The 70227-nt window shown below is 41.7% G+C and overlaps 5 protein-coding genes, 1 long non-coding RNA gene and 1 other non-coding gene across 10 annotated transcripts; 3 read left to right on the forward strand and 4 right to left on the reverse strand.

Moving 5' to 3' along the window:
- Positions 1-7920: 7920 nt before the first annotated feature.
- trnan-guu (transfer RNA asparagine (anticodon GUU)) lies at positions 7921-7994 on the reverse strand. Its single transcript has one exon. It is a non-coding gene; the product is annotated as a tRNA-Asn (tRNA).
- A 1273-nt stretch (positions 7995-9267) lies between these two features.
- On the reverse strand, positions 9268-16768 carry tes (testis derived transcript (3 LIM domains)). Its single transcript, XM_088416201.1, has 8 exons — positions 16548-16768; positions 14945-15030; positions 13694-13766; positions 12668-13099; positions 11406-11837; positions 11110-11325; positions 10288-10446; positions 9268-9587 (listed from the first exon to the last, which is right to left on the reverse strand). Exons 1-8 carry the CDS (start codon positions 16572-16574, stop codon positions 9396-9398), a joined length of 1617 nt encoding a protein of 538 aa, XP_088272327.1. The 5' UTR covers positions 16575-16768; the 3' UTR covers positions 9268-9395.
- A 2366-nt stretch (positions 16769-19134) lies between these two features.
- Positions 19135-23500, forward strand: cpa5 (carboxypeptidase A5). Its single transcript, XM_088417660.1, has 11 exons — positions 19135-19297; positions 19957-20038; positions 20116-20250; positions 21017-21121; positions 21201-21302; positions 21401-21502; positions 21575-21685; positions 21771-21861; positions 22787-22986; positions 23054-23138; positions 23249-23500. Exons 1-11 carry the CDS (start codon positions 19158-19160, stop codon positions 23434-23436), a joined length of 1341 nt encoding a protein of 446 aa, XP_088273786.1. The 5' UTR covers positions 19135-19157; the 3' UTR covers positions 23437-23500.
- A 608-nt stretch (positions 23501-24108) lies between these two features.
- cep41 (centrosomal protein 41) lies at positions 24109-28802 on the reverse strand. Its single transcript, XM_088416878.1, has 11 exons — positions 28111-28802; positions 27784-27847; positions 27665-27712; positions 27522-27583; positions 27297-27366; positions 27085-27229; positions 26772-26929; positions 25738-25805; positions 25530-25644; positions 25239-25466; positions 24109-24576 (listed from the first exon to the last, which is right to left on the reverse strand). Exons 1-11 carry the CDS (start codon positions 28141-28143, stop codon positions 24431-24433), a joined length of 1137 nt encoding a protein of 378 aa, XP_088273004.1. The 5' UTR covers positions 28144-28802; the 3' UTR covers positions 24109-24430.
- On the forward strand, positions 28313-54087 carry poc1b (POC1 centriolar protein B). 3 transcript variants are annotated; one of them, XM_088416875.1, is made up of 14 exons: positions 28313-28429; positions 29105-29294; positions 29519-29629; positions 29857-29941; positions 30672-30843; positions 31014-31193; positions 32092-32199; positions 32285-32400; positions 32458-32591; positions 33030-33098; positions 33765-33917; positions 33985-34062; positions 51997-52305; positions 53102-54087. In XM_088416875.1, the coding sequence occupies exons 3-14, from the start codon at positions 29615-29617 to the stop codon at positions 53216-53218; spliced, it is 1536 nt and encodes a 511-aa protein (XP_088273001.1). In that variant the 5' UTR covers positions 28313-28429; positions 29105-29294; positions 29519-29614; the 3' UTR covers positions 53219-54087. The 3 variants fall into 3 exon arrangements, with proteins under 3 accessions (XP_088273001.1, XP_088273002.1, XP_088273003.1); XM_088416876.1 differs by having other exon boundaries at positions 28332-29016; XM_088416877.1 differs by having other exon boundaries at positions 28336-28429; positions 29162-29294.
- Positions 30423-43993, reverse strand: LOC148422908 (uncharacterized). Of its 2 annotated transcripts, none has more exons than XR_015865879.1 (3): positions 43785-43993; positions 32508-35671; positions 30423-32193 (listed from the first exon to the last, which is right to left on the reverse strand). It is a non-coding gene; the product is annotated as an uncharacterized LOC148422908 (long non-coding RNA). The 2 variants fall into 2 exon arrangements; XR_015865878.1 differs by having other exon boundaries at positions 32298-35671.
- Positions 54088-61221: 7134 nt separating the features above from the next.
- dusp6 (dual specificity phosphatase 6) lies at positions 61222-65551 on the forward strand. The gene is made up of 3 exons (XM_088417869.1): positions 61222-61869; positions 62513-62941; positions 64644-65551. The coding sequence occupies exons 1-3, from the start codon at positions 61434-61436 to the stop codon at positions 64979-64981; spliced, it is 1203 nt and encodes a 400-aa protein (XP_088273995.1). The 5' UTR covers positions 61222-61433; the 3' UTR covers positions 64982-65551.
- The last annotated feature ends 4676 nt before the right edge of the window (positions 65552-70227 follow it).

A 70227-nucleotide genomic window follows, 5' to 3' on the forward strand; every position in this document is an offset into this window, starting at 1 on the left:
TAAAACGTTAGCTAGCTAGCATAAAAAGATAAAAAGATAGCTAGCATAGATAGATAGATAGATAGATAGATAGATAGATAGATAGATAGATAGATAGATAGATAGATAGATAGATAGATAGATAGATAGATAGATAGATAGATAGATAGATAGATAGATAGATAGATAGATAGATAGATAGATAGATAGATAGATAGATAGATAGATAAAACGTTAGCTAGCTACCATAGATAGATATAACGATAGCTAGCTAGCTACCATAGATAGATAGATAGATAGATAGATAGATAGATAGATAGATAGATAGATAGATAGATAGATAGATAGATAGATAGATAGATAGATAGATAGATAGATAGATAGATAGATAGATAGATAGATAGATAGATAGATAGATAGATAGATAGATAGAAAAAACGTCAGCTAGCTAGCATAGATAGATAAAAACACAGATAGATAGATGGAAATTGTTCACTCATTGCAATTGATATTTGAATGTTCTTCCAACTTAAATAAAAAGCTTAAGCGTTTATACAGAGTATTTTTCAACAAGAAGAAAAGACGAACATTTCCAGAGCGATCCTTCAAACGGTCGCCAATCCGTCAAACGCCTTCAAGTCCAAATATTTGGACGTGAGGCCCCGGGAGTGAAAGCGAGCACCATGTCATCCGCCACATGAGTGCGGGAATTCCGCCCGCCTTTGGAAACGGGAGTTTTTCAAGAGGGTCGACAGGGAAACCCTCTCATGGCGAGGAATTCCTTCCAAAGCCGCCGGCCGCCGCACAATCTCGCAAAGGCCCACGTGCAACATGCGATTGAGGGATTTCCTCACACGCCCTGGACCTCGCCTCCCCCCAAGTCGAAACGGCACCCCAGAGAGGCTCCTCCTGGCCCCCGCTTCAAGAGGCGGGAATCAGCTGGCCGCTTCCGACTATTGTTTGAGCAAAGGAAAAGAATATCCCCGCAAACATCCCAGCTGCCCAAAGAGAAAAGTGATGCTTGGGAAAAAAAAAAATGTCCCCAGAACATCCTTTGTCAGGGATATCCACTGCTGGAAAAATGGATACGCCGCAACTATGCGACCGGAGATCCAAAAACGGGGATGTCAAAATTGTTATCATGTATCAAAATAATGTCAGGAGAAATGACTATAACAGGATACAAGATAGCTTTCTTGATCCCAATATTGACAATGCATATTCAATGTATCCTGATATTGCGTCGGCAATACAGATAAAACGACGATACAGTAAAAATCGGATCTCACGATACAAAACCAGAGCTATGAGAAGTTTTAACGAAAAAAAATGGCCAAATGGATAGAATATCAACATCAATAGGAGGTTACGATACCAAAAATATCTTGATATCATGATACCCAATGTTCAAATGACAGATACGCTGCGACAGCTACGGGCATATGGATGTTTGACAAATTGATATCATGTATCAATATAATACAAGAACAAAATACAACAGGATACAAAATACTGTATAGTTAAAATGCATAACACATAACACATAACGCTGATACAAAAACAGATAGTATCCTGGTATTGCATTGGCAATATAGGGATACATAACCAGATTTCTGAAAATTCCGACAAAAAAAATGGCAAAATGGGTCTGCATCGATACGAGGTAATGATACCATAAATCTCTTGATATTTGATACAGCTATTTTGTGATGGTTGTTACTCTGAAAGATCAGTCAAATACAATCTATATAACATTTTAGGGATGTTCCATATCGCCTTTTTTTCCCAGTGACCGATACGAAGACATCGATACCACTTAAAATCTCTTGATATTTGATACAGCTATTTTGTGATGGTTGTTACACTGAAACATCAGTCAAATACAATGTATATAAAATTTTAGGGATGTTCCATACCACCTTTTTTTCCTCAGTGACCGATACTGAGACATCGATACCACTTAAAATTTCCTGAAAAAAACAAAACAATAACAAATGGACGATATACACCGATACTGCTAATCAATAGACAATAAAAACATTCTTTTGATATCTAAATTCTAGTTCCTGATCATAAAACGGACACAAGCTGATACTGGTATCAGCCGCCGTCTAAAAAGCAAATACCAAGAAATAAGTATGGTATTGGCACGATATCAACATCTGGTATAGGCAGAATATGCAACGATTCTATGAGACATGTAACAGGAGCATGGCTCTCCTAACAATACTGAAACCAATCAACAATTTCCACTTGGTATCAAAAAAATGATACCGTACATGACGCTATCGCCTCTAGCTAAATATTCGGAGAGCACCTGAGCGCTGGAATGTCCTGACAGGCAGGCCCCAAGGAAAAATAACTGAAACAATGTGTGGAGATGAGAGATCGGGCGGGGCTCACACACTTACACAATGGCTGCCCACTACACAAAAACACACACACATTCCTGGCGAAGCTCCGCGGAGCCGCTCTTTGTGCGTCGACACGATTTAGTGGAGCCGCGGAGCGGATTCCGACAGGACCATTCAATGTCCTCGTCCTCGCTTGGAAGGATGGCATGGGAATCACATGTTGAACTCAATTTGCAAAAGTCAACACCCCCCCACCACCACCTTCATCAGGGGGTGAAAATCCTGATCAATTACTTTGTCAATTAATCAACCAATAAGCCATTTTTTAAAATATGTGCATTTGCATCAGTTTAACGAAAAAAAAAAGTATTGACATCGTTTCAAAGTATCGGTACTCACGATGACAGCAGATATTTGTCTTGGCCACTCTCTTGGAGCTTGATTGGAAGCTTTCCAGATTGAAATTCTGACTATTCGGGCAATTTTCAGTCTCTAAATCAGGGGTGTCCAAAGTCGGTCCTCGAGGGCCGCCGTCCTGCATGTTTTCCAGGTTTCTTTTCCTGACGCACCTGATTCAAATGATCAGGATCGTTATCGGGTTTCTGCTGAGCTTGCTGATGAGCTGATCATTTGAATCAGGTGCGTCAGGAAAAGAAACCTGGAAAACATGCAGGACGGCGGCCCTCGAGGACCGACTTTGGACACCCCTGCTCTACATGATTCATCGATGACCACAAATACTCGATTACTCGTCAATTAACCGCTGCACCGTGTGAGCGTCTGGTCGTTAGCCGTGGCCCTCAGCAGGGCTTGTTTAAATTTTGGCGTAGGAAATTTTCCAGACTGAAATTCTGAACATCTGCGCGATTCTCAGTCTTGAAATGATTCATCGACGAGCACAAATACTTGATTACTTGTCAATTAATCGCTGCACCGTGTGAGGATCTGGTCGTGAGCCGTGGCCCTCAGCAGCGCTTGCTTACATTTTGGCGTAGGAAATTTTCCAGACTGAAATTCTGAGCATTCTGGAAATTTCAGTCTCTAAATGATTCACCGATAACCACAAATGCTCGATTACTCGTTAATTAATTGCTGCACCGTGTGAGGGTCTGGTCGTGAGCCGTGGCCCTCAGCAGCGCTTGCTTAAATTTTGGCGTAGGAAATTTTCCAGACTGAAATTCTGAACATCTGCGCGATTCTCAGTCTTGAAATGATTCATCGACGAGCACAAATACTTGATTACTTGTCAATTAATCGCTGCACCGTGTGAGGATCTGGTCGTGAGCCGTGGCCCTCAGCAGCGCTTGCTTACATTTTGGCGTAGGAAATTTTCCAGACTGAAATTCTGAGCATTCTGGAAATTTCAGTCTCTAAATGATTCACCGATAACCACAAATGCTCGATTACTCGTTACTTAATTGCTGCACCGTGTGAGGGTCTGGTCGTGAGCCGTGGCCCTCAGAAGCGCTTGCTTAAATTTTGGCGTAGGAAATTTTCCAGACTGAAATTCTGAACATCTGCGCGATTCTCAGTCTTGAAATGATTCATCGACGAGCACAAATACTTGATTACTTGTCAATTAATCACTGCACCATGTGAGGGTCTGATCGTGAGCCGTGGCCCTCAGCAGCGCTTGCTTAAATTTTGGCGTAGGAAATTTTCAAGACTGAAATTCTGGGCATTCGGGAAATTTTCAGTCTCTAACTGATTCATCGATAAATACTCGATTACTTGTCAATTAATCGCTGCACCGTGTGAGGGTCTGGTCGTGAGCCGTGGCCCTCAGCAGTGCTTGCTTAAATTTTGGCATAGGAAATTTTCCAGACTGAAATTCCGAGCATCTGGGCGATTTTCAGTCCCTAAACGATTCATCGACGGCCACAAATACTCGATTACTTCTCATTTAATCAGGAAGACACACACGGCAGCGGCGGTACCACCCGGAGACGGGAAGGTAAAGGGCGGCCGCCGGGCGCGGTGGAAAGGGGGCGCCCGGTGGGCTCGGGGATGTCTTCACACTGAGGAATTTTCCAGTCTTGAACCGGTTAGGCGGCGACATCTCCGGATTAGCGGGAGTGAGCGACTAGCACATTTTCCAAAGCGTTGCCTCCTCCCCCTCGGAGCGGAAAAAACTCGCGATGACATCACCGCCAAGGTTGTTTTCCCGAGGCGTAGCTTTTGCGCATCAACAATCCTCAAGTGGGGGCAATCAATTTGTGGATTTGTACAAAGTGTCGATGAAAGTCTTGTTTTCCAAAGGCCTTTTTTTTTTTAGCTTAGCGAGCGTCGCTTTTGCCGCCGCGTTCCGAAAACTAAGGGGCACCGTCCTGTCTGCTCGCAGGTATGATAGCGATGCGATGAGAACGAGGAGGAGAAGCATGAGCCGGTTTGGCCAAAACACGTAAACTTGAGAGGCATGCTGGGAATGAAGTCAACAAAATATACACGTTACAAATATGTTCCTGAGTGACGCTGTCAAGTGGGAAATTTTTCCTGACTTCCAGGTTAGCTAGCTGGCGAGCTTGCTAGCTAAGCAGCTAGTAATCAGGGTCCCTCGTTGGCCTGATTTCGCAATCTTTGCAGTTCCGTTTAACTCATTCAATGCCAAGGACGTATTTTCACGTTTTTTTTTTTCAATTCAATCAATCCCAGATAGTATGGATTTGATACTTAAAGGGACAATGTGTAAGATTTTGACCGTTTTCATTACGGACAGCAGGAGGTGCTGCATTTAGCAATGTCTGTAGATAAAACAAATATGGCAGCCTCCGGAGGGGTGCCACCCCCCATTTAATATCATTCAATAATTATTAGACCTACCATTATTTTCTGAAACATACTGTTGGTGGTTAAGAACACATTTATTTGCAAGTTTTTGAAATTTAGGATCATTTAATTTATTTCTTTTTGATGAAAATCTTACACATTGTCCCTTAAAGTATCTGGGAATGAAAAAAAACTGAAAAAAAACATTCAATGAGTTAGATGAAAAATGGACCTTTGAAGACGTCTTACAAATGATACCGGTCAAAAGTTTGGAAACATCGTCAAAATCACCACATAGTCCCCATCATGAGGAAATACCAAAATGTGATGCCTACTTTGAAATAAATAAATCAGCGATTCTCAAATGAGGGTGTGAGTATCTCTGGGGGCATGTGAAGGCACTTCAGGGGTTAGGTGAGATTTTAACAGGATTTCTGCAGGTATCAGCAAATCTAATCCAGCACTGGGTTTTGCATGAAAGTCCAAGTCAAATAAAGAACTTCTGTTTGGGCTCTGATGCGATTTCATTTTGCACGATCTCTGGGTGGCCTTTGAAAGCCGGAGTTGCTTCCCAGTTTCCTACTAGCGCCCTCTGCAGGCCGCCTTCAAAACTGAACACGAAGAGCGGCTATCTATTTCCAATGCGAGGGAGGAAGCATCCAGAAGGAAAGTTGTCATTCCAGAAGCATCTTTTTGACCTGCCCTGGTTTACTTCTGACCCGGGCTTAGCCCTTGCTTCAAACTAATGAGAGCAAAGCAGATAAGTTTGTCCTCCTCCTCCTCCTCCTCCTCCTCGGTGGAGGAGAAGAAGTGTGGTAGCGTGTCCGTGAGGGAGTCAGGAATGTGTTGAGTCCATGTATGGTCATAAACATGGAGCACAGCCTCGACCTCCCCATGCCGCTGCTTCTGCTGTGCAACATTGTTCTCGCAAAGATGGAGGCTGGCCACGCCCAAAAGCTTTTGTCTGTGAGCCTGTCAACGAGAAGGAAACTCAACCAAAGCAAAGGAGGTCCCTGACTGACCAGCTGCCTAACAAACTAAGTTAGCAAAGAGATTGATTCAACCCAACAGCCGACTGACCGAGTTAAGCTTGTGACTGATGGACTAAAGCTCAGCAACAAACATAAAAACTCAACTAAAATGCTGACTCGCTGACCTACCACCCTACCGCCTAACTGAACGACTTACCAACTAACTTACTATTTGAATGACAAACTAACAAGCGCAATGACTTACAAACTATCTAACTTTCTGACCAAACTGACAACTAAACAACTAACCATTTTCCTTACTGTCATCTAACCCATACACTAACTAACTAACTAACTAACTAACTAACTAACTAACTAACTAACCGATACACCAACCAACTTACACCCTGAATAATCACTGAATAATTAACTGATAGCTAACAACCGAGCCAACTAAGTTATTGACTAAAAACCAGACTGACAAACAAAATTGGTCAATTTATGAACTAACGAACTAATGAACTAACTAACTAACTAACTAACTAAGTTCAACGTCAATTTTATTGTCAATTTCTTCACATGTACTTAACATACAAAGGAATCGAAATTGCATTTCTCACTTTCCTCTAACTAACTAACTAACTAACTAACTAACTAACTAACTAACTAACTAACTAACTAACTAACTAACTAACTAACTGATCCAAAACAACAGGCATTTTACACCCTGAATAATCTATCTATAGTAACTGATAACCAACAACTGAGCTGACTAATAGACTAAAAACCAGACTGACAAACAAAATTGGTTGGTTTATGAACTAACTAACTAACTAACTAACTAACTAACTAACTAACTAACTAACTAACTAACTTACAAACTAACTAATTAACTAACTAACTAACTAACTAACAAACACAATTTCGGACTGACCCATAAACGAATTAGATGACTGACTAATTACCTAATTGGTCCAAAGTTACGAAACAAAATAAATGCTGACTAACAGCTAACAGTGACTAGCTGGCTGACTGACTGACTAATGAACATACCAGATCGTGAAAAGAAGTCAAGAAAGCTCATGTCTACAAGGGTTGGCTTTGTCTCGTCACGGTGCAAAAACCCAAAGATATTCTCAATTGATCCTTCTTTTTCCGCACACTTAGCTTACAAATTTGTTAAGTGGACGATGGCACCTCGCCACCCGCCGCTCACCCTATCGCCGATGATAAAATCCACATTTCCATGGCCTGCCCCGCCCTCGCATGGAGGTGACACACACACAAACACACGCACTCACACACACACACACACACAAACACACACGCACGCTATATTACCCTTGCGCTGTGTTGCTGTGGAAAAGTGTCATCAGTAAGAAAGGGGTTAACGCCTACGGCCTTTCATGCTTGGCGGAGGTAATGAGTCAGGCCAACAGCTGCATTGTATTTCCACAACACAATGGAAGCACTCATCAGACTCCAGCTGCCGGGAGGAACGAGCGTTTTGGACGGACACAAGGTGCGCGCAAACGCCTGCTTTGATTGGTGGGACTTGTGGAATTCTGCTGCACCCTTTTTCCCACTTTCCATGTTGGCCGGCGCCGCAGACAATGGCAGGAAGGGGAAATTTCATGGGAAGCGTGTGTGTGTATGTGTGTGTGTGCGTGTGCTTACAGTACAAACAACTTGGCCTTAAAACGTCATTCATGTTTTTGCATGTGTAGCCTTGTTCGTTTGCTAGATTTCTTCTTTTTTTTTTGGGGGGGGGGGGGGTGTTCTGCACCCAAAGAGCAATAAATGGAATTTTATTTTTTTTATATTATTTATAGACGATTCTAAAAGACTTACGTCCCTGGGTGGGCTCGAACCACCAACCTTTCGGTTAACAGCCGAACGCGCTAACCGATTGCGCCACAGAGACGACATGCTCGCCGGAACGCAAATATATATTAAATCTGTGTGACATTTTCAACAGCACAAAGGCCGTTGCTGTGGCAACGTCAGTTACAAGTAAGTTGATCATTACACATTAACAGCCAAGCAAAATCAACAAAAGCAAAAAAAAAAAAACGATCACGCACAGGATCTCCGTCGACCAATCAGATCACAGCGATCGACGTGTTTAATCCACATTTCGAAAGGTGCTTTTGATCACAATGTCAGTCGGTTCACATTTGTTCCACAGGTGCGCCTTGCATCACTCTGAACATGATCAAACTTTCCAAAAGATTATTTACGAGTTCGGCATTTGGACTGGAAGAATAAACGAGGATCTTGTTTTTGATTTTTAGAGGTGACCGCCGAGTGATTTACATCATGCAAACTCTCGCCACAAATTTTCGTCATGGAGAGCAGATCCATGCAAAACCGAAACACCTGCAGCCTGTTAGTCTATGACACTTGCAGATAAACTCAGATATTAGCGAAACGTCACACTTTGTGTTTTGATTCATTTACCGAACCCCTTTTAAAACAATATTTTGATTTTAAAAATCAACGAAGTGGCAGATTGCGTGTAAATAAAATGAGCGGAGCTGCTACGTGGCTGCTTGTCAATCCCATTTTGACCACGCCCACAGACCCACTTGTGCTTTGATCCCACGCTGCTTCTTCCGCACACTGGCGTCCCCTGCAGGTCAATAAGAGCAAATGCAGGCTTGAATGAATGGGGGCCATCGAAGACAATGGAGTTCCTCGCGAGATGACGCTTCCTGGAATTGTCGATAGTTTCCATTTCGAGGAGAGGAAAAAAAAACATGAGCTAAACGGCAACCCTTTTCCGTCACGCCATACATACCGCACATCATTTACAATACAACCTTTAGATACAATTTCATGTTGAAAAATACTCATAATAACCATTCCCATCAAAATTAATGCTTTCATGTGAAACTGGTTTGCTTCTTGAGACTTTTTTGTGGGTATCCTCTTTATAGACATGCCTAGGAAATTTCAAAGTTTTACAAATTAATCACTATATTGTAATACAAATCAGCAAAAACGTGCTTCATGTTCCAATTCATTTGTTCTTAATTTGAAAAGAAAGCATGTCCTGTTGCAATATAAAGCAAATGTAGGGTTTGCTGAAATGTGCAGAAAGTCTGTGAAAAATGTCACAAACCCCCTGAAGTGCCTTTATGTACCCCCATTTGTGAAAAGGAGTTTGAAAACGAACCCCAAAACAACCGCAAATATTTAGTCATCATCTCATATTTTAATGAACATTTTCAGTAGTTACAATGCGGATACCTGAATATAAAAAAAAAGTGCAGACTTAAAGGCACTGGTACAAATTGCTCGGCCGCCATCTTGAATTGAGCATCTAGGCGGGGGCGTTCTTCTTGCATTCCACGGAGCAGAAGAGCCGCCCCTGCGCCGCCATGAACCGCTGGCCCATCAGAACTTTGGCGCAGCCCGAGCACTTGAAGCAATTTGGCGAGGCGTGCCAGTGGTGCTCGCCGTACGACACGCGCTGAGCCTCGGGCTCCACCGCCTCGCCGCATCCCGAGCATTTCTGCGGATGTCAAAGACAACGGCTTTTACTCCTCAAAAATACATTTTGTTGTCAGTGTAAAATTATGCACACATTGCTCGGTTTGAGCTTTGTTTCTGGCGCCCCCTCTGCCCAATGTTGATATCACATTTTGTAGTGAGGAAGGACAGCGCGACTTGAGTTGAGAGTAGTGTTGGTGACACGTTTTTTTTCTGTGTCTCTGTGAAATATGGCCCACGAGTGTCTATAAATTGTACTTTCTTTGTAAGAGTGTAGCGCACCTAAAAGCCTTAATTTTTTTTTAAAAGCTGATGGTGCGCCTTATAATCAGGTGCGCCTTATATATGGATCAATATTGAGATTGGGATTGGTAAATGCGGAATGAAGTGATAAAGTAAGCTTGACCTGTTTCTTTTGTGTGTTTGCAGTTGAACAAGGTTGCTCATATTGACATTGAGTTATGCTATTGAGAGTTTTGAGTTATTATTTGAGTTATTGTTTTTACTTTGAGTATTACTATATTGTGATTGAAAAAGTTTTCAAATATGTCATTAATTGAGGGTGCTCCTTATAATCCGGGGCGCCTTATAGTGCGGAAAATAGGGTATATTTATTTATATATTTTCAAAATAGAACTGAGAAGCACAACGCTATAGTGTGTTTCACCGCTACTCCGTTTAGGCACGGGTGTGTTCCACGTCGAGCAGGCGCCGCCACTTACCACAGCGTGGTTGTTCATGTAGCAGGGCGTGCAGACGGGCTTGTCCCGCTCCATCACGTAGGTCTCACCGGCCAGGACCAGGTCGCAGTCGAAACAGCAGAAATGTTTCAGGTGCCAGTTTTGGCCCTCGGCCTGCGTGTACTCGTTACAGAAGATCAGCTGGGGGGGGGACAAAACCGCTACGTTAGCATTTACTCCTCCCTGGGGTTTAGACCGCAGAGGAAATGTGGACGCGGTCTCCTCTGCCTAATTTTTCTCCACCTTTTTTTAGACCCTAATTCAAGCTCATTAAAAAAAACACAAAGGGTTAAAAAGGAGCAACATTTAACACTGTGTATGAATAAAAACTAAACAGTTGAAAGCGGGAGTTATTTTGAGCTAGGAATTCTCAATACCACTTTTTACAGAATGATACCACTTTTCCAGAACCATACCAGTACGCGTATTCAAGTCGAGGAGTCACCGATACCAAGTACAGACACCACAAAGTACTTTCGATAAACAATACCCCACATAAAACAACTATAGCATAAGAACTACATATTCCAAAATCGATTCTTTCAAATTTAAAGAAGTTAATGGCAGTGAAGGTAGTATCGACTTCTGGCGTGACTACCGATACTGACACTCGGTATCGATAGTTGTCCTTTGGTATACTGAACGATGAAAATGATATGGGATGAGGACGTTTTTAGCTGAAAATTCGGCGTGTTGAAAATCTTTTCCAAGTTGAAACGATTGGAATTTTAATGGGGATTTTGCCCGTTTTTGTGCGAACTTCATTCGAGGTAAAAATGTTGCGCCGGGCTGAACGGAGCCGACCTCGTCGCAGCCGGCGCATCTGGGTTTCTCGCTGTCGCCGTAGTGTCGCCCGCAGTAGAGCTTCCCGCGCTTCCAGAAGTAGATCATGTCCACCAGCAGCTCGCGGCAGGTGCAGCAGACGAAGCAGGCCGGGTGCCACAGCTTGTCGTAGCCGGCCCGTTCGGCGTACACGGCCGGGTCGCCCAAGCGCATGGGCTCCTCGCACCGCTGGCACGACTGCGTGGAGGGAGAGCACGGAAATGTTGACAATGGTGCGCGGTAAGAATAAACGAGAACGAAAAAGTCAAAGTTCTTACGAAGCTCTTCTGGGGGGCTCCCGGGGCGGCCATGGCTCCAGCGGTAGCGGCGGTACCCACGGCGCCACCGGCAGATATGGACCCCGTCCCTTCAGCTCCGGCGGCCCCCTTGCCACCCCCCGCTCCCGGCCCACCCGCTTTGGCCCCTCCGGCACCCGAGCCCTGACCCTGACCCGCCGCCGCCGCCGCCGCCTGCACCAGAACCATCTCCTCGGGCAGCCTGACGTCGCCCACGCCCAGCGCCTCGTCCTTGTACTTGCGCACGAACTGCTGCATCTGCTTGACTTCGGCCGGGCTCAGCTCGTGGCACTTGGACGGGTCCTGATCGTGCTCGGGCAGCTGGCGGGCCATCTGCTGCCGGCGGTAGGCGGCGCCTTCCGTCCCCGCCACCGGGCGCTTCTCGGGCGGGAGCAGCTCGATGTAGCGCACTGCCTGCACGCGACGGAAGCGTCAAAAGATTTTTTTTTTTTTTTTGAAACGGGCCAATCGTTGAAGAGGAACGAAAAAATACTTGGGAGACAGATATGACCCCAGACCAAACAGTTTTGGGTTTAAGGCAACAAAATCAAGGTGAAGCAAGTAAAACTATGTCAAATGTCCATTCAATTGTTAACTCCAAATGTTCTCATCCACCCCATAACCGCCTAACCAGTGTAAAGCATTTTTGGATTTAAAAAACGATTTCAATGAAAGCGCTGTGTCAGCCGCTTCTGATTTAATAGCATTTGGATTGTTATCTCAAGCATATTTTATCCATCAACTGCAGAAGACAAAGTGAAAGAAATGAGCTGGTTTATTTCTTGGTTCGTCTGCTAAACAATTGCGTTACAAATGTGCGTCGCTATGGAAGTTAACAAAATAAAAGCATGAAATGTTTTGCAAAGGAGCCACTATATCACAATTTAGCAATATGCTACTTTATCTTTTAATTAATTTTCTCTTAATGTGGTTTTTGGGTGTCTGTTAAGTTTCTCTTCTAACTGAACTTTGGCGTCCTCTAGTGTTACTGGCTATTACAGCAAAAATGAAAAAAATGAGTTTTTCAAGTTTAAGTACTTAAAAAACCAATCATACTTGATGAAAAATAAAAACAGTTAAGATAAATTGTGTAATTTCGTATGCATGTGATGCGTTTTCACAAAAGCAGGCTTATATCATAGACGTCCATATTCTGAGCTACATCATTTTAAAGTGAATTAAGTGTAGAATCGGAATATATCAATTTGAATTTTCAGTGACATAAACCTGATGTTGTAACTTACCACATATTTGTTGGCCACAGGGGGCGCCCACTCATACGTGACAGACTTGAGAGGCGTGTCTTTGCCGACCGGCACCGCGTTGGCGGTAGCGGAACTGACGGAAACGCTCGCCGCGTTCGCCTTGACGGGGGCGACGCCGGGCGGGCGGGCCTGGACTCCGCCGGGCGCCGTTACTCCCGAGGCTGCCTGGACGCCGCCGGACGCCGCGACGGGGGGTGGGGCGGAGCCCGCGGCGGTCGACGCGGGGTGAGGGACGGCCGTTGTGGTCGAGGCGGGGTGAAGGACGCTGGCGGAGGCGGGTAACACGGTGTGGGCGGTGGCGGGACCGGCTAGCGTGATGGTGACGGCGTTGCCGCGATACACGGGGACGCCGTCCGTCTTCAGCTTGGCGATAAGCCCGGTGTACTTGGTGTCCTCAAAGAGCTTTCCCACCTGCAAGGACATTCGGGACAATAAGACAATAAAATAACACATACACAAAAATAAATAAATAAACATAAATCCAACTTTTTTATTGAAAAAATACCCAAACATAAGACAAAAACATTTACAAAAATTGAGGATGGGCGAGTTCGATACTAAAAGCCGATACTAGTAAACGAGAAATTGCACATTAAAAGAATAAAAAACTGACAAAAGATGTTTTTATTATTTTGTATAAAAAGTATAAATTAACTCTTTTTTTTGACGTGAAAAAAAAACAAGTAAAACAATGTAAATAAAGTGTAAGACTTGCATAGCGTAATTTTTTTTTAAACTGAAAAAAATATGCAATTTAATAAATACGTTTTTGAAAATGTGGGGGGTTAGATTAAATCTGTTTTGAAAAAATTAGGACAACTTGAAAAACAAATTGATTCAAATAAATCCAGAAAAAAATGGGAAAAACAACAGAAGTGGATTATGTGGTAAATAAAAATGACTAAACATATTTAATCAATATTTGTATTATTTGAAAAAAAAATGCAACAAATAATCAAACCAATGAAATGTAGAAATGAATAAATAAATCAAGGGAAGTCTGACCTTTTTATTCTCCTCCGAGTTCATCTGCACATTATGCTCGCTGAGGCCGCACTTGCAGTTCCGACAGATTTTTCTGCAACACACGATTTAGGAATATGGGACATTTTGGCAAGCACAATAATTTATGGGCACCATTCCACGTGCATGTGTTACTAATTGCAGCGGAAAAGAGAAGAAGAAAGCGGATGACGACATCGTTCTCGGCGTGTCAAAGGGCAAAACGGAGAGCCTCTGTTTTGTGACATCACTCAAGTGTTGCTAATTAAGTCCAAGGCCGCATGCTGGGATTGTGCCGGGATCCGGTCGTGAGTCATCGTTGTGCGAGTCAATGCGTTGCGCTCATCAAAGCGGGTCTTGGCGCTCACTGCCTTGGACCGCTTGCTCCTGCTAAACGTCGCATGTCTTGGCATTTTTTTCTCCCCTCTGGTTTATATTTTTCGCACAGATAGTTTGCATCTTAGTGAGTTAGTGAGCTCGAGCCAGAGGTAGGCTAAAGGTAAGGGTTAGCTAGTTAAAGGTAAGGGTTAGCTAGTTAAGACTTGGAGCCGGGCCAAAGCAACGATGGACAACTTTTCTTTCTAAGGGTCTACGTTCTTTGGATTTATTGTTAAGCGTAAATTATACAGGTCTGTTCAGTGTTAAAGCGTTAAGTTATAAATAATGGGTTTGTTGGTTAATAAATAACTAACTAGTTAGTTAGTTAGTTAGTTAGTTAGTTAGTTAGTTAGTTAGTGTATGGGTTAGATGAGAGCAAGGAAGATGGTTAGTTAGCTAACAATAACTGGGGCATATTATGGAAAAAAAGTTAGTTAGTTAGTTAGTTAGTTAGTTAGTTAGTTAGTTAGTTAGTTAGTTAGTTAGTTAGTTAGTTAGTGTATGGGTTAGATGACAGCAAGGAAGATGGTTAGTTGGCTAACAATAAATGCTGGGGCATATTACGGAAAAAAAAGTTAGTTTTAATAAAACAGTTAGTTAGTTAGTTAGTTAGTTAGTTAGTTAGTTAGTTAGTTAGTTAGTTAGTTAGTTGCTAAAGATTTTTTTAAGGGTTAGTTCGTATGTCTTTCAGGGTTAGTCAGTAACCAATTTCTAAAACCTCGCGTGAATAAAAGTTGCACATTTAAGGATCAGTGTGTCTGTTCAGCGTGAGTAACTAAGGTGTGTATGGAAATATCAGCAGCGTCCACAAATAAAAATGTGGGGATAGTTGATGATTAACAAAGGATAAACAAGGAGTACTGGTGGAGGTCTCACCTCCAAAAATGAAGCTCAAAGCCTTCACACTTGTCTTTACACTTTAAGCAGGCGGCGCCCGCACCAAACTCGTGTCCCAACGTCATCTGAAACACAAACATCATAAAATTAAGACGATACTTGACTAGGCACTTTGTGCAACATTCTTTGGTGACCTACGGTCACTGAGTCAGTGGCTTGACATGTTTGGTAAATAATGCTGATTTCAGATATCTCTTAATGTGTCACTTCCTTTTCTTCTAACACTTGCATTAGTTCAAGGAAATGCTGTAGGTTTACTTAATGTGGCCAGTGCTTATGTCAGTTAAATGTTTATTTTATATTAAAAAATATTTTACCTGCCATTCCGATGCAAACAAACACCATGTAGAAAAGTGTTAGTACTATTACTTTACTGGCGTTTATGAACTGTTTTTACACTTGTGTGATGGATTAGATGAACCTAACATTTATGACTTGAGAATTTTTAAGTTTCCTTTCTTTTGTAACGTTGAAACTTCCAAAAATAAAATCAGGCACACCCCCAAAGAACATCTCCACTTTGGGCTCGGAGACATTTATTGTGGGTGCAGATGGTTTCGTGAAACATCTGTTTGATGACACCAAGGAGACAGCGGTGAGGATGAGCAGTCAACATTTGAGAGTGTTTATCTCCGGCGGGGATTAAAATCGGGACGCCTTAGCCAGCCTGTCTGGGTCATCTGGCTGCTCAACAAAAACATCAGCTCATGCATCAGTGAGCACGCTAACAAAGAAATGGAACGAGCGGCTAACACACGTCCTCATTTTTTCATTACGAACACCTGAATTGATTTTAAAATACAAATACCGTATTTACTCTCCTGCATATACTGTATGTTGGATGTGTGCCTTTAAGAGGCGGGGCCTAGTGAGTGCCGTGAGCTGAAGTCTAGTCGGCTGGTTAATTTACGGGTGAGCGTCGAGGTACACAGGTTCAATTTTGTTTATCCTGTTCAATAGATGGCGGAAAAGTTCATCAGAGGATGTGGCTCTCCTTGCCCGCGATTAAGGGCATCAGGATCTTCATTCCTCTTTTTTTCTCATTGACAGCCAAGCAGCATTATCTGACTTTTCCTCATTTCATCATGAATAAACCTTTTCAGCCATTTGTTTAGTGAAAACACTCAAGTGGAGATGCTGTAGGCCACAACTCACACATAGGTGGCTCTGACGTCATTAACAAGACCACGCCTCAAAAAATTCAATAGTATTTGGACATCGTAATACCAGATTCTCTTTATAGTCAGTTTTTTTTTTTTTTTTTTACTGTTGTTTTATATTTGTATGAAACAGTGTCATCTACACCCCAAAAAAATGTTTAAAAGTGAAAATTCACGTTTTCATTATTGTTCCCTTTCATTTTGTTCAATGTAAGAGCTACTTTGAAGCTAATTCACTCTGACAAACGGAACGACGAATTATGTCATACATTTGCAATGAGGTTATGCCTAAATTGACAAAAAATGGTTAAAAGTGTTTAAAAAAATACATGTCAAGAATTTTGATGCTTTTTTCTTTGACGGCCAATCACGACCACCTGCATTGTGTCCTCTTCGCGCACCTTAGCAGGGCGTTGACTCACCTTCTTCACTTCCTTCTCGATCTCCATGTTCGCTTCTTTCAAGTCCGGAAACACGCCAACAGAACCAGGTGGACACCGCCGGGAAAGGTGTCAGAAGTTGACCGCTGAAGAGACAGGACGAGGGGGACCGGAGACGACAAACTGGCCGGTCTGGACCCCACTTTCGGTTCTGGAAGGCAGCCCGCTGCGCAAGTGTCGAGTTGTCAAAAGTAATTTCTGGTGGTGACGAACAAAATAAGAGCTCAAGGTATACGTTTATGACGAGTGATCGTGGGTTTTATTCTTTTAAGGTTACATAACATGTGAAGTTATTTTAAAATACTCTAAATGAATAAACAATTTACAGTTACACGTTTGAAATCATTTTTGACATCATAACAACTTTTCTTTTTCTTTTGTTTTGAAATTAACCATGACGTTCACCATTAATTCCCCTTGCTAACTTTACAAGTCTTTCACACTGCAGGTTCCCGTTCACTTTCACGTCTCTCCCCGAGGGCGTGGACAGATATTCCGTCAGAAAATATAAAGTTGGACCGCTTACTTAACTTTTTACCGTCAACTCCATCAAGCACATGACTTTCTCTTGTTCCGCTACTCTAATTTGTCCCGCTCGCAACAACGACATCACTTTTGTTACAGAAATGAGGCATACAAACAACGGGACGATGAAACCAGCCAATCGGCGGTCAGAGAAGGCGGGGCTTCATACAAACAAAAGATTGTGGCAAAATACTGTTCATATATATATATATATATATATATATATATATATATATATATATATATATATATATATATATATATATATATATATATATATAACAGCATTTTTATGTATTTATCTTGCTAAATACAAACATTTCTAACAGCATATTGCTGCTAAAGCAATCGTCAGGAAAAAATGTGGTTTCCTGTCAGAACTTGTTCATGTTGCCACACTCTTGAGACAACTGTCAAACCTTGTCTTTATTGCGCCGACATTTGTATAAAGGCCAATTTATTTCTATTCTTTAAAGTGATTCATTTTATTCCAACCACTTTTTTGTCTTGCATCTTCAACCACATTTTTCATCCAATTCACTTCCTTCAAATTTCAGCATATTCAGTAAATTCATGCCATCCGCACTACCATTTTTTTTTTTATTCTTTTCGAAGATGTTCACATTTCAGTCACACTCGAAACATATTACAACATTCAAAACCTTCACGCGTACAATAAATTTCAATTTCGATGGGATTCATGCATTTTTTCAGGCCCCTCCAAAAATAGCCACTTTTTTGGCTTCATATATCTATATACGTATATCTATGAAGATAGATAGATAGATAGATAGATAGATAGATAGATAGATAGATAGATACTGTATATATATATTGAATATTCTGTACATACTGTATAATACATATACTGTACACATGTAGATTATATGTATGAGTCTATGAGTTCAACTATTTAAAAAAAAGGAAGTACTGTGCAAGAACGCTTGTTTCACTGCCATAAAAAGAAAGAGAAGAGGAGAACACTTCTTCATCATAAGTGAGCAGGTACGTGCTGGCATCAGTCTGTTTGTGCGTGCGTGTGTGACTGTAGCAGCTGTTGTTTTGGCCTGCATGGCTTTACTTTGCTATCGCTTGCTTTACATAAGGCAAAGCTGCAGCTTGTGAGCGCTTAAAAAGTTTTTTTTTTTTTTTCTAAGTAAAACTAATGTTGCTGATAGTCACAAGAATGTTCAATATTTGCAAATTCTATGTAAGGAAATAATGTGATGTCACAAGTGTTAATCCGCATCACTATGTTTAATTGTAATATTTATTGACGTTTTTAATTAGCTATAGTATAAGGTCACAAAAGAGGAAGATGTCTTCTTCCTGTTGTCTTGTGGGGGAACCACCTTCTCATTGGTTAACTTGATTAAAAAAAAAACAAAAAACTGAACGCTATTCTTCCTGGATGTTTTTTTTTTTTTCAAATGAACAAAATGCTGCTAAAGTGTTGTAGACATTCTGTGAATGTGTGTGTGTTTGTGTGCCAGGCACCAGCGAGCCCGTGACCCTTGTGAGGACACGCAGTTCTGAAAATAAATGGCAAAAAGATTTTTTTTTTCCAAGATGGCGCCCGCCGAGGCAGACGTCTATTTCATTTTTGAAAATCAGGCTTACATCCCCGAAATTGAAAATTTGTCATATATTCCAATCTACACTTAATTCCCTTTAAAATGATGTACACATGCAGGTAACTTGACATAGTTGGAGCAAATGGAATGTTGCCAAGTTCAAATCCTTATTTTTGATCATATAATATAATATAATATAATATAATATAATATAATATAATATAATATAATATAATATAATATAATATAATATAATATAATATAATATAATATAATATAATATAATATAATATAATAGGGTTAATAGGGTGTCGAGAATTGGTATTTTTCGTCAATAACTCAAAACTAATCTCCGCGACATAAGCCTGCTTTTGTGAAACAGCATCCATATATCAAAAAGTTGGTCTTTTTCTCTTGAGTGTTTGCAGATTAAGATTTGTCAGCGTTTTGTGGGAATCGCAGCAGCTGCCGACACACCTCCCTGCCCTTGAGCATGGCGGGCATGATCCGGGTCCATAAAGGTGCAAACGGGGGGTCCCGGGTGGGACTCTTGAGTTCTGACACCATGAAGGTCTTGTTCGTGTTGGCCGCGCTGCTCCTTGCCGCCCTGGGCGAAAAGGAGACCTTTGAAGGGTGAGTTGATGCCCATTTGTTGTCCATGAGATTTCAACAGCGGTTCTGCAGGTGTCACGAATCTAATTTAATGCTGCAGAATAATATCGCGCTATAGTTTTCGAATCAAGAGCAAATTGATTGGAACGTGAAGCAAATCCGCGCTAAATTGTTACAATTGACGTATTTTCAAAATATTGAAAGGCTATATATGTAAAAATTCACATTGATGTGCATTGTCAATAGCAATGTATTGTGCGTGAATTGCTCTTGTCTTCAAATAACGTCAAATTCTTGTGTGTAGTGTGTTGAGTTCAATGACATTATGTTTTTTTTTTGTTGCAATGTATTCAAAGTTGGCATTGTGCTGAAAATTTGCATAAACCATCGCGTGCTATGTTCAAATGCATCCGGTTCTTGCTACGCTTGTTGAAAATGTGTAGAACGTGTGTTGCATCAAATTCTCAGCATACTGTACAGTAGTTGCAATGAGCATGTTACGTTCAAAGACATTAAGGTTCTGTGTATGCTTGTAAAATGCTGAATGTGCTGTGTTGTGTTCAAAGACATCCAGTTGTTCTCGGGAAATTGGCATAAAAAAGTGTCTGGTTAAACATTGTGCGTTGCGTTTAAGAGCATCCGATTTAAAACCGATGTTAAAACCTGCGTTGTGTTCAAAGGCATCAGGTCTTTCGCATAGTGGCAAAGGATGAAGCGCAGCTGTCTCTCCTGAAGCAAATGGAGGACATGGAGGAGTACGGGGTGAGATAGCGACCGACGCAATAATAAAGCTTTGAAGTTTTCAATGGATATTGTATGGCAAATATCGGATGTTTCAGCTGGACTTCTGGATGGAGGCGAGGGACGTGGACACGCGCGTGGATGTCAGAGTCCCCCCCAAAAGTCTGGAGGCCGTCAAGCTATTCCTGGAGAGCAACAGCATTGAGTACTCCGTCATGATTGAAGACGTGCAGGTCAGAAGGCCCTTTTCCTTTGCTACGTTGCTTGGTTAGTTAGTTTGTGAGTTAGGCACTGGTTTACGTTCTTTGTCGTCTGCTCTTCGGCGAGTTAGCTGTTTTGTTCAATCCCATAAAACGGCCAGTTAGTTAGTTAGTTAGTTAGTTAGTTAGTTAGTTAGTTAGTTAGTTAGTCAGTCAGCCTGTCAGTCAGTCAGTCAGTCAGTCAGTCGGTCACATTTTGTTTATTCTTTTATCCAGCTGTGGAGAATTTAGTATTTCATGCATTCATTTACAAGTGCTTGTTAGTTAGTTAGTTAGTTAGTTAGTTAGTTAGTTAGTTAGTTAGTTAGTTAGTTGGTTGGTTGGTTGGTCGCATGGGACTAATGTATTAGTTAGTTAGTTAGTTAGTTGGTTGGTTGGTTGGTTGCATGGGACTAATGTATTAGTTAGTTAGTTAGTTAGTTAGTTAGTTTTGCATTGATTATTTTTATCATTGATTGATTTTCTTTTATAGCTAGTTAATGTCACCATGGTTTTTTTTTGTATTCTTCTTATTTGCCAGTCAGTTTTATTTGGTTATTTGGTTAATATGTTGTATCTACGCTCGTCAATGTTTTGGTCAAGAACTGATTTGCTTGTTCTCTGTCTGTAAAGTTAGCTAGTTGTTTGATATTAAGTTGCTATTCCTTGTGTGCGATAGTGAATTTGTGTGTTCATTGAATTTTTCCTTTGCCCTTTGATTGTTTGGTTGGCATATAGCTTAGTTAGTCATGTCTTCCAGGCGATCTTGGATGAGGAGCAGGAAGAGATGGACGCCTCCACCCGTAACGGCGTTCCCAGAAACACCAATAGCTTCGACTACTCCAGATACCACACCCTCAACGAGGTTTTACCCATGAGCGTCTTTCGCGTGTTACTGACCGATTGCTGATCGTCGTCTTCAATCCGTTGACTTGGTTTTTTAGCTGTATAATTTCCAAGACATGCTGGTGGCTGAAAATCCCAAACTGGTCCGCAAGCTGGTGATTGGTCAAAGCTACCAGAAGCGTCCACTCAACGTGCTCAAGGTAGCAAAGCTAGTTTGTTAATTAGTTAGCCTGATTTTTATACATGGTTTTTGGCTAGCGACATTAGCTCTAGTTAGGTAGTTATGTTTGCTTTGTAGTTCAGCACAGGTGGAAGCAACCGTCCCGCCATCTGGATCGACACGGGAATCCACTCCCGTGAATGGGTCACTCAGGCTAGCAGCGCCTGGTTCGCCAAAAAGGTGAAACCTTGGTGCTACTTATGTGATTGGGCTTAACGCTACATTCCCGACGTCACGATGTGTCATTTTCAGATCGTCTCCGACTACGGCCGCGATCCGGCCCTCACCGCGATCCTCAACAAGATGGACATCTTCCTGGAGATGGTCGTCAACCCTGACGGCTACTACTACACGCACACTAGCGTAAGCTAGCACTTTGATGCTAAAACTGTCGTAATATGACCAGCTACACTATTGATTCACTAGGCTATGGATTTGATTTTTCCAGAACCGTATGTGGCGAAAGACCAGGAAGCCAAATCCAGGTACTTCCTGTGTGGGAGTGGATCCCAACAGGAACTGGGATGCTGGTTTTGGAGGTAATGTCACACAGTAACTGGGAAAAAAGAAATTTGTTACCGTGACAGTTGATTGACTTTGTTGAGTTGAGTGTTCTTGGTTAGTTGGTTGTCCTCCATGTCGTCAACCTTTATGAACATTAGTTGTTTGCACCTATAGAAGATCAAGAAAACTAATTTTGCTAAGTTGCTTAGCGGTTTGGTTAGCGGTTTGGTTAGGTATTTAGTCAAGAATTAGTTTCGATTCTTTATTCCCTCTATCCACCCCTCTGGTGACCTTGTTTTCTTCAACCTGTAAAAGCCAAATAGTTAGTTAGTTAGTTAGTTAGTTAGTTAGTTAGTTAGTTAGTTAGTTAGTTAGTTAGTTAGTTAGTTAGTTAGTTAGTTAGTTAGTTAGGACATATTGCACTACTATGTCCCTCTGTCTCTCAGTTAGTCCCGATAACCTCACCTTAATTTGTTAGTTAGTTAGTTAGTTAGTTAGTTAGTTAGTTAGTTTGGACATATTGCACTAATACGTCCCTCTGTCTCTCAGTTAGTCCCGATAACCTCACCTTAATTTGTTAGTTAGTTAGTTAGTTAGTTAGTTAGTTAGTTAGTTAGTTAGTTAGTTAGTTAGTTAGTTAGTTAGTTAGTTAGTTGGTTAGTTAGTTAGTTAGTTGGGACATACTGTATTGCCCTATTACGTCCCTCTGTCCCTCAGTTAGTCCCGATAACCTCACCTTAATTTGTTAGTTGTTCCTATTTTGTTAGTTATGTGGTTTGTCTCATTATTTCTTTGTATCCTTGTTAGTCGTTTGTATTTTATCATTATTTTGATCATTAAATGATAAAATAGCTTGTTAGTTGAAGAGTCCCTCAGTTAGTTCGTCCCGATAACTTCACCTTCCTTTTCCACCGCAGACAAGTTATTGTAAGTAAGGATTTCCATTTGTCGTCTTTCAAGGCGCCGGCGCGAGCGGAAATCCTTGCTCGGAGACGTACCGCGGCCCGCGAGCGCACTCCGAGTCGGAGGTCAAGTCCATCGTGGACTTCGTCAAGTCTCACGGCAACATCAAGTCCTTCGTGTCCATCCACTCGTACTCGCAGATGTTGCTCTACCCCTACGGGTACACCAGAACGCCCGTCAAGGACCAATCCGAGCTGGTAGGCCGTCGACGCGAATGTTTTATGACGATGGGACTTTTTTTATTGACTCTTTGTGCTTGTGCAGCACCTTGTGGCCAGGAAGGCCATCGGCGACCTGGCCTCACTTTACGGCACTCGCTACCGATACGGAAGCATCATCAACGTCATCTGTGAGTTCTTTTGGACCTGTGCGATTCCATCCGGCAACAAGATTTTAGCGGTGAAGACCCAAGTTGTATGAGGCCCGTATTGAGCTTTTTCACACCGTTTTGCGCTGCAGACCAGGCCAGCGGCGGAACCATCGACTGGACCTACAATCAGGGGATCAAGTACTCGTACACGTTCGAGCTGCGCGACACGGGACGCTACGGCTTCGTGCTGCCCGCCGGCCAGATCGTCCCCACTGCCAAGGAGACGTGGCTGGCACTCATGGCCATCATGGAACACGCCTCCCAGAACCTCTACTGAGACGGACAGCGCCCTCTACAGAAAGATTGTTCATGACAATAAAGCAACCCTCAAGGAAAAAAAACGTGCTTTTCTTCGTTTTCCTAGAATAAAGTAAATTTCATACAAAACAAAACAAAACAAAAACATGAATTCACTTAATTCACTTAATATATTTACTGATGTAAAGAAAAACATAAAAATAACAATTGCAATTTAAATAATGCAAAGAAAATGAAATATAATTCTGTGGTCAAACTAAACAAAATTAATACAAGTTATTGAATATATTGACTAAAATTTTTTTTTAGAAAATTCCGTACGAATCAATCCACAAAAATGCTCAGTTTCAAACAAAAACACCACAATTTTATATTTTCTGTGGTTTTGATAATGAACACACCAATGTCAGGTGTGATCTATCATAGCTAATTACGACTTTTCGGACTAAAATATGAAATTTGCCAAAATTTGAAAATAAAAAACACACCAATGTCAGGCGCGATATCATAGCTAATTACAACTTACAAAATTTGAAAATAAAAAAAAATATCATTAAAAAAATACAAATAAATCCCTTTTGGTTTGTTCAAAAATCATATTGTACTGAAAATGTCTTCCGAAAGTTATATTAAATTCTTGATTTATTGAAAATGTTTGAGGAAATAAGCAGACAATGTGACATTGAACACCTGCAGTCGACTTTATTTTATTGAAAGGTCACTTAGAAGAAAAAAAGTCACTTATAATCACAATTTGAGAGCAACACTTCACTCGGGTTTGCTATTTAAGAAGCGTTGCCATGTGATTCACAAAAACTCAGCATTCAAATACGCCTTTTGCTTTACACATTAAATATTAATTAAAAACAAAGGAAGGAAAAAAAAATCATGATCCACTGAACCTTCATTGGAGTGCAAAAGACTCGTGCAATACATTCAGATATTAGGAAAGAAGGAAATACTACTTCAGATGAGCACCAGGGGGCGCTCCTGTCGTCGCTGTTGAAGGGCGATCACTTCCAAGGCCTGTGGACTCGGACGCTGTCCCTGGAGGACGCCGAGGAGGCGGAGGACGCCGAGGACACGTTGCGGCTGCTGCGGGCGCTGGTCACTTTGGGCAAACTGCTGCTGCTCGTCGACATGCGACTGGATGAACGACCTGCGGAACGCACGGCGCGCAAATGAGTCGGAAAAGATTTGAAATGATATTACACATTTTGGGGGGGAAATACCCAAGTGAAAATTCTATTGGATGAACTGGGTGTTTGAGAAAAAAAGACATTCAATTATTATGAATAAACATTTTCACCAGCACGCAATATTCTGTTAGCCTCAAAAGAATGAGTGAAAATGCTAAATATACTGATTAGATTACTTTAGTGTTTAAATCATTTAGTATTTGCCATTTTTTGACCCTTTAGCCAAACACTTGAAATTTTTTTAACATTCGTGTTTAAATCATTTAGTATTTGCCATTTTTTGACCCTTTAGTGTCTGGAAAATGTTCAAACACGGAGGTGCGGCTTCGGTAAACGAGACGTTTCACTTCCGGGTTAGGAATAACGGTACCACAAAACTCATATTTAACTCCTTCAATGCCGGGGATGTATTTTCACGTTTTTTTTAAGAGTCCAGACATTCAATCCCAGATACATTGGTACTGATTTAATACTTTGGCATCTGGGATTTATTGTCCGGACTCTGGAAATTAAATCGTTCGATATACTTTAGAAAGTTTAAAAATGTCATTTCGATCCTTTAATCTCATTAAAGATGGTTAAATGTTTCCTAATGTAGGGGCACTTATGGAGAGTTCCTTACTGCTGCCCATCATGATGAAGTTCTCCAGCTGGGCATCAATCTTGGCTAGCTCATCGGCGTTGAACCTCCATCTTTGCGGCGCCGCTCCCTGCATGGGTATCGGCGGCGGCGGCGGAGGAGGCGGGTTGCACTTCTTCCACCTGGACGGCACGGCGGGGGGCAAGCAGGAGAGGGGCAGCGGGCCCGTGGTCATGCCCTCGGGGAACTTCTGAGCGACCGCCTTCAGACCTGGCGGAGCACCACGGCGACGTCAAATGCGGCGGTCGGCTGGAGGCCGAGCGGACTCCTTACCGCCGCTGAGCAGGAAGAGGTTCTCGAAGCCGCGCTGGCACATGCTGGTGGCCGCCTGGCTGGCGATGCGCTCGTCCTCGTCGTACACTATGATGATCTTACCCTCCGCGTTTTTCTACAACCGTTGAGGATCGATTCGCGCATCTTGTTTCTGTTTACATTATTCGAGAAAGAAAAAAGCAATTGTGTGATCTTGTGAGGAGGATACATATTCCAAAACTTCTTTGCTGTAAGGGTTCATGGAGCGGGACAGCGTGGCGATAGGAAAACTGTGAGCTGGAAGGAAAAGAACACAAAAATAGGGATGAGGTCACACTTGTGCAGGTGTTGTCATATCATCATTTTGAACTCAACTTAATCCTTGTGTTTTTTTTTAACATTTTGGGTCATTTTCTTCATCATTCTTGCAGCATTTTAGCTAAGGCATGACACACTCCTGCTAGTGTGATAATTAAGTGGCTTTGTCATGTTGCCAACATCCGGGTGAAATTTCAGCTCCCTAACATTTTCTTTCACTGCTTTGACTATGAGGCGCACCTGAATGCCTTCAATTTTCTCAAAAGCTGAAAGTCCGTCTCATAATCCGGAGCGCCTCAGTGTATAAACCGCTAGCTTTAATTTTTGGTGCATGAAAACATAACTTCATTGCTCATAAAATAAATCCAGAAACTGTTTTTAAATCAACAAAACAATAGATTTTAAGGTTTTGGGTTGCAATTAGATTAAAAAAATGTTGTAATATTTAATTGAATCATAATTATATTCTTCTAAACTCTTGATTAGTCTTGGCATTGATCTTAACAGTCTTTTAAGTAATCAAGAGGTATTTACCCCCCATTCTTCAGATGGTTCTTTCCATAAATCATCTTTATTCTTAATTTCTATCTATTAATAAAGTTGGACTGATTTATCTGATTGTTTTGTTGACATTTCCTTTAGTGCAGCTTCATTGGATGCATTAAAAAACCCAGACATTACTGTAGCTTCTAGTCTATGTGCCTTATAAAACGGTACACTCTACATATGAAAACAGTTTTAAAGTAGGCCATTTATAGAAGGTGCACCTTATAATCTGATGTGCCTTATAGTGTGAAAATTATGCACATTTTCAACTAGCTGTCATAAGAAAATGTCTTCTATGTAGGTAAAAACTGCTCGATTATACACGGTACTCGCATGGCTGTACTTGTACATAAAAATACATTATTGTGATGATGAGGATGGAGGCAAAAGAGAGCCTACCAGTGATTACGTGGCACTGGTCGTAAAGGTCGCGCTCGCGCACGTCCAGCAGCAGGTAGGGACAATCCGGGTAGGGCTTGTCAGTGTCCGGGTCCGCATCCTCGGCTGTCTTTGCTCTGTCGCCGTTCATGTTCAGCTCGCCAACGCCGTTGATAACGCTGCCGAGGAACCACACAATGAAAAAAATAGTAATACATCTCAAAAGTGACACAAAAATTGCCATTGACGGTTTTTGTTTGTATAGGTACTGTCGGTGAAGAGGCTTTAAACTTTGTTACGATTATTACGCTGCACAAGAAGGAGGTTTGTCTACCTTAGTAATGTGGATCTCATGGTCTGGCCGTGTTCCTGATCCTGCGTCGCATCCTGGGGCGCCGACGTCTCAAGTGAGCCGTTGACATTCCCCCCCAGCGAGTCTCCTTTTGCCACCATAACGCTGCTGTCGCCGCTGCCGTCATCTGTTCCAGACATATAGCATGTTAGCATTGAATACAATAGATATTAAGTCAGAATTGCTTTATTTACCCTGAAGGTTGTGACTGGAATCACCGCTGACACATTCGTTCAGGTCCGAGACCGAAGCCACCTGAAGTACCTGAGGTGGAAAAATGCCTACTTATCAATAGCGGTTAACATTTATTTGACAAGCTAAGAATGTGGCCATACAGTTCGCCAAAGTTTTAAGGACTATATTAAATCTCTCTAAAAGCCAACTCATATCTTGTCGAGAAACGTAAACATATGTCTCACCAACTCTGCAAATGTTGTCACTTTAAAGCGCTTGAAGATTTCACCTTTGTTGAACTTGTAGTCTGAAAAAGATCAAACCCATTCAACTAGTTATTTACTGAGAATGATCGCAAAGCAGACATGTTTGTTATTTCTCAACTCACGTTGTTTTATCTCCTCCAGGCGCTCCAAATACTTGGTGAGGCTAACCCCTATTTTCAACACACGGAAATTGATGCTAAATGATCTGTATTAAATGTAAACTTTAGCAAATGGAGCCTACCCGTGTCCAGTTTTGTTTTGATGTGCTGATACTTGGCATTCTTTGGTATCTGTTTCTTCATGTACTGTAATAGTCAAGATGATTTATTCATTAGGGAACAATGGAAAAAGGAAAGTTTTTGTCATTCGAATGAAGCTTGGCAGCATAGCTTGCAAGCGCTTTGCGGTTTCCATGGCAACGGAACTCCATGTTACACTTTGTCCGCTAGCTAGCAGTGTTCCGATTTAACTGAAAAGTCAAGCGTCATAATGTCAATATACACCCACGATAAATTCCACATTAGTAGTAAATACATCCGAAAAACACAATGATTTAAACATAAATGACCTGATCGCTGCCGATGCCCCTGTAGGCCGACATCTTTCACCGTCGCCTCGACACCGTCGTCTGCACGCTTTGATGTCTTTCAAAATGTTAAAAATAGTCAAGACTTGGTCAGTCATGAGCGAGGTTGGCTTCCAAGCCAACTCTTTAACTTAAACGAGCTCCCTTTATTCGATGCTCTCCTCCCGTATCATAGCCTATCATGCGCAGACCCGACTAATCGATCGCATTCAACATGGCAGCGAAAATGCTAGGGCTGCATAATGTAAGGCGGACGTCGGCGACACGACAAGTAGACGCGTTTGTAAACCAGGGTCTTAAGGTAATTGTTTGAGCATCGGCGTGGCAACGGCGTCCTTTACATCATCACAATCATTACATCAATGCCGTACGCCTCCAACTTCGGGACGTCATGCTAGCGAAAGTTTAGCGTCACCGTCGTACGTCTCCACTTGGGACATCATGTCAACAGATTAGCTCAGCCCCCCACGAGAGATCGCTTGTCAAAAATACGATAAGTATATGAAAAAGTCTAATGAGCGATGTCAATCAGTATTTCAACTTTCCATCGCTCGACACGGCGAGCCAGAGTATTTTAAAATAATTAAAAGTGCGTGACTTTGTTTAGAACGACAAAATTACAATTACGAACGCAATTTTGAATGAAAAAAAAAAGCCGTGAGTTCTTGGTGCGATAGTAACCCAACTTTTAAAAAACGAAACAAATCTGCAAGGTCTCAACATTCGTCCCGCTGATTGGTCAGTGTTGAACATTTGAACCAATCACAGAAGATTTAAACGTAACCAGGATGTGTTGTCAATATTGAATACCAATCGCCGGCGTCGACACTGCTTCCTTCAATGCAATTGGCTAAACGCTAGAACGCTGCTGACTTCATGACTGTTGACGTGAGGAAAACATCATTTTTCTCCGTCGTAACTAATATCGTCATTCATTCACATATGCCCATTACTTATGTACATGCCATTTTTTCAGGAATTTAGCCTGTATTGCAAGAGTTGCCTCCGTGTTTAGCTACGGATGTGCTAACAGGCAGATCTCATGATGTACGTGTTGATTGGACAATTTCAACCTTCCGAGCCAATCACAGACGTTGACAAGGGAGGTCGGAGTGGTTGTTAAGGCAGCGGGAAAACGCTTTACGTCATGGCTCTGGTGACGAAAGGTAACACATCACTTTTACCCATTTTTAGCTGGATAAATGCCGTCATTTATTTACCTATTAGCAATTAGCAATATGCATGCCATTTTAGCTTTAGTAGTTGTCACAAAATAGACGGAAACAGCGAAACAGCGTTCCAAACACAAGGGGACGTATTGTCTATTCAGTAGATTATCGATTGGAGCTAGTTGACTTGATCATCGTTGTATCTGTGCTTGACTGCTCAGGTCTAACATCTTCCCGGAAGGCGCTCTATTTGAACATGATGGTGGAACTGTTCCAGTCGATCAACTTCAGCGTCGAATGACGCAAAAACACCCACAATGGCCTCGGTGCTGGTGAGGAAAAGTTGTTGTTGTTTTTTTTTTTTTTTTTAACAAATAAGGCATTTTGAGAAGTTGCTGGGTGCGCTAATAGAAGCTGAGTTTAAGTAATATTTGCTCAGAAGGTTTGCTAAATGATAAACCACTCCCAACTTCCTGTATTTGTATTAGCAATGTTTGTAGCAAACGACACGAAACTTAAATGTGTATAAAAAATGAAAATGTGTCTGTCTTCACAACAGGATGATCCCAGCCTGCAGAGACTGTTTAGGGGCCACAAGGGTGCTGTCACCTGCGTGCATTTCAGTCCAAACTCCAGATCACTTGGTAAGCGGTTAATATTTCACTTAATGTCCTTAAATTGGACAACCTCCAAATGAGACATTGTTCAAAAGCTTTAAACTTTCATGAACTTCCACATGATTTGGGTTAAACGTTTATCCGAGCCTTGATGACATTTTCAGTCGACAGCAAGTGCAAAATGTGTTGAATTTGATTTAAAATGTACTATCAGGCCTAAAATGGCCTTTAGCGAGCCAAATCTTTCAAAAACCGAAGCAATATTCCTTGTCAGGAGCAATATAAATGTACTTAACTCATTCTAGACACAGACAAAATAAGTAAGTATAAAAAAGTAACGTAAAATGAATACTTTTTTGGAATACAGTACACGATTTTCAGTTTGCTAAACTCGTAGCGTTCTTGTCTTCATTAAAGAGCCACAATGGCATAATGAACAGTCGCACTCAATAATTTAACTGAAAAAATCTTTCAAAATTCTTCAGATTCACTTAAGAAAATGCTAAATTTGCGCATGGGATGCTTTGCGCAATTCTGGATTCCACAAAAGATGTAAAACGTGCACTGGCGGGTATTTGGTTTCAAGTGTACTAAAATTGTCTTGTACAAAAGTGAGATAACAGTTGGTTTAAAAAAAAAAAAGTTTCAGGCCCTAATCATAAGGAATTTTCCTTAAATCGTGCTCTGAAGTGATTTGTTGATGTCCTGAGCGAGTGACAACGAGGTCAACATTTCTCTGGTATTTTCATTTCATCAGCATCAGGCTCTGCGGATAAAAGCCTGATGATCTGGAACCTGGCGGCCAAGGGGAGATCTTTCCGCTTTGTCAACCATCAGGACGCCGTCACGGGTGTGCAGTACTGCCCTGTCGGCAACCTGGTGGCGACCTCCTCCAAGGACAAGATGGTGCGCCTGTGGAAGCCTTCCTTGTATGTTGCTCCAAAAAAGTCCATTTCAAGAGTTATTTGTTCCCAAACTGGCACAGGAAAACCATCCATACAAATCTGGCACTTTTAGACAACATTTTCTAATGATGGGGCACTTGATTAAATTGGCCGAAATTTACACCATATTGTTTTCATCCTGTGCTGCGCTTCAGTAAAGGAGAGTCGACGGTGTTCAAGGCGCACTTAGGTGCCGTGCGCAGCGTGGCGTTTTCCCCCGACGGCGCCAGGCTGGTGACGGCGTCAGACGATAAGTCGGTGAAGGTTTGGAACGTCAATCGACAGTGCTTCCTGTATTCACTCAACCAGCACACCAACTGGGTACGCTGCGCTAGGTACGTGATCGTTTCCTAAGGTCTGGGTGTTTATTTAATAAGCCGATGACTCCAAAGTCTAGATTTTCTATTGCGTCTTAGCTCTTTCAATCATCGAACTTCCAGTTAGTTGTTTCATTATCGGTGATCGTTTGGTAAGGTCTGGGTGCTTATGTAAATGGGATAAGGTAAAATCTTCCTCTCCAACTCGGATCATTATTTAGCTTCGTGGTAGTGAATATCCCTCAGATCGGTTATCGTTTAGAAGGGTCTTGATGCTTAATTGATGTGGTATTTGTCTTAAGTTCAAAAGGTTTTTCATCACTTCTCCAAATGGCAAATTTCAGTGAATTTTCAAACTTTCAATTGTTCGCCATATCGGTGATCATTTAGTAGGGTCTGGATCCTAATGTAACTAAAATGTTTTTCACTTTTAAACATCATACTGTATTTTTTAAGTGTTTCAAACATTCAGCTTTTCCTTTTTTTAAGTGATTCTTTAGAATGATCTTAAAGCACTAATAGTCTAATTTTAAAAAGTTTTCCATCAAGTCTCCGCCCATTACATTTCTATGATGCTCTTCAACCCTTTTATGATCATTCCTCAGATAAGTAATCGTTTGGCGTGGTCTGAATGCTTATATAATTTGTGTCAGTAAGGTCCTAAGGCTTTTTTTGACTTCTCAAGCTTCAGTTTTTATCTCATCTTCAAACTTTGGAGTGACTATTAGATTGGTGGTTTGGAAGGTTTTTAATGCTTATGTAATAATATTTAATTGGTCATTTCCATCTCTCACAATCATTTTATAACTGATCTTCAAGCTTGTAATCGTCCCTGACATTTTAATTATTTCTCAGATATGGTACCGTTAAGTTGTGTCTTTTCCCTTTTTAAATGTGGAGCCTTTCTCCCGTGTAGGTTTTCCCCGGACGGCCGCCTTGTGGTGTCTTGCGGGGATGATCGCACCGTCAGGTTGTGGGACACGTCCAGCAAAAACTGCATCAACTGCTTCAGTGATAACTGCAGGTAAAAACAAAACAAACGAAAAAAGCCTCCAATTTTCAGGACTGTTTTTTTTTTTCACAATTCCCCACGACGATTAACATTTCAGATCCACGACCTACGTGGACTTCAACTCCAGAGGCACGTGCGTGGCGTCGTCAGGGGCAGATAGCACTCTCAAAATCTGGGACATACGTACCAATAAAGTCATCCAGCATTATCAAGGTAATCAAGTCACACAGAAAAAGCTCGGACATTTTTTTTCTGACATTAGCATTGCAGTCCACAGCGCCAGCGTCAACAGCTTCTCCTTCCACCCGTCCGATAATTACCTGATTAGCGCCTCCAGCGACGGGACCATCAAAATTCTTGACCTGCTGGAGGGACGTCTCATCTACACAGTGCATGGACACCAGGTGCCTGATTTTATTTTATTTTTTTTAAGTATTATCGAATACATTTGGAGGAAACTTTAACCTGACAGGAAAGTTGTTATATTATGAATAAATTGAAGAAAAATGAATACGATTGAAGTCATATTATTATGTAAAAAAAAATACAATAATTTTCTATGCGGACCCCACCACTGGTCATCAATGATGGATATTGTGTTTGTGGAGTATGAATCAAGCAGCAAAACCCATTGAAACTAGCATATTAATGTAAAAAAAAACATTTGGGTTGATTCCTCCTTTTACGCAATCAGTATCATTCATTTTTAGCCACACACTTGAACAGAAGTATAAATAATGAGGCGGACTTTTAAAAACATAAGTGTTGTTACTCGAATGGACTTCTGATATGAATGATGTAATGCCATGAGAATAAAGTGGTAATTCTTTTGTGGTTTTTAGGGTGCTGTCCTCACTGTGGCCTTTTCCAAGGGTGGTGAGCTCTTTGCTTCTGGGGGCATCGATGCTCAGGTTAGTAACTTTTTAAATAAAGTTGTACGTTATTTGGACAAAAGCTACATTTTACTGTAATAAACATGCATATTTTTTAAAAGGAAAAGGAACAGGGTTTTTTTTCATTAATTGTAAACATTTTAATTTGAAAATACAAATTTAGAAAAATATATTAAAACATGAACTACAAAAATGAACCCCTCGGGAATAATGACTAAGCCTTTAATGTTATGAAACTACATACTTGCGTTCACATCATTGCTACTTGCAAATATGCCTGATCAAAAGAGGACATGGTTAATGGAATGATTACTTAGTAACGGCTAAACTGCTAGCTATTGTTTACGTTTTACAGATTTAATCGTCTGATTTAATTTAGAAAGTTATAACAACATTTTTTCCTCTCCCCTGGCTGCTCTAAAAACCACATCATCCTATGTAATATCAACAGCGGCCAGAGGCGGCGCCAAAAAAACAGATCAAGCACAAACGTATAAACTGTTCCTAAATCATCTCCAAAACATAATTTCGGTTGCAGACCACGCGGCCTGGTACCAGTTGATCCGCGGACCGGGGTCGGGGCTGTAGATGATTTGAATGTTGTTTCCAATCTTTTGGCAAATACTCTTGCAGCTTTCTATTTTCCATTGCAGTGTGTTGACCTGAATTTTGTCCATCACACAGGTGATGTTATGGAAGACCAACTTTGACACCAAGTCGTACCGGGAAGTCGTGGAGCAACGCAGCTGGCGGTCCATGTCCAACCCGCCGCCTCACCTGGCCGATATCGCCCCCCGGATCCCCCACCGTCACCAGACGCGCACGCCGGATATTCAGGTGATCTTTGCACAAGTCCACCATCTTGTTTAAAAACGCGGTAACGGTGACTTGTGATCGCTCGCAGGTCGGACCGGGCCTGATGGACATGCTCTCACCTGAGCCTGACATCGTCGAGCTTCAAGAAGCGAGTCACCAAGACACAGTGAGTTGCGTTTAAAGGCAAGAGTAATGTGGAAATGATGAAAATTATGTCATGCATCTTCAGTAACCCAAAACTGTGTTTCTATGTAGCCCCATTAGTTTAAATTCCGATTATTGCTGTCGACTGAAAACGACATCACCGTTGCTCAGGTAACAACCAATCACAAGTCACCCTTTCCTCAGTGTGATGAAATTTCACAACCCGAGCCGTGATTGGTCATTCACGTGAGCCCTGGCAGTGATGTCATTTTCAGCGGACAGCAGGTGGCACAATATTTTGGCTCTCAAAGTTAAAACTTTTGGGGGTCTGTGAATATTCTCCAAAACTTGGAACATTTCTCACCATAGTACAATTTTCCTAATATTACAACCTACCATCAGTGTGAATTAGCGAGATAGAAAAAAAAGGATCGTTCATGTACTATTTTGATGAGCGTTGCGAAATACTGCTATACCAAGAATGGCCACTGGATGGCAGTGAAGACAAACTTGTGGTTTTGGGCATTTCTGCTGCAGTGTTTTGAAACATCCATTATTTCCGTTTGCCAGTCGTCACACACAGACAAAAAAATGACAGTACAGACATAATTGTCACCAGACAATGTCAGACACATCGTATCATCATCGTACCTCTGGACAAATTTTACACCTTCGATATTATAGTCATGAATACGAGAAGTCACCAAAAGCAGCATCATTTGCGTTTGTGTGTGTGTTGTGGCCTACTTCTGTCACCGCATGGCCTGTGGCTGCAGTGTGGGAGGACGCCATGAATGGAGTGAGCCAAGGCCAAGTCATTACAAAAACTCATCTTGATTGACACCGCTATTGTGGCCTAGTTAATCGTTTAGGGACATACAATTAACAGATTCTTTCGAGAATTTCAGCTTCCCCACAATAAATATCAGATTTTTTCAGTCCTCTGACAATAATTATCTTTTTTTTTTTCTATTGTGGCTTAATCGTTTAGAGACATACAATTAATTATTTATGTAATTTCAGCTCCACAATGAATATCAGATTTTCTAGTCCTCTGACAATACTTTTAATGCTGTGATGAGTACCATATTTTTTCTTTTCAATTTAAGAGCAAAATAAGTGGAACAAGCAAATTATTGTTAAAATTGTTCTATGGGAACACCTTTACAAAACCTTGTGTACCTTTATTTTGTTTTATAAAGATGCGTATTATTGAGTGATACAATTTTCTGGCAGGTAAGGCAGAAATCAAACTTGTGTTACGTGATCTAGAGTTGATAAGGATGAGCAGTAAATCAAGTTATTCATTCGTCATTTTAAAAATCTGAGATTTGATAAGTAGTGAAACCCTTAACGGGCACAGCAGCCGAAAGACCAGACTAGAACCGCTGCTCTATGGGAACAGACTAATTATTGTGTTGAATTAAAAAAAAAAAAATCTGAACATGCTTTAATAATGCATGTTATGAGTCCAGTCTCTTTATGTGACCTGCCATTGGCTGTCCACAAGTCCATTGGTGTGCCTTGATATTAAAGGTAGCTCCACTTGATGGAATGTCCCATCTACCCACTCCTCCTCCTCCTCCTCCTCTTCCGGTCGGGTACTTCTCTGGCGCATGTGAAGGCATGTGCTGTGCGAGTGAAAAGTGGCGAGAGAAAGAGGAGTGAGAGTAATGTCGGTTGGTTAGGGGGGTTGAGTTGTCCACGTGCCGGCGCTCCGGGACCCTGAGGGCCCTCTACTGAGCTCTAATAATAGACAAGCCAGAGTGGGTTTAAGTCACCCACTCACTGTGAGGAACTGCGTGTAATACCCTTTCACGCCACTTGTGGTGCTGTTTTTTCATGTATGAATGCATTTCTCCAAGTGGCATCACTATATATATATATATATATATATATATATATATATATATATATATATATATATATATATGCATAGTGGAAAGCGTGTTTTTAAACATGAATTTTAAGTTTTGGCAGGTGCTACTTTTGTTTGTATCATGCGAAATTGCGGTATGCAATTTGAGACTATTAAACATCAGCAAAGATGGTCATGCTGGACCGTCCCGAAAAAGTGCGCGACCAAATCCTGTTTGGTACGATCGCTGAAAAATTGGTGGCAATGGTGTAAAGCCCTGAATACAGCTACTAATCTGTCAGGCTTCAGACCGTGTGCGCATTTGTGCGTTAAAGAGGTGATTAGATGGCAGACGAGAGCGCGCGATTGGGTTACCGGACGTGGTTTCGCGTGACACCACAGACGCTCACCGTGACGCCGGCATGGGCTCACTGGGTGTCCTCTCGCCAGTGCTCTCCTTTGCGGTTATTTGTCCTTTAGCGTTGTGTGTCCACTCTGGAATTCCGATCCCTCCGTTAGGCCTCGCCCGTTGACACACACACACACACACACATCGCTGCACCTCGCTTGGAGCTTCCTTGTGCAAAAGCGATGCTCAGAGATTGAATTGCGCCGGGGGTTTGGTTTCCATATTTAGATGGCAAAGAGGAGAGCCGGTGTGACAAGACGCGGCGGAAACGAGCTAAAGATAGCAAAATCTCTGGGGCGGGAAGGAAGGAAAGGGGGATTCTTCTTTCCTTCTGGATGAGGAGTCCTGAAAGCCGCAGAAATATAAACACATGTGACATTGTCACATGGCCATTTTATTACATATATGTATATATATAATTATTTATATAGTTATTTATCCCGAATTATTGCAGTCTCTGTCTCATATGTGTGTGAATTTCTACCAGATGTCACTTTTTGTGGAAAGTTTGTATTAGAATTGTCAGTATCATTACTTGGTATCAACGAGTACTCGATTTGTGCTGATATTGGTGTCGATATGGAAAAGAGTGGTCTCAAACGCGCCTAATCAAAGTCATGGTGGTATGGGTGCTTTGTATCGGTATTGGCGACTGTTCAAGAGTATTCGTACCGTTATTGGTCTGAAAAAAGTTGTATCCAACAGCCCTAATCTATATGACTTCCTTTTTTCTTGCGTTTTGTCTTTTGTGAATGGTGTTGTAGGTGTTTGGATGTTTTAGTGGCCAGAATTGTGTTTTTGAGGCCAACTAACAGTTTTGTTTTGTCCAGTTGTCCAGAAACTCGATCGCGCTCATGATTTAGACACAAGGAGGACAAGTCGTCATGAAATTTGCAGCAGGATCGTCTTTGCGCCATCCTTACTGTCCTTCCCTCCCCTCTCGCCTCTTCACCTCTCTCGACCTTTATCTCTTGGTCTTACGCAACGCACATTTCGCGCGTCTCAGGGAGTCCTGGGGTGGATGTGGTCGTAGCCTTTGACATTTTGACAATTTGAAAAGAATGATCAAATAAAGGATCCAATTCTACTTAGCCTTTACCCGTTGCAAAATGGCAAACAAGCATGCTTAACCTTTTTATTGCAGCTCGTCATCTCGAGACAACACTTCATCTCATCTGATGATTACGGTGCCACAAGAGATAAATGAAGCATTTGGGAGAAACGAAGCGTTTGAGAAGGCTCAGTTTCCTTTTGGGGTCTGTCTTAGCATTTACCAAATATCGTTTCATGAGAAGTATAAAGGTGTGATCAAAACTGATTTGAATCAGGCAATCGGTTTTCAGTTAAAAAAATGTGAGTGCATTGAATCAAACAGAATCAGGTCATTCCATTTTTAATATGGCCTCCTTGAATCATATCGCAGACCCCATAGTCTATATGCACACCTTGTATATGTGTGTGTGTGTGTGTATACTTCTATGTAAACTGTATATGTCATTATGTATGTGTATGCATGTACGTTATATATATATGCTGTATGTATATACAGTGTTTCCTCACTACTTCATGCTTAAATCTTAAAGCAGTGCTTCTGCACTGCACTGCAACACTCCCACGCTCAGTCCTAATGTGCAGTCTGAAGCAGTCTAACAGCCCTGACACACAATTTTGTTTGAATGAAGGCACTTTTGCTTAAAACTAAACCACTGCTTTTCTACATCTGGCGCTATATAAAGGCAAAAACTCTACCAGCCTCACCCGGCTTTGCGCGTGCGTCGGAACAAATGTGCGGAATTTACTGTACATGTGAGGAGGTGTAGCGTGTGGGCAGGTAGAACAGAGATGACCTTCCATGTGGAAATGGGCGGGGGGTAATGGAATGAACAGAGTAACCTGCCGTGCAGAAATGAGAAGGGGTAGTGCGCTCAGTGCTGCAGCGCGAGTGGAGTGGAGCCTCATTTCTTACTGAAAGCACTCAGCTATGTGTTGAAAAAGAAAAAGTTTGTGCCAAAAAAAAAGACTGTTAAACCAAGCATATTTTACACACTTGATTAATGCTTGTCCAATGTCCGGGGGGATAAGACTGAAAAGTCATTTGCTTGGACCTTCCGCCTTAAAGGCAAATATAAATCTGTTGTTGTCTTGCGTGATTTTGCCTTTAGAAATAGGTGAAAAAGCCAAATATAGGAAGTCTGACGGGCACGAAATTGGATTCAATGTCCGGATGTCGCCACAAATATTGCCGCAAGATCGGTGGAGAACAAGTGGTGGGCTTGTTCCTTGTGACAGTCATAAGTTTTTCCAAAGGTATCACAAAGCTTGTTTTCTCAGAAATTGTACTTGCTTCTCATGTGAGGATACTACAAAGTATCCTGTCTTCTTTATTTTTGCACAAAACTGAACCCAAACTGAAATGTAACATTGTTGCACTTATCTGAAACCCTAAGCCTGGCCTGAAACATTAATTAAATTTCCTTACTGGAAACCATGACCTAGGCTTGAAAACCACCATGTAAACCTGTAACTTGAAATCATTATCCAGTTTGGACATCTTAAGCATGTGTGTCCTCTTGTCCAGGTTTAAAACCTCTATTTTCAAAGTCACGAAAACCCTAAACCCTAACCAACTTTAGAGCTCTCGACCCAAGCTTTACTTCCATATTTGCAATCGTAACCAACTCAACCTAACCTAACTTGACTTTACTTAAGAATCTTTTTCTTGACTTGAATTTACATTTAAGCCCCAAGCCTGGTTTAAGCCATTCACCCTATACTTAACCCCCCACCTCTTAAAACCTTAATTTGATTCCAAAACCCAGACTGGAAAGCCTTAATTGTACCACTAATTTAAAACTTTTTGCTAGAAACACTCAAAGCTGGAATTTGAAACCCTACCCCAGTATTCAAATCCAAATTTGAAACTCAATTTTGAAACCCTAAGCCGCTATCAACGTTATGTGTTGAAGGCCTACTTTGAAATTTGTCAGCCAACATGTCCCGTCTCGTTTGTGAGAGACCGACAATCTCCTTTGAGCATCTTGCCGATTCATTTCAACATATCTGAAGTTGATCTCGAGTCCGAGGGCGTAGACGCTCTCAGGGTGACGTTTTGCCACTTTTGTCGCCGCAAATTTTGATCCCGTTGCGCTTTTGCGCAAGAAAGCAAGATAACCACGTCTGTGTTGGGAACCAGCTTTTATGGCATTGCGTTAGGAATATTTGTGAAATGAAGCAATTATCTAAAAAAATAAATCTAGCTTTTGATGATGCACCTTTTTTTTGTCATTACCAAATTGAAACTCCTTGTGATGAACTGTTGCAATATGAGTTGTGTTTGTGCAGGTATTTGTCAGAGGTAAAGGTCGCCATATAAGGCGCTTAGTAGGCGTTTGGCGGTGGCCGCCTGCCCGGTATGTGTGGGAATGTGCCGAAGCTTGCGCTGGCTAGCGTAGCGTCTGAGAAGCTAACCCCAATGGTCGCATTGTCTTCCCGTGGGACAATCGACAATTAGCCGCAAGCGTACCCACAATGCGAATGAGTTTCTCACAGGTTCTTTGCGCTCCTTTTGGTATTAGCTCAAGTGCTAAAGCTGATTAGGAAGCACTTGTGTGTGTGCGTGTGTGTGTGTGGCTTTGCAGCTCAATTATCGAATCTTTCCAATTTGAATGACACACAATAGTGCTTAGTCATATCCTTGAAGATACGGCGCCTTAGAGCTTTGATACTTCAGTTTTAGGGCTTAAGCTCAAAAGTCTAGCTAGCTTAGAGACGTTCTTTGATTCTATCAAATTCCAAGCGCTGCTCTGTTTTCATTTAAGTCTAGTTCTTTGGTTAGCTTGCCGTTTTAGTTTGTGTAATTTTGTTCACGCTTTTGTTTTTCCAAGTTTACGACCAGGCGGATTTTTTTTTTCCCCAGAGCTATGAATGCTCTGAATAACAACTTAAAAAAAAAAAACACATTGAAAATATCAATGGCACTCTGTGAAACTATGATTTTTATATGTTCATTTATTTATCGTTCATACTGTTCAATTTGATATGCACCAATCGGAGCAGCCCTCCCAATTTTAGCTATACAAGGACAATAAAGCTATTCTATTCTACAATCTTACTTTGGTCAAGTCCAGCAAGATTAATATGAAGCATGTTTACTAGACCAATGGATGACACTAAATTCCCCAAATTTGTGTTTGTTTTTCTACTGTGTATCAAGGATTGATGCACAATCCTTTTTTTTTCCCCTTAATGATTGAAATCCTTGTCAAGGTAACAGTCAGAATGTGACACTAGCAGAATTGTTGGAAATAACACACCGATCCACCCGTCAGAGTGGAAGTCAGGGCAGTGGCTGCTTGTTCTGCTCATAAGGTCGTTTTTCTTTTTTTTTTTTTGGATTGGCACAATTGATTTAAGTGTGGGCAGCAAAAGGGACTTTCTATGAAAGTGGCCCACTTTCCTCCATTGGACTCACTTGAAGTGTGCAAAATGTTTGCCGGTCACAAGGGGGTTCACAATTGCTCAAAGGTTTTATGGAGAATAGAGTGAAATCTAATAGAAAGCCCATTATTATTCTTTTTGACCTTTAGTGACCCATTGATAACTTTTTTATTTCTTAAATGGCTCCTGGTGCAGCTAAACAAGTTGTCTTGTCTGAGATTCCTAAAATAACAATAACGTCCCTTGGATTAATCCATAAAGAAACTTCACAATATGAAAAAATGACTCGCGACTTTCAAGAGTGTAACCTTTGTCGTAAATGTCCGCGTTTGGTATTCCGCCAAACTTTGTGGACATGATCCAACCGACGCCTGATCTTTAATTCTGGCTCCGATGCTCTCCGGAAAGCCTTGGCAACGGCTTTTGACATTTAGCGGTACAGGAAGAGAGACAATGCCTAAGGTCTTTGTGTAAATGGCAGCCCGTGGGATGCTAATAGCAGGTGGTTGAAGCAGAGACAAGAGGAGCCAGCATGTCCGCCACAGGCGTGGACGGCGGCCTGATTGACAGCCGGAACGGCGGGGGGGATTAGAGGTCATGCGGTGTCTTTGGCCTTCACAATGCCTCGTGGGGACGGAAAGAAAGCCGACCCCCCCCCAACCACCACCACGCACGCGTGGGCTCTGACAGCCACAGGTGGGCTTTGTCTGTTGCCCTAACATGCATTTCAGCAGCCTTCACACGCGACAACATTGTAGCTTGTATGAACGAGATGTAGTCTCAAGGTCAGAGGAAAAGATGCACACACACACACACACACTGGGGGCGGCTCTGTGGAACAGTGGTTAGCATGTCTGCCTCACAGTTCAGGGGCCCGAGTTCAAATCCGCCTGACTCAGACTTTCCTGTGTGGAGTTTGCATGTTCTCCCCGGGCCCGCGTCGGTTCTCTTTGGGCAGTCCCGCTTCCTCCCGCACTCCAAAAACATGCTAAATTGTCCTTAGGTGTGATTGGGTGCATGAATCGTGGTTAATTTCTGTGTGATATACATACAGTAGATATACTGTGTGTACGTGTGTGTATTTTTTATATAGACATATATGTATATTTTTTGTTATTGAGGATTATTGTAATTTTTATGTATTTATTTATCCCCCCAATCTTAGTTTGTATCTTGGGGAGGGGAGTCAATATTTTCAAGATCTAAAGTAAGTACGGAAATAAAACGTATGTTTTTTAGGGAGTAAGTGTAATTTTTCTAATGTGACAAATGTCTTGTTTTTTTTTTTAAACGGAATACTCATCTAGCAATTAAAAAAAAAAATTAGTGGTATTTGTTGGAAGGTAAAGTCAGAATTCTCAAGAAAATTGTATTCCTTTAATAATACTATTCTTCCCCATACAAGCTTTTTTTTTTTTTTAAGAGTGAAAGAATATATTTTCAGACCACATGCATTTTTAAGGATGTTTTTTTTTTCTACTTTCATTTTGGGCGGATTAATGTGGTGGCAATACAGTAAAAGCATTTTCTTTAAAGAATAATACTATTAAAATTTTGTGAAGAAATTACCACCTTATCAATAAAGTAGGCTTTATTGAATACAAAAAAAATTAAAAGGATTTTTTTAAATTATTTTTTGCAGAAAGCAATGTAATAATGTTACTATGTTACATTTTTTTTCCACATTGAAGTAGCTTTATCCAAGAAAAACACAATTTGAGAGGCTTCACTTTCCAAGTGAAACGACAAAGGACCTTAAAGATCATGACCTAAAATGCAGACCGTACATTCGACCATTCCACCGGTCACTCTGGCTTATTTGTTTTCAAGGAAGTCCTATCTGGAAAGTATTAAGCCTGCGTGGCATGTGCTCTAGCGCCCGGGCCAAAAAGCGAAGATTAACAAGCGAGCATTGTATCCAAAAGCTGATTACTCAAGTGGCAAATGGCTGATGGGGCCAATTTTTCATGTCAAAGCATGGCTCCTTCTGCACCGTGGGCGGCGGATGCATTGAATGAGCGGCGGCGGCGGAGCTCAAAGCGAGACGCGCATCAATTGATGCGGCGAGGAGGCAGCGGTTTCGGGACTTGTTCACACTTGAAAGTTGACCGTGGGCGCATCTGTGCCAGAAGGAGCTATCTTTTGGACTCTTGAAGATGTGACAGATTAGCGCGGACTTGCTAACGCCCGCGCTCGCCCACCTGCTCTCGTATCAAAAGGAAAGCTTTGGTGCATTCCAAGTAGTGCCTCTTTCCACGCTGTGAAAATGTTGCTGTCTGACAACCCCCCCCATCTTTTTTTTTTTTTAAACATGCTACCCTTAGGAGTGTTTTGTTTAATACTTTTAATTTTTAAACAGAAAATTGCAGTCTTGAGAGGGAGGATGGGAACCTTTTTTAAATACTATTATTTTTCTCCAAAAAATTGACATCTTTAAAGTTAGCATCATATTTACAAGAGAGACAGTTATTAACTAATATTGTTACCATTGTTGTTGATAATGCAACGAATACCTTTTTTTCCCTCTTTGAATTTAAAACGTCCCACTGCATTTGAATGCACCATACAACCCGTTCTCGCGTTATCAGCTTGCGGAGACTTGTGTCTTAACATTTGATCACAGTGCAATTTCTTGCCATCGTTAATCAGCAATTACTGTATTTTCCGCACTATAAGGCACACCTAAAAAAAGCCTTCAACTTCAATATCAAGCTTTAGTTCGGAAACTTAACATAAACGATGAAAACAGAGGCGATACAATGTGCACTGAACAAGAACATTTATTCTAATCTAAAAAGCAATCCACAAGCCATGTGCAGTGAAGTAAGCACTTTACACAGCAAACAATGATGTGAAAACTGCTTATTTCGAGCCCTGCCTGTCATGTGTGAAAAGTTCAACGGCGCCTTTCTGCAGCGTTGTGTGAAACACGCAGGCGGGAAATGCAATTTTCTGTATTCCTACATTTCTACCTTCACATGCGCATGTTGATGTGAGTGTGTGTGTTAAAATGTGAATAATGTGGGCAAGTCTTACTTACTTAGGAGCTTTAAAATGGGCTAATCCCACGCCGAGCCACAATGACCCTCATTCACATCCTTGACGTGAAACGATTCGCCTCCGCTTGCTGGGAAAGAAACCGTGAGGGGTTGGGAAATAAATCATAAAAACAACAAGGGCAGCGCTTGGGAAGTGACTAAGGCATAAGCCGAGATCTCAATGACGAAATTTACCGAACTGCTTGATGTCAAGCGCATTTCCTACATCTTAGACAAAAGGCTTCAATGCAAATATTTGCTTGTTTTTTGTGATGTCACAAAAGCATAGGACAGGAAATTGGGTGGGCAGAGGCCAGCAAAATGTCTTTGGAGTTTGCATAAAATTCCCAAGACCGGCGACGCAAAGAAGGGAAAGTGCAACTCTTAGCTTGTGCCTTGAGATACGAGTTTGATTCAGTCTGTGACCACACTCGTAACCCGAAACACCCGTTATCTCAAACCATCCAAGGAAATGCCATTACCGTATTTTTCACACTATAAGGGGATTATCTGAAACTCTTTTCATATATAAGACGCACTGCATAATAAGGCGCACAGAATAGAAGCTACAGTAGTGTCTGGAGTTGCCTTATGCATCCATTAGATGGAGCTGCGCTAAAGGGTATGTCAACGAAACAATCAGGTTAATCAGTCAAACTTTTCAGTCAGAAATTAAGAGCAGATGATTTGTGGAAAGTAATCTCTGTAGAATGTGCTTTTGAAAAAATTGAAGGCTTTTAGGTACGCCTTATTATCCGGAAATTACGGTAATCTGTTTTAGCTTTCCCCATCTTTTTTCATGAAGAAAATAGCATTCCATTATTTTGTACTTTAATTTTTTCTTCATTAAAAAAACACAGTAATAGTTCCCGGTGACATCAGCGTGTCATAAAAAGTTAACTGAAAACTAAATAGTAAATAGCTTGATGTCCATAGAACCGGAGACAAACGAGTCTAAATGTCACTAATGTCAACATAAAACAACATAGTGCGATTATGTTGTCATATCCAGTGTACGGGACACATAATGGCGAAAGAGATGAATCAATATCTGCCTTGTGTCACGTAGCTGAGTGAAATCGCAAGTGAAAAGGGGAAGTAGAGTGTAGTCATTCACCTTAGAATACAAATAAAAAGCGGAACCTCAGTCAATGAATGACTAAGTCATGTCGAAAGACGGAACTGAAAGTTCCCGAGCAGGCAGTGTACACAGACGCTCCACTGCGGTTTCCTTGCACTTGTAACAGTTCTTTACAGGACGCAATTTTTCCGCTCCTCTTTCTATTGTGAAAAGCTCTTCATGTTACGAAAATAATCATCGCACTACAAATGTGCAGCTTGGTTACCTATGTGTTACCCTGCGCTAGCAAAACATTTATGATTTACTGAATTGAAGTTGAAAGACACTCTCTATGGCTTCAGAATCATGTATGTCACACGATTTTTTTTCTTGACCAATTTAAAGAGTTAAAAATAAATAACGTGACCAGTTAACTCCTTTGATCACGACCTTTATGAGAAGTGGCTTTAAACTCCGCCTCTTCCTTGGCATTAAACTCCGCCTCTTCAGTGCTTAAATGAGGCTACGAGAGATTTTCATGTAGTTTCTACAGGTATCCGCATATCAAATGTAATGCTTTTTAATACCATGACAAGAACTAGTCATTTTTCTTTCCAAATTAAGAGTAAATCAATCGGAACATCAATTAACTTATTGCTAAATTGTGCAATAGCGCCACTATGCAAAACATTTTATGCCTTTCTTTTGTTAGGTTTTAAACACATTGTCATTACGGACACAATTTTCCGGCATACTAGCCAGGAATAAAAATCATAATGTTACACAATCTGTCTTGTGGAGTTGCTGAGTCACTGTTACAGACCGCAACAAGTGAAAATGATTGTTGGTTACTTACAGTATTTTCCGCAGTACAATATGCTCTTTCAACGATTGGCCTATTTTAAAACCGTATTTGTATATGCAGCTCACTGCATTATAAGGTGCATAGAATAGAAGCTACAGTAGTAGCTGTGTAGTACGCATTCAGTCTCTGTATAGTGATACAGGAAGAGGGTATGAGTAATTCTGAGCTTGTCAATATGTCTTGCTGCAATGCGCCGCTATAGTAGCGTGTTCGATTATGTACATTCTGGCATGCAAAAAACAGCATCTGTCCATGTGTTATTTAGGTCATGGTTGTGTAAAGGTAAGCTAAAAATGGCTGCAGTGTTTAAAGCAAAGTGTTAGGGATGAAAAGCATTTCAAAAAGACTCGAGTGGCGGCGAGCGCTGGAGTGTTTTTTTTTTTTTTCTTTCCCCCCTTCAAGGTAGAGCTCTTCAATGCTATTGTGTTGCTTTGAAGTGGATGAGTTGTGATCCTGCACGTCCTTGCTTTCTAACTCTCCTCTCTGTAACGACAATTAATCAAAACGATCAAGGTAGCATAAGATTTACCCCAAACAATAATCTAATAATGAGAAGCAAAACGATAGGACCCCTTCCCTAAAAAAGAAAAACAATTAAAAAAAAATTGACCACAAACTCGTTCACTGCCATTGACTGCAAAAGACGTCGAAGTTCCATTTTGACTAGGCTGGTCAAGAATGAGCTGAAACGGAGTACTCGACAAATTGTATTTTGGCACTCATATGTAACATTTGACCGCAAATGTAAGCGCAGAGTTATATTTTGATATTAAAATATACAAAAAACATTGCAAATATGTACAAAATGTTTTGTTTTGCTTGTTGATGGGCCTGATATTTGTCACCTCTGCAACTTTTGGGACGCTTCCTAAAATAATTAGCCTAGCATTATCACTGCATTAAACGGTTAATAATAAAAGTAGGCCTGTGGGTTGTTCGCATTGCTTTTAAAGGGGAAGCGCCACCTGCTTATGTAAGAACGTCGCGTCAAGGATGAGTCATGGTCATGGGACTCTGAGGTTAGTCCTACACTAAAAGCAACCATGCCACGACGTTGCCCCCTAAACACAAAAATACACACAAAATAGATACAGGCAGCATGCCAATGCACCTTTTCTTAGTGCGTTTTAGCGTACGGTTGATAGCTGCAGCTATTAAATATTTTGGTCTCCTAGTGAAAATTCCATCTAATACAGAGGGCCCCGTGTTACGAGATGAATCCGTTGCGCGTTTGGGCTTGTAAGGCGAATTCACCGTATGGCGCGAAATCCAAATCTATGTTAAATAGCTAATCCGTTTAGGTAAAAACATCAAAATTGTACATACATATTCAAAACTGCTAACAAAATAGTATAGTAAGTGCTATGTATATATAACATACATGTATACAATCAGAAAGCATCATAAATAATTTATTTACCTTTGAGTGGCGCTTGTTATGCCCATATTCCCCAGTAAGGGTAGCCTAGGCTAGGCTAGCTTCGTATTTCTTTGAACATCTCCAGCTTTGTTTCCATATAAATCATCTTCTTACTTCTCTCTTTAACAACACTAGCAATCTTGGGACCCATGGCTAACCCATTCAACTTTTAATTAAGCAGTAAAATGCACTATAAATACGCTTTTGCAACCACTCGCGATAGAACAAAGCTTTACCGTTCCGCCATTTTGAAACGAGTGAGGCCGACCAATAGCAGACCAGCATTGTAGTGACGCGTTGCAGTGAAGCCGTTGGACGGCAGAAAAAATAAGTGCAATTACCTAAAAACGCCTGCAGATAGAAGCAAAACAACACTAATACAGCCTACCCCCTAGGGTCATGACAGTTTAATGAAGAAAGGATGAAAAAAACTCAGTATTCCACATGAAAAATTTTTTAGCCAGAGACGCTGCAACCCCGGGGTCCACTGTAGTTGGGTACCGTATTTTAGACACTATAAGGCGTACCTGAAAGCCTTTAATTTTCACATAAACTGAACGTGTCATGCTAACGCTGTTAGCATCTAGTGCTGCTAGCTGCTAACATTGGGGCGGCAACAATTGCTGGCAGCAGGTCCCATAATGTAATGTAATGTGTAATTAAGCTTTTTCTTAGCATTCTTAATTAGCAATGGAGTTCTTGACAACATAGCGTTGTGGATGTCCGTGATGTCCATGATTTACATCTAAAAAAAAGATATCAATGCATTGGCACCCTATCTGTACTGTATGTTATTTGAGAATCAAAGGTTTCTTTTGAAGTTGTTAGCGTGTTACTCTTTTGCATAGCTTGAACACTTGTTGCCGCGGTTAGCTCGACTTCTTCATAGTGTACACTAAATAGAACTGAGGCAGAAAAAAAGATGCCTCATGCGTTTTTTTTTCTTTTAACCGAGGTAATCGAATTACACAAGAACCCGTTTGACCCCAAGTCAACGCAGCTGTTATGTTAGCCCGTTTCACATGGAAATGACAAAATTGCTGCAGCCGTCATACATGATGCGTTTTTGCATTTCATGCAGAATCGAGTGAAGGCGAAACCTTACAGTTCAACCAAATAATTTACCGGATGCTGTGTCAGATTTGTAAATGCTAACATGATGAAGTAAACAAGGCGTGCGAGAAAGCGAATATCTACTGGCAGGATATTTCAATGAGCTTCCTTGAAGGAGATCTTACTGATGGTAGCTAATAGATTATTCCGGCCTCAAACATTTTCCCATTGTCACATTCCTTGACTTTGGAGTTGTTGGGATTGCGAAACACACGTTTTGTGCTCTTTGGCAGATAAAATCAGTTAGCGTTGTTAGCATCTGGCACGTATGTCTGGGTTTGACCCCCAAAAAGTTCCAATTTTATTATGAAAATGAACTTGCTGATCAAAACATTGGCATTATTTTTGTTACACAAATTGAATGAATGATTCCAAAAACATCTATAATGACAATTTACATGGCAATCATATGAGCATTTGTTTGAAAAGGGGAACTCCGCCTTCAGGTCAACCTTAGTGGGTCAAAGTTAACGTAGCTAGAGAAGAGTTTTATTTTTTTGGCGCGTGTGTGCTCAGGGACACAGGATGTTTACCATCGTAATGATGACCGTGACAATGCCCCCCCCCCCCCCCACCACCACCACCACCAACCTCCGCCAATAGCTATGTGTTCGTTTTCATAGCTATGTGTTTGTTTTGTAAGAGTTGAGCGAGCAGATTCAGTTTCAATTTCCATACCGCATTATGAGACGCTTGCGCACAATTATACCAGGTAGAAAACCGAATATACTGTAATCCCCCAATGTAAAACGCACCTGTGTATTAGACTTTGATGTAAAATTCTGGTTTTGTATGTTACTTTGCATAAGACGCACTAACACTTTGGCAACAATGTCAAAACTTTAGCAAAACAGAATAAATCACACATCGAGTGATGTGTTGTTGTTTTTTTTGCCACATAAAAGGCACGGTACAACCGCAAAAATTCATCTTGTAACTTTCAAATCCAATGAATGACAACAAAACGGTGTCTTTTCTCCGAATGACGGGCCGCCATTGAGCCGTGACAAGGCCTCGGCTGAGACATTTGTGAGTGTGAGCGCGTGTCATTGAAAGGCCGCCAAGCAGGATGTTTTGGTTTGAGCGTGGGCGGATGTCGCCGCAATAGACGAGCGGATGTGTCGGCTTCCTCTCTCTCGAAAAAAAAAAAAAAGAAACAGTGAGAACCGCACCTCTGGCGGCCATTTTGGTGGCTTAAGCGGCGACGCTCTTCCACGGGTGGGTGGCGCATCTCCCGCAGGTGTTTTGTCTTCCTGCGGCTGCGGGCGCGCTGCCTTCGCAAACAGTCTTTGCACGAAAGAGTCATCAGATGTGTGTCACCTGACTTCCTGTGTGTCTGGAGATCAAAGCGCGTTGTTGATCATCCGTGCCAGCTCAATAAACATCAACACATGCTTGTTTCCGTTGGAAGCCATTTTCTCGAACACCGAACGGGTTCCAGGAAAACAGTGAAGATCATTTATGTGTTTTTGCAAGCACAAGACAAATAAGTCCCAATTTACCTTTGCGCAAGGTTTTAGAAACATGAAAAGATTTGGTTGGACCCTTTTTTTGTAAATTTAGAGGACTGAAAACCCTTTACAGTGAAGTGATTTTGTTTCTGAAAACAGGGCAACTATGTACTAGGAACTTGACAGGATTTGTCAACAACATTTTCAAAATGAAAAGTCTGCTTGAAAAGTCCACTCTTTCATCCTTATGACAAGGCGATCTAAAAATGACTTTAATGCTAAACCTAATCATTACTTTAGGTAATGAAGTACAAAAAATAATAAACGACTTTGTACCTTTATACTAAAGTACTAAAAGAATGAATATAAAATATATTATTCAATGAATCTAAATTACAGTATTCTAAAAATGGAAAAAAAATAAAGTGTGTGTGCGTATATATGTGTGTGTGTGTTGGGGGTGTTTTAAAAATATAGTGGAAAACCATGTTCAGTTTAGGGTAAAATCGGAATAACAGTCGTTTCACAAACCGGACTCACTCAAACGGGCAAAAATCACTATTGTGGTTTTGATTCCAAAAACCAAATGGGAGAAACTAGAGTAAAATAGTTTGCTGCTATGCAGTTTTAAAACAAAGTTATTCTAAAAATGGAAAAATTAAAGTTATTATTATTGAGAACATCTTGTACAGGCAACTTCTGTGTTTGTAATTGTTCTTCAACCAAGCGAAATCATTTATATAGTTTTTAGTGTTCATTTACAGTAGGATATCCAAAGACCAAAATCCGCAACCCTGCCTACCGATCTTATCCTAAGCTAATATTATTCTTTTCATGCCTCTTAATTAGCAAGTTGGCTAATCAGTGCGCTCCTGCTGATTGGCACTCTGGGCGCCCTGCTTATCTGCCTTTTGAAGAGCTTTGATTGCGGCCACTCTTCCTGTATGGGCCGACGCCGGGGGGGGGGGGGCGGGGGGGGGCTGGATGCACTCGGTGTAAATGAGCTTCGCAGATGTCAGCCAGATGTGCTCCTGAGCAGGAGGAGATGAAGAAGAGGCACACACACACACTGACAGCTTTGTTCACCTCGGTTTGATACCCCCCCCCCCCCCCCCCCACACCCCTCCTCCCCCTCCGTGTCTTTTACTCTCCTTCTCTTCTCCCGCCATCATTAACGGCACTTTGAAGCCAAGGCAGGAAGAACGGCGGAATCGATTGCTCTGTGCATTAAGTTTGGAATGTGTGACACCCTCCGCTTCCTTCCTCTTTCTTTCTTCTTCCTCTTTGTGTTTGCGCGCTCGCCTCTGTGCATGTTGGGACACTAAACGCTTTATTAGGTAGGCCGTCTAATGCTAAAGCCTTCATAACGCTCATTTTTATGGGTCATCTTTATAGTCACATGGTAACTTTTGATTACTGGTTCAAGTTCTTAATGCAAGAATAATCACATTTCTTGTGAATTGTTTTGGTACAAAATTATTCACAAGAAATGTTACTATTCTTGAGACTTGAAAGTTTTTTCTGGAAGGGGCTTTTATTTTTTGGGACTTTTTGGAGTCAACCGCTGTGTTTGAGTGCCAACGTTTGTTGTGCTTAGCATCAACAATAGTTTCATTTCTGGAACAAATTTCAGCTTTGCAGGGTCGACGGTTGCATATTTGAGCAAAAATATATATACTTTTGGCTAAGCATGTTTTTTTATTTAAAAAAAATGTCAAGAAAGAAGCAAAGTTGTTTTTCTGCCAAAATTGATCATTTTTTGATAAACTTCTTTTCAGAGCATCTGATTGAAACCAAAGATGATTATTTTTTAATTATTTCTTTTTGCATGGTGTACTTGGGCGTTGGAACATTCTGGAACAATGGAATAGTTCACTCATACAGTCAAATTTACAAGCAGAAAGTTAGTATTTTGTCAATAATGAACTTAACCTCTTAAAGAACTTGCTGTCGACTGAAAATGACTGTGCTAAAGGCTCAGATCGTGACCAATCACGGATCAGCTTGCAAACATCACATGAGAGAAGTGGTGAGCAGTCATTGGTCGTTACTTGAGCCTTAAACAAACGCAATGTTGTATTCAGGTGACGGCAAGCGGAAAAATTATTTTTAATTATACGTGAAAAATACTTTGGATATCGCATTCATTAATGACAAAATATTAACGTTTTACTGGCAAAAATGCCAAAATAAGAGAACTATCTTTTTAAAATAGGAGTACATTTGCTCAGTCCTTCTCAATTGTCAGTTTTCTACAATGTTTCATTTCCTGCCTTTGTAAAGTATCGCCGCGTCTTCTCCGCAGCACCATGGCAACAAAGGCCGCCAAGCCAGCGACAGCATGTTTTCCGTCGCCGCGGCGATGGAAGACGAAAGCTGGACGAGGGAGGAGAACGGCGGCGAGGGGATTCGACGGAAGTGGCGAGGGGACAAGGGCAGGAAGCAGCGCGACAAGCACGTCCGAATGCGGCGACAGGACGACTCTGCCAAATGGTGCCCGGACGGCCTGGAAACGGGCCGGCGGATGAACCTTTTGGAGTCGTCGCCGGGGCATTCGCCTGTTCTGAACTCCATCTTGGAGCACATGGTCAAGCAGCTTGATGTCCTCACGCAGGTTTGTGGCGGCGGGAAGTTTTACGCCACTCTCAAGTTGCAACTGCCAATAAATTATTCCGACTACAAATCGGATGCCGTTTCGTTTCCCAATTCAGTCTTTCCGTGTCAAAACACCCCCCAAAAACATCTGAAAAATGTCAAGAAACCCATTTCCATGAACTTTCCGCACTACGGGGCGCAAGCCTGCGATTTTCTTGAAACCTTATAATTCGATGCACCTTATACGCCGCATAAACATGAGTTTTTGGAAAAGAAAGCGTCACTTTATAAAATGAATCCAGAAACCGTTTTTTAAAAAACAAAACAATATATTTTAAGTATTTTTGTGTGCATTTTGAAAATGTTATGGTTAATATTTAATTACTTTCCTTTAAACTCTTGATTCATGTTGGCATTGATCCAGAAAGTCTTTTAATGTAATCAAGAGGTATTTTTTTCCCCATTCTTTCCACAAATGGTCTTTTTTTCTTAATTTCTGATTGAAAAGTTTGACTGACTGCTCTGATTGTTTTGTTGACATTTTCTTTCATACAACCCTCTACTACACTACTGTAGCTTCTATTCTATGCGCCTTATAACTCAGTATATGAAAACAGTTTCAAAATGGGCTACACCTTATATTGCAGGAAAATGATGATGGCGCAATGCAAAACAACAATTTTAGGTGTTTTAGATCTTTCAAACTTTATATCTCAACTTTTTTTTTTCCCTACTGTGACATCCGCACACTGACGACCCAACAACGAGGCGCTCTGAAGGCTAATGCTAATGTTGTGACTTTTGTTTTTTTCCAGACCCTTTCAGTCCTGGAGGAGCGTCTCAGCCTGACTGAAGACAAAGTTCAGGACTTTTTCAACCAAACTCAACACGCTGCAAGACCGCCCGATAAACCGCCGGACCAATTGACGTGAGGTACTGCGCATGCGTGTGTGTCCGACCATCGACTCGGCCCGCAGAAGATGACATGCACCTTTCTGACGGGGTTTTAAAAACACCAGAGCAAACAAAAATGACCAGAGACATGAAACGGACATTTCACTTGGTTACACCAGCAAAACCTCGCCGGAGATTTTAACGCAACGTTTCCTTCAGTTATGTCAAAATAATGGCGCTTTCAAGATGTCTCCTATCCTTGTCTTTGGACTTATACCTTCATCTTATACCGGCCTTCATCTTATACTGGGCTTTCGTAGTGCACTTTTCGAATTTGAACCACAAATCCAAATTCTAATCTCTAACAACGCTGGCGGAAGACGGCAAAGTGAATTTTCTGACATCCTGGTTGATGTTTGCTCAGCTGAATCCCGACGTCCATCCTGTCCACACCCACTACACCCCTCCTAGTCTCGTCGGCTCCATTTATCAGGAACAGAAAGAACTAGGGTGTGCACGGTGAATGAGAGGAAGATCCTCTTTCCACCTAAAGAAGCTTTAAGGCGTCCACCGCGCCATTGATCATCAAAAGCTCCGGGGAGCTCTTATCATCTTTGCCCGGGGCCTCGTGGACGCCGCCTCACACGGCCGAGCCTCTCAAGCTTCTTAACGCCGCTCTTTCGCTTAAGCTCGTGCAAGCAAGTCACCCACCGCCTGTCAGCGCACTGAGTGACGTGAATGCGCAAGTGAGGAGATCACTGGCCATATGCCACTGTAGATGCTGGACTACATCTTACCGACATTGAGACATGAATTGAGACTTTTTTGGGGGGGGATTTGTTTTATTTTCTGAGGATTGTATTTTATCTTGATAGAGATTTTTTAATGAAATAAATTGCTGAATGCAGACTTGATTTTAACCCCTCGTGTCAATTTCGACCCGTTTCGGGTCATTGATTGAGACATATTTAACAAGCATTAAAAAAAAAAAAACACTAAAAATGACTGTAGATTGTGAAAACAGGTAGAAAAAACAGCATTCGTTTATTTATCAACCAAAGGCAACCATAAATTAACTCATTGAAACAAGTCATTCGAGTACCTCCATACAAGAAAATGCACATGGCATTTTCTTCAGCAGCGGGCACATCTTTAGTGCATACTATGGGGAAGAAGTCAAGCTAGCTGTAGCAACAAGTGTTCATGCTATGCATGAAGGTAACACGTCACCAACTTTGTAATAAATAGCATAAGACATATAGCATACAGCATACAGACATCAAATCACTTACACGTTTACTTTGAAGTAGATTCCGGCAGCGCGTCACTTCATTACAACTAGCGTACCGTATTTTCCGCACTATAAGGCGCACCGTATTATAAGGCGCACCCTCAATTAATGACATTTTAAAACTTTTTCCATGTATAAGGCGCACCGGATCATAAGCCGCACCCTCAATTAATGACATATTTTGAAACTTTTTCAATCACAATATACGTAGTAATACTTAAAGTAATAACAATAATACTCAAATAAAACTCTAAACTCTCAATAGCATAATAACTCAATGTCAATATGAGCAACCTTGTTCAACTGTAAACACAAAAGAAACGGGTAAAGCTTACTTTATCACTTCATTCCCCATCTACCAATCCCAATCTCAATATTCATCCATATATAAAGCGCTCTGGATTATAAGGCGCACCATCATCTTTTTTAAAAAAAATTAAGGCTCTTAGGTGCGCCTTATAGTGCGGAAAATACGGTAATTCCCAAAATATAGGACACACCTGTGTACTCACCCTTAATTTAAGGGTCGAATTCAGGTCTATATATATATATATATATATATATATATAATTTACGTTTATGCGCTAAACTGACTAAACCCTTTCTTAAGTAAAAGCTAAATGGTATTTGTTGTGAATGAGGGACTGCAGCGCGTTGCCTATTGACAGTTTGGGGGCTGTGGGTCATGTCCCACAAGGCAATGCCGGCGTGGCATTCCGCCTGCTACGTGACTGTGGGGATCTGCTCTTGTCCTGGCTTATCCCTCGCTTCCTTGTCCTCCTTCTATCCTTCCATTTCTCGATCCGCTTTACCTGCTATTGCTTAACTGGATTGACCGGACTCCCGCCTGCTTTCACTACACACACACACACACACCATACAGAAAGTGGACACCAGTTTTTTACACTATATCGGTGCTTCTCAAAAGGGTATGTGAAGTGGAAACATTTTAGTGATGCAATTTTCCAACAGAGGGCGGCTCGGTGGCGCAGTGAATAGCACGTCCGCCTCACAGTTCAAAAGTCCCGGTTCAAATCCACCTGGCTCCGGCCTTCCTGTGTAGAGTTTGCATGTTCTCCCCGAGCCTGCGTGGGTTCTCTCCGGCCTTCCCGTGTGGAGTTTGCATGTTCTCCCCAAGCCTGCGTGGGTTCTCTCCGGCCTTCCTGTGTAGAGTTTGCATGTTCTCCCCGAGCCTGCGTGGGTTCTCTCCGGCCTTCCCGTGTGGAGTTTGCATGTTCTCCCCGAGCCCGTGTTGGTTCTCTCCGGGCACTCCGGCTTCCTCCCACTCCCCAAAAACATGCATGGCAGGTGAATTGGACATACTCAATTGTCTTGAGGTGTGATTGGGCGTGTGATTGGTCGTTCGTCTCTGTGTGCCCTGCGATTGGCTGGCAGCCAGTTTAGGGTGTCCCCAGCCTACTGCCCGAAGCCAGCTGAGATGGGCACCAGCAAGCCTGCGACCCCTGTGGGGATGAGCGGCTATAGAATATGAATGGATGGATTTTCCAACAGGCGAGCCAAAAATAAAATCTTCTGACGTTGCTGGAAAAAATACGCCTAGAGATACCACTAGAAATGTCGTTTTGAAGTTTATGGATGGCGCAGTACTATTTCTAGTCTTAATAATGCTTTGTCCTGGTTAGGACGTACTTAGTTAAAAAATGGAAAAAGTTTGAGAACCACTGTTCCTATGCTGGACAACATATAGTGAATCAACATCTGAAAAACAAGCCTGTAGCAGTGCAAAACAGAACAATAAAGCAGAGAAAAAAACAAAAGCAAAACGTCCTGTCCTTTCAAGCGGACTTTGGTGTTTCCCAACAGGAAACGGGGAAGAAGAGGAACCCTTCTTGTTGTTGAGGACATTTACACTCGGGCACCAGGAAGGCAGGAAGCCAGTTGGGTAAACACTTCAAGTCAGCACTTTGCTGGGAACTGTTTGTTCCCGTGTGAAGAGAGCGCATCGGGCCGAAGGCGGGCGGGCCGGCCGTACGGCGCTGAGACGTCGTAAGCGCTGATCTTTCCTCCGCCGTGAAGCTTTGGACCCTTAAGTGGTTTAACGCCGGTGAATCTTTTAAGACGTGCAGCCGCGCACGAGACTTGCGGGCATCTGGCCCGACAAAGCCTGTTGGATCCTGAACTCCGCAAGTCAGTGGTTCTCAACGTTTTTTGCAATAATGTCCCCCAGTGGAGTATTTTTTTGGACAACTACCCGCTAACCCAGAGGTTCTCAAACTTTTGGAGTCAGGGTCCCCGTTTAGGATGTCGTGCGCTCTCCCAGTCGGCTTGAATTCAAAAAGAATTCCACAATAATTCCCGTCTCAGGGGGTCGTGAAACACTCCCGTCTTTGTCCCCAGACAGATCTTGTGATTTGGGGAATCCCCCTGATGTTTCCTGGGTGGTCCGCAGCAAAAGCAAAAAAGGCTAATTGGGGTCAAAGTTAAACAAAAAAAAAAAACCTTCAGCCTTTTGCTAACATTTTTGACACCTGGCGGGGACACGAGTCCAGAGCACGGTGAGGGCTGTTTGATGTGGCGCCTCCTACAGTTTTGTGTGCGTCCATGTTGCAGGGAGCCGGATCGGGACATCCCTAATTATTACGGCTCGAGAGACTCGAACGTGATTTTCACGCAATGATGTGAAAAACTTTTCTGTAGTGATAATAGTTAGGATAAATAGTTAAATGGTTTCATTCCAAAATTTGTGTGACATGGTGGAAGAGTGGTTAGCACGTTCGCCTCACAGTACAGAGGTTGAGAGTTTGATTCCAGCTCCGGTCTTCCTGAATGGAGTTTGCGTGCTCTCCCCGTGCCTGTGTGGGTTTTATCCAGTTTCCTCCCACATTCTTCCCATAAAAATGCAGGATGTGTATATTGGACACTCCAAATTGCCCTTAGTTGTGTTTAGTGGTTTAATTTTTTTTTTCTGTGTGCCCTGTGATTGGCTGGCAACCACGGTGTATCCCGCCTACTGCCTCTGGGTAGACCCCTGCACCCCTGTGGACCTAGTACCGCCAAGAAAAAGGATGTATGGATATTGTCCCCCTCCAAACCTGTTCTATGGCCATTCCCATCACGTCGAGGGCGCTCTTTGATAGGCTTTCCGCTGACGTCCTTTGACGTCAACGGCACTCAAAGTGTTAAAAAGTGACCGGTATGAAAGAGTCTTAGATTAGCGCCTGCTTGTAAAAATGGGCCAAATAAAAAAAATGTCAAAATGGTCCCCAAAGTCTGGACAAAAAAACGTCAAAGGGGGGCACGCCCACCCCTGGCCACCCTGTAGCTCCGCCCCCGCTGTTCATCTACATTCACTTCGAGATATGAATGAAGGGAAGTACACAAAGCACATACAAAGCAGAGATGAAGCCATGGAGCCGCAGATAACACCAGAGCAGCCATTGTCCATTTGCGTATGTGTGTGCGCGTGTTAATGGGATTGTGTAGCATTAGCATGTGAATGGCGAGCGCATGGCAGCAGACAGCTGCGTTGTTGTTGGATGATCAAAATCTCCTGTCAAAATCCGTACAACTGAAAATTTGAAGACAGCTGATTGAGAATCATCACTTTTTTTTTTAACGAGCGCGATGGGGCCCGGCAGTTCAAATGGTATCTTTTGTGTCTTTTCTGCACGCTAACGCTATCCCGCCACACGTGTTTGCGTCGAAAGTTGTTATCGCAAAGTCCACACTCGTGTTATCAGCCGTCGCGGCGTGGGCGGAAGAACAGGAAGTTCCGAAGTCTGCCGCCGTCCCGTCTCGCTGACGACGTCTCTTGTCTGTCTCTGCCGCTTGTGTCATGTGACTCAAGGACTTCCTGTTTCGAAACACCGCTTCCCGTGTAACGCATACAACTCCGAGACCGGCTCGTGTCCTTGTCGTCCCGTGCGTCTCTCTGACACCGGTTCCTCGTCTCCGACGGGGAGCTTCTTTGTCCTCGCGCAGAAGATACACACATTAATCAGGCTCGTGTGTGTGTGTGTGTGTGTGTGTTTGAACAGCATTGACATGAATGCATTCTGTCCCTTTTTTTGTCTCAGAAGTCCCCACTGACCTTGGATCAGCTGCTAAGTTACTCGTTAAGTCAATGTGGAAACATTCAAACTAAGAAATTGTGCTTTTACAAATGTACGCATAAAAAAGTTAATGCATAACCGAAAATGACGACGAAAAGGTTCATAAAAGTTACTTATGCAGCGCCGGTCAAAAGTTTAGAGATACACTTTCACTGGGTTTTTCCGCTGTTTAAAATGTTCACTAAATTTCATATTTTTACTTAAGTCATTGACACTATCAATTCATTTTTATGGAAATACTAATTACTAATCACTTTAGCAATTAATTATTTAAATTATGTTTTACTTACTTCATCTACAAGCCATGTTTAGACCCTTCTTTTGGAATGATAAAAGTAATTGATTACTTTGAGTAATAATGTAATGTTTTTAAGTGTTGAAGTAATCAAATACCTAAGTTTCAAAGTAATTGTATTCTTTAGTAGTTGGTGTAATTGATTACAAACCCTAAACTGAGATTACATAAATACTGTAGTATTTAATCACTAAATGTGTTTAATTACTTTAGTACTTTATCATATATATATATATATATATATATATATATATATATATATATATATATATATGTACGTATATATATGTATATACAGTATATATATATATATATATATATATATATATATATATATATATATATATATATATAAAATGTGTGTGTGTGTACCTAGAATATATCGTTTGAATTAAAACGTTTAAAAAAATGTCTTTGGGATTGAAATAATTAATTGAAAGACCGCTGCAAAACTGACAATGCGCGTATGTACGAAAATTTACATAATAAAGGTCATCATGTTTTGAACGGAACAATAAGGTGCGTCATGTTCCAATTAATTTGTTCTTCATTTGAAAGGACGCCGTTCCTATTGTGACATTAAAAAGTATGCATTTAGATTTGCGGGTATCTGCAGAAACCCTGTGAAAATCTCTTGTACCCCCACTTGAGAACTGCTAATTTAATTTTTTCTCAAAAGTAGGCGCTAATTGTTCAGATAACACCCGCGCATATCTTTTTTTTGTCACTTTTATGCAGCGGATGATGCTTTAGGAACCGGCGTGACTTGCAGTTCGCAGCTGTGCATGTTCAAGAGTTCATAGCTTGAACTCGTCGACCTCGTCATTTGAAATGGACGGCGTTACCAGACTTACTGGCTGCTACTTTATATCGGGTTATGGAACAAATTGCGTATTAAATTGAATTTGAAGCGCGTTGTATATTGAATTGAATCCGAAGCTGCGGCCCGGCTCACTTCTAGGAACTCGTGATTAAAAATCATCCAGATATTCTTCAACTGCGGCGGAGGCCAAAGTCTATCAACTAGCGAGGAGCAGCAGTGAAAGAGCACAATAGATTAAAAGATGAATGCAAACAGCTTGGCTCCATTCACTGGGGGGGGGGGGTTTAACTAGGGGCCCGCGTTCAAGCTGGAGCCGCTTCACACTTGCGTGCTAACGCGCACATACACACGCTTTGTTCCCGGACCCCCTCGGAAATTCTGGGGGTGCATTTTGGGCAGGGGGGAGGGGGGGGGGCGCCACCAGGAAGTGCCATGCTAATGTCATCAAATGTGGCTCTGGGGCCAAAAGGGGGCCCCCCTCCTCTCCCTCTGTTCGCAGGCAATGGTCGTTTATGTTCCAGACTTACCCATGCTGTCTGAAAATCTGTGATAGTCCCCCCCCCCCAAAAAAAAAATGTGTAGCAGGTGCATGAATGATGTCAGACTCAGTTTTAACATTGTTGTTCTCGTTTCTGTCAGAGGGCCGGGATGACTGTGACGTCAAATAAATTTGAAGTGTGTTAAAGAGAGGGATTGGAAATGTAACCCCCCCTCCCCTACAAATGTTTAAAAGTTGAAGACAACTTGCAAGTTTGGTATTTTAGCTAGAAACTTGAAGTCAAATCAGCATTTCGCGGGCCGCATCAAATGATGTGGCGGGCCGGATCTGGCGCCCGGGCTGTAGGTTTGACACCTGTGTTATAGAGTAGGGGGAACCGTTCATAAATTGGGATTAAATGAAAAAAAAAAGAATATCTCCACATTATATATGTGGCATAAAAAATGGAATGAAATACTTTAAATAAAAGTCATGACAAAATGTAGTTAAATCCATAAGGTGATTTTTTTTCAATTAATAAAGCTATGTATCATTTTAGACAGTAATAAAAAAGAATAATACATTTGAAGTTGTTTTGAATAAATATATACAATGATTGCGTTAGGGGTAGTTGTGTTGAAAATATTTGGCGAGTGTCGCAGTGTTTTTAAAGTGCATATTTGTGTGTTTGCCTGCCGTACGCGTTGACTTTTCCTCGTGTTGTAACAACACACTGTCGACTTGTTGGGATTGTATCGGCGCAGAATGTGAAAGCCGACTCCCCCCATCCTCCCTCCCTCCCCCCTTCCTTCCTTCCGCAGTTCTTCATCGTGTTTGCACTCACTTGATCCGGAGCGGAAATTCCTCTCCTTTTTTTTTTTTTTGTGAATGACAAACTCATTAACAATTCATCAACACAGAGGGGGGCGGGGGAGAGGAAGAAAGGAGGGCGGGTTCGCGCCTTCCGGCCCCCGTTGCCAAGACTACCGCCACTCCGGCCCCGCCGCGATTGGCTCGGCGATCGGAATGCCTCGCCGAGGCCACGCCCCTCCCCTCCTCCTCGCCATTCAGGAGCTTCGCGCCGCTCTCCGGGCTTCAGTGACACGGAAGAGGGACGGCGAGGTTGAACGAGAGCGGAGGGCTCATTCACTTTCGTCGGAATTCGCAACCCCCCGCCCCCCGCCTCTCGCGCTCTCCCGGACTGTATTCGCGCCTCGGATGAGCAGGAAGCAGCCGCGGGATCGATCGAGTTTCCCGGCCGGCCATCGATATTCGACAGCGGGCCCCGTCTAAATGCTGGACAAGTTGAAGCCCGCGGCCCCCCCGCAGAAGCAGCCGCTCGACTCGGCGGTGATGGCGGTGAGCAAGACGTCGGCGTGGCTCCGCGAGCAGCTGGACTCGCCGCGCCAGCTGCGCGACTGCGGCCCGCCGCTGCTCATGGACTGCCGCGGGCCGGAGCCCTACGAGTCGTCGCACGTCCGGGGCGCCCTGAACGTGGCGCTGCCCGGCCTCATGCTGCGCCGCCTCCGCCGGGGCAACCTGCCGGTGCGGGCGCTGCTCGCCGACGGGCCCGACCGCGAGCGCTTCGCGCGCCGGTGCAAGAGCGCCGCCATCGTGCTCTACGACGAGTACAGCCGCGAGTGGAACGAGAACGTGGACGGGCAGTCGGTGCTGGGGCTCCTGCTGCGCCGCCTCAAGGACGAGGGCTACAAGGCCTTCTACCTGGAGGGTGAGTGGAAAAACAAAACGCGTTAAGCCGGAGCCGGACCCAAACTTTTTTTCTTTTTTTCTAATTTCATTCTCTTCATGATTTCAATTCTTTAATCGCAAAAAGTTGTTTTGGTGTCAAGTTCACTCATTTTTTAGACCTTTAATTTCGCAGTTCTAATTTTTTATTTTTTTTCATGTTTACTTTTGGTGTCAAAAATATACAGTACGTATTTTTATACGTGTATTTTTTTTCCTGCGTTAAATCACAAAACTTCCAATGTAAACATTGATGTAAAATATTGGATCCAAGGATTTTAGTTCTTTTCAAGAATTTAAATCACTAAAAGTTGGTTTGATTTAGTGCAGTTTGAAACGTTTTAGTATAGAATTTGGTCTGTCCAAGCTTTTTAAAATTTCAGATTTTTTTTCTTGTAATTTGTATATATTTTTTTCTTTAATTTTTAAATAATTTTTAAACGATTTACTCTATGATATTTTTGACATCATACTGTAAATGAAAGTTTGTTTACACAAAATTTGGCCGTCTTTACGATCAGGGTTATAGTCGCATCGGGGGTGCGCAACCCCAGGCCTCGGGGCCGCACGCGGCCCCCTCGAGGCGGCTTCGGGGACACGTATTAACAGCCGCGCTGTCCCCGCAGGCGGCTTCAGCAAGTTCCAAGCCGAATTCCCCAACCTGTGCGAGACCAACCTGGACGGCTCCCCCGACAGCAGCCCGCCCCCGGCGCAGGTCCTGGGCCTGGGCGGCCTGCGCATCAGCTCGGACTCGTCGGACATCGAGTCGGACGTGGACCCGAGCAGCGCCACCGACTCGGACGGCAGCCCGCTGTCCAACCCGCAGCCGTCCTTTCCCGTGGAGATCCTGCCCCACTTGTACCTGGGCTGCGCCAAGGACTCCACCAACCTGGACGTGCTGGAGGAGTACGGCATCAAGTACATCCTCAACGTCACGCCCAACCTGCCCAACCTCTTTGAGAACGCCGGCGAGTTCAAGTACAAGCAGATCCCCATCTCGGACCACTGGAGCCAGAACCTGTCGCAGTTCTTCCCCGAGGCCATCAACTTCATCGGTGAGCGCCGGCGGTAAAACGCGTGCCGGGCCAGCGGGGGGCGCAAGCCGAAACCATATCTGGTGTTCGGCCCCATAATGGCGTCGCGTTTGAAATTTCTTAGCTTAAAAAAAAATTAGACATCTCCAAATGTTTCCAGGCAGATGAAAACGAAATTTGTAAAAATAAATAGAAAACATTTTAGCTTGATTTTTACGTGGAAATGACAGCAAATACAATTTGTAAAGATAAATAACATTTAAAAATTATATATAAAAAAATGACAAAAACACAAAACTAAAATAATAATTTAAAAAGTATATAAAATAGAAAACACAAAAACCAAAAAGGCATTTTATCTCCAAATTTTTTACTTGGGGATGAATTTATGTGGTAAAATAAGTTAATATACATTTAAATATTAATATAGGGATTAAAAAAGTGGCAAATGAATAATTAGAAAACATGGAAAAAAAAGGTGTAAAAATGAATAGAAAACACAAAAACCGTGTAAAACAAATAAATACAAAACAAAAAAATTTCACCCAATTTTTACTTAGGAGTGATACAAATATACAAATAAAAAAAACAAAGTATTTAAACTACAAATTTATGCATGGGGATTAAGAAAAAAAACTTCAAAGAAATAAAACATGACAAAAACAAAAGTATAATAGAAAACGTGACAAAAACAAAATCTGAAGCTCTAAATTGCGTGCCTGGATAAAAATTTGGAGAAAATTTCCAAATATTTGCCATAAATGACATTTCGCAAAGATCTAAATATCTCCATCCCAAGGTGGACATGACCCCCCCCCCCCCCCCCCCCCCCCCCCCCCCCCCCCCCCCAAGCTGATTTTCCAAAATGGCTGACCTTTTTTGAAAAGGAAGCGTGCGTCCGTTGCTAGCGTAGCCTGTTAGCGCCGGCTGGCCTTTCCGTGACAAGGGCGCCGTCCGAGTCATGAGGGCGCCGTCAAGGCTCACAGGATGTCAACAGGGCCTGTAAATGCCTCCTTTTGTTCAACTAATGGGGCAAGGGGGGGGGGGGTGTCCTAGATTACTTTGAATGGCGCTTCCTTCCTGTTGCGCTCAAATGACCGTCCGGCTCGTCGCTCTCGGGTTTCAGCCGGGACCTTTTAGTGTATCTTACGCAAGACCCGGCCCGATAATGTTCCGCTCCAAAATCTCGGAGGACAAATAAGATCATGGCTAGCAACAGTGGGATGGCCCATCCGAAAGTTGACTGATCACATCTTTGTTTTGGTTTTGTACATTTGTTCAAACAACAAACATTTGTTCAATAAAGCGGCCTTTAATTCAAAACAAAAAATCAAAATAGAAACTTAGATACGTAATAAACTGCTTTAAAAATGTCTAAAAATAAAATGCAGACTATACTGACTGATGACATCACAGCTAATAGCCAATTGCATCAAACTGATTTTTTTTTAGTATTTTTTAGTATTAGTAGTGAATATTTGTACTCATATCATGAGGCACTTATGATAATCATATACATATATATATATTAGGTGGGTTAAAGATGGAAATTGGATACATTTCCATTGCACTAGCCTTTATTTATGAAACCAAGAGCGCCCTCTAGTGGAGTAAAAAATAGCTCAAGTGCTTCGTGAGGCTTCATTCTCCTATCACTGACATTTAAAACAAGCACAATAATTTTGATTACTTATTCATTTCTTTCTTTATTTGTTTTCGTCAGACGAGGCCCGGGGCCAACGGCGCGGCGTGCTGGTGCACTGCCTGGCGGGCATCAGCCGATCGGTGACCGTGACGGTGGCCTACCTGATGCAGAAGCTGCGGCTGTCCATGAACGACGCCTACGACATCGTCAAGACCAAAAAGTCCAACATCTCGCCCAACTTCAACTTCATGGGCCAGCTGCTGGACTTTGAGCGCACGCTGGGCCTCAAGGGCCCCTGCGACAACCGGCTGCCGGCCAGCGCCGCCCTGGCCCCGCCCCCCGCCGGCCAGCCCCTCTACTTCACCACCCCCACCAACCACAACGTCTTCCAGCTGGACCCCCTGGAGTCCACGTGAGTCACTTTTTTCTCCCCCCCCCCTCTGTTCCACGGCGGTCGCCGCCACGCCCGAGGGCCCCGCCCGCAAAGCGCGTCGGAACCGGACCAGCATTTTGAGTCGTGGACTCGATCTGACTTTTGCAACCGTCTTCCGTGAAGACGCAAAATGGACGCTTTCGTGTATATACGTGTTGATTATGCCAAAAAAAAAAAAAAATCCAAAAGGAGGATTTTCTATGGACGTGTTCATCTATTGCAGTGTTTTCCCAACCGCAAATATGTCCCCAAAATAATAACAATACCATCATTTCTTTGTTTGAGCCAATGGCAGGCCTTGTCTTTGCGCCTCCCCTCCAATAAATGAGTCCGGCTGAGGTTGCCTTATTCGTTTTGCCTCCCCATGTGACTTTTGACGGGAACAGGCTTTTTTTTGGGGGGGGGCGAAGGTCCCCGTAAGCCGCGTCTTCTTCAGCGGGTGAAAACGTGATGGGGAAAAAAAAAATGGACGCCTCCCTCCCTTCCTTCCTGCTCCGCCCTCCTATGAATGTAAAGATAAGTTATTAATAAATGGATATTTTGTGTACAAAAACGTGCTGTGTCGTGTCCTTGAACGCCTCCACTGGTTGGTTCGCTTTTTGATCCAGGTGCAAGACGTTTGCCTGTTTTTATTATCCCGCTCAACTCATTTGACGCATTTCAACTCCTTTCCAAATTTTCCGATTCACCCCATTCCAAGTTCAACGTGTTCCAAGTATCCGTGCGAGGCGAGCTTGTATTTTTGGTGTTCCAAATATTTACAAATTTCCCACAATTCCCCATTTTACACCCCAAAAAGTGCCTATTATTTCCAATAGGAGATTTGATATTTAAAGCGTTCCCATTTACCATTCGCAACATTTAGCTCATTTTCACCTTAGGGTTCATTCCCAACATTTGAATAGTTAATACATCCCCAAATTTTCCCACAATTCCCCATTTACCTGCCCGAAAGGTTCCATTGACATCCACAAAACGCCTATTTCATTCCAATACGTTCATCTAGTTATTATTTTTTTCAATGTTTTTCTTTTTGGGAGCCGAGCCCTCAGGCACTTCCACGTCGGCATCAAAATGTGTCCGTAATGGGGACGCTTCTAATTGTGTTAGCACGTGAGTGCATGCGTCATACAATGTTTTTGAAAATGATTTCCCAGTGAAATGGAATTTAAGTGACATGCAAATGAACACCCACAAAAATCGAGTTAATCAAGAAGACTCCAGTTCTCTTTGCCGTATGTTTCTTCTTTTAAGCTTTGAACGTAAAGATATGAAATTGAAATGTCATATGTCCTACTTTGCTATTTTTAATTCATAAAAAGAAAAAATTAAAACACCCAAATTTTGTTCCTTATTACCGTCGTGTTCCCATTTGAAGTTTTGAATTGTATGTCTATGTTCAAATCCCGATATGGCAAAAGGTCAGGGGGGCTAATACTTTTGCAAGGCCGTGTAGTTGTCCAGTAAAAATATATATTTTTTAATGTTTATATAAAAAAAAGTTATGTTCAGAAAAAAAAAGGCAGAAAATGTCCCTTTAAATTGTAAATAAATTGTAAATTGTACATTTCCATTCTCAGGTTTGACATTTCAGTCCTTTTTTTTTCTACTCTGTCATTGTTTTGGTCAGGCGCCTTTGCGGACGGCTACACGGGGTCCTGGCAAGTGCGGGTCAGCTACTCATTGCTAGCTGAACAAATGAGCAATCAACAATTGTTACACATTGACGTTTTCTGTTATGTCATTGAGAAAACTTTTCCATCCAAGCGTTTTCAATGGGTTTTTTTTGCGTGTTTTCAAATGGGTCGGTAATATCTTAAAATTATTTTTGCCTCAAGCATTCAGGAGTAATTATACGAGAAAAAAGACGTTCTTGATATTTTGGGTTTTCATCCATTGTAGCGGGAAAAAAAAACAGGTTCGGCAAGTGCGTTTGTTTTTATTTTTTTTGGACTCGTTTCTCGTTTTTCGAAAATGTTTAGAATGCTTCCGACGTATGTGAATGACGCAGGCGTCTTGTTTTTTTTTAGGTTCACTTTGCGCTGAAAAATGATTACGCACCACGTGGAAAAAATAGCAGCACTAATGGAAAGTAAGAATGAATCATTGTGTGTTGTGGGTGTGTGTGTGTGTGTGTTAATGAATCATTGTGTGTGTGTTGTGTTAGCCAACCAATGATTGACTGGTATCCACGACGACGCCTTAACAAAGACACTTGACTGGTTATCATCGTGTCTCTTCTTACTATATTTCCCTTAATATAATTCGTGAAAAAAGGTAACTATTATTATTACTATTTTTAAAATTGGCATGCAAAATCTGACGGTGCCACAAAAAATATGCACGACGAATAAAACATAAACAAGAGTAGATAGCGAACAAAACTAATGATAAATTGTGTCCTTGCACACTGAGGACAAGCTGCTTAACTCATTCAATGCCAAAGACGTATTTTCACGTTTTTTTTTTTTTTTGGAGTCCGGTTCATAAATCCCAGGTACTTAAGTATCAAATTGATATTTAAGAACATTAATTTGCTGATTCTTGAATATTAAAACGATACTTAAGTATCTTAAATGTGAAAATACGTCCCTGGCATTGAATGAGTTTAAGAAGAGTTGGGCAATATGTAAAAAAAAAACATTTAAATTATTTTTGGTTATTCGGAATGGTTACGATTGAACACTTGCGGCATTATGTTCCAGATGATGGAAATTCCTTTAATTTTTAGCATTTTAGAAATTTGTTTATGAATGAGCAATATCCTGTTTGTTAGGTGTTGGCGATGGCCTCAGGCTAATTTCGTGTACATGATTGACAGGAAGGAGTGAGCACGCACGGAACGCACAGCGGGCCTCGACTCATCCTGCGCGATATCGGGCTAGCGCGGCTAATTTTAGCTAGGCATGCCGCAACGCTCCACGCGTGTCCCACCGCCAAATAAAAATCCAAATATTAGCATCAGAACCAACATTCAAATGAAGTTGTTTTGTTAATTTTTTTTCTGACAATTAAGTGGGATAGCTTGCAATATATTTTTGCAAGCGTTAAGCCACAAAGGTAAGTTCTGGAGAGGGGCGGGGCTTACTAGGGCGCCGGCAAAGGCGGAAATATGTTTTGACGTGACATCCATCCTGTCTTTGGACATAGCGTCCGCGCTGCTAAACTTGGCGCGCCTGCTAATCCTCCGCTAACACTTGCGGTCCGCGCTGACCCCGCCTGCTGTTGACAGCTGCCCCCACCTCCCTCCCAAAAAAATTCAGCTTACTGTAGGACTTCCAAATCATGTCCTATCAACTCCATGGTTATGCGGTCATGTGATTTTTTTTGTTTGTTTTATTTGTAGTCATTTTTTGTTCATGTTATTTTATTATTTTTTAACTTGTATTTATGAAGATTTTTTTATTTCATTTTCTAAAATCACTTTTTTATATATTGTCTATATTTACTCACGTTAAATTTGTTACTGTTGCTAAAACATTTAAGATTTTATTGTGTCCATAATTTTACATTATTTTATAAACCATATCTATTTTTGCCTTTTTTTATTCACTCATGCGTTTGTTATTTTTTACATTGTTTTTTTAAAATTTATTTTCACTAACATTAATCTTGTTGATCCAATTTATTTAAAAAAAAAACATCCATTTTGTTGTTTGTTTTTAAATGTGTTTTTAAGCATTTTTTATTCATTTATATTAATGATTATCTATCTATTTTTATCACTGTATCTTGTTAGCTAGCTAACTAGCTCACGTCCCAGCCACATGGCTAGCAAGGCATTTATCTATCTCGGTAGCTAGCTAGCTAGAACATGTTAGCTAGCCAGGTTATCTCGTAGAGATGTACCTACCCTTTTTTTGAGCTAGCTAAACAAAATTAACAAAATATTTAAAAAATATAATGACAGTGATGATTTTTTAAAAATCCATTTGTATAGCTAGACAGCTACACAGACATAATTAGAACATCTAGCTAGCCAGTTTGCTAGAATGTCTAGCTATCTAGTTACATAGCCAGAACGTCTAGCTAGCGCGTTTGCTTGAACATCTATCTATCAATCTAGCTTGCTAGCAAGCACAAGTAAGCTAGCCAGGCTATCTTGCGCAGATCTACCTACCTTTTTATTGAGCTAGCTCGCTAACGAAATATTTTAAATCATATAATCAAAGTGGTATATATTTTTTTTAAAAAATCAATGTATAGAGCGATATTACTTGTGTCAATTTTGAAAACAATCAGTTTTTTTTCTAATTTTCGTATTTTCATTGCCGTATTCGAAATCAAATATTGTTTGTTTGGATGCTGGCGTTTTTATTTTGATGGCGGCGTTGACAGCTGGCTTCCGCCCCCCCCCTTCCCCCGGCCGTCTCAAGTCCAGGGCGCCCCCTCCTCATCCGCGCCAGCAATTTCCTGTTGCCCCGGCAGATAGATCGTGTTACGCGTTGCGACCCCCGCGTGGAAATGCGCATTCCCCCTCTCGCATGCCAGCCACTGGAAACTCATTGCTGCCGCTTCCTCCCTCACGCACACACACACACACACACACACACACACACAGATTATTAATCCCACTCATAGAACAGGCTGTGACCCAAAATCTCATCGGAAGCAACAGATGGCTCAGCGAACAACAACAAACACTCAGAACCGGGTTTGTGTGTGTTTGCTCTTGGTTTTTGCTGAGAAGTGGGGACCATATTCCACTTCCCCCCCATTTCTTCTATCTATGTATAGTAAGGCTTTTTTTTTTTTTTTTTTTGCAAAAAAATAGCCATGGGGCTAGCCGTAGGGCTTCCTAGAAAAATTGCCTATATATATATATATATATATATATATATATATATATATATATATATATATATATATATATATATATATATATATATATATATATATATATATATATATAAATATATATATATATATATATATATATATATATATATATATATATATATATATATATATATACATATATATATATATATATATATATAGGCAATTTTTATATAAAAGATTTTTTTTTTTTTTTTTACAAAAACTTGTATAGACACACTTTTTTTTAATGCCAAAATAGCCATGTATAGTAGGGCTTCCTAGAAAAACACACACACACATATATATATATATATATATATATATATATATATATATATATATATATATATATATATATATATATATATATATATATATATGCTTTCTATAAAAAATAAAAAATAAAGA

The sequence above is a fragment of the Hippichthys cyanospilos genome, chromosome 6 (genome assembly GCF_059441005.1).
Source record: "Hippichthys cyanospilos isolate Australia breed blue-spotted pipefish chromosome 6, RoL_Hcya_1.0, whole genome shotgun sequence".
Taxonomy (NCBI): domain Eukaryota; kingdom Metazoa; phylum Chordata; class Actinopteri; order Syngnathiformes; family Syngnathidae; genus Hippichthys; species Hippichthys cyanospilos.

Excerpts from the sequence above, each read along its gene's own strand:
- tes (XM_088416201.1), bottom strand. The coding sequence starts at position 16,574 with ATGGAGATCGAGAAGGAAGTGAAGAAG. Across the intron at positions 11,838-12,667 it reads CTGTGGCCAACAAATATGTG|GCAGTGCGCTACATCGAGCT; the intron begins GTAAGTTACAAC and ends CGTCGCGTGCAG. Across the intron at positions 10,447-11,109 it reads GATGCGCCGGCTGCGACGAG|CTGATCTTCTGTAACGAGTA; the intron begins GTCGGCTCCGTT and ends TCCCCCCCCCAG.
- cpa5 (XM_088417660.1), top strand. The coding sequence starts at position 19,158 with ATGGCGGGCATGATCCGGGTCCATAAAGGTGCAAACGGGGGGTCCCGG. Across the intron at positions 21,122-21,200 it reads GATACCACACCCTCAACGAG|CTGTATAATTTCCAAGACAT; the intron begins GTTTTACCCATG and ends TTGGTTTTTTAG. Across the intron at positions 21,303-21,400 it reads GTCCACTCAACGTGCTCAAG|TTCAGCACAGGTGGAAGCAA; the intron begins GTAGCAAAGCTA and ends TTTGCTTTGTAG.
- cep41 (XM_088416878.1), bottom strand. The coding sequence starts at position 28,143 with ATGTCGGCCTACAGGGGCATCGGCAGCGATCAG. Across the intron at positions 27,584-27,664 it reads CCTGGAGGAGATAAAACAAC|ACTACAAGTTCAACAAAGGT; the intron begins GTGAGTTGAGAA and ends GATCTTTTTCAG. Across the intron at positions 25,806-26,771 it reads CCAGTGCCACGTAATCACTG|CTCACAGTTTTCCTATCGCC; the intron begins GTAGGCTCTCTT and ends TTTTCCTTCCAG.
- poc1b (XM_088416875.1), top strand. Across the intron at positions 33,918-33,984 it reads CGCGCACGCCGGATATTCAG|GTCGGACCGGGCCTGATGGA; the intron begins GTGATCTTTGCA and ends GATCGCTCGCAG. Across the intron at positions 34,063-51,996 it reads AAGCGAGTCACCAAGACACA|CACCATGGCAACAAAGGCCG; the intron begins GTGAGTTGCGTT and ends TCTTCTCCGCAG.
- dusp6 (XM_088417869.1), top strand. The coding sequence starts at position 61,434 with ATGCTGGACAAGTTGAAGCCCGCGGCCCCCCCGCAGAAGCAGCCGCTC. Across the intron at positions 61,870-62,512 it reads CAAGGCCTTCTACCTGGAGG|GCGGCTTCAGCAAGTTCCAA; the intron begins GTGAGTGGAAAA and ends CTGTCCCCGCAG. Across the intron at positions 62,942-64,643 it reads CGAGGCCATCAACTTCATCG|ACGAGGCCCGGGGCCAACGG; the intron begins GTGAGCGCCGGC and ends TGTTTTCGTCAG.